At 37.8% G+C, this 72,089-nt stretch overlaps 3 pseudogenes; 2 read left to right on the top strand and 1 right to left on the bottom strand.

The window, feature by feature from the left end:
- Window positions 1-5,996: 5,996 nt before the first annotated feature.
- On the top strand, window positions 5,997-7,089 carry LOC118855342 (annotated as a pseudogene).
- A 15,338-nt stretch (window positions 7,090-22,427) lies between these two features.
- LOC118854775 lies at window positions 22,428-22,909 on the top strand (annotated as a pseudogene).
- A 40,993-nt stretch (window positions 22,910-63,902) lies between these two features.
- On the bottom strand, window positions 63,903-70,101 carry LOC118854773 (annotated as a pseudogene).
- Between the last annotated feature and the right edge of the window lie 1,988 nt (window positions 70,102-72,089).

The following is a 72,089-nucleotide window of genomic DNA, read 5'->3' as shown; positions in this document are numbered from 1 at the left end:
ACAACTTGTTATTCCTTTCAAATATACAACAAAATTATTATGTTAATTTTTAACCTATTTTTTTAAAAGAGTAGATGGGGGACAAAGAGTTTAAATTATCAGTCATATAATAATTTTAGAGGGAAGAAAAAGTACTAGAAACCAAATCTGATGTTTCTTGGACTGCATTTATTTTCCACAACATTACACAGACACTTTGATATATTGTGGAAATTTGGATTAGGACCACATAAATTGCATTGATATACAACAAAAATGAATGATTGTGCTGTTAGCCCAGGTTGCAATTTAATGACTGCTCTATTTGGAGTCAAGAGACCTGGGTTTGAATCGTACTTTCCACATATGTGACCAAGTGTAAACCAATCCAATTCACCATTTTAAGATGATACCTTAACTAGGCAAAAATACATCTCAATAAATCAGTCAGAGATCTTAGACTTATAATGAGCATTTGAAAGGGACTAGACAAAGGAAGGTGCTGTCAAATAGAAATCTGTTCCAATATATTTATTGAGGGAATCTGGTGACACTCAGGGATTATCTATAAATTATCAAGCAAGTTGGCAAGGGAAGGAATTCCAGAAATTGCAGTACCCCCACCCCCATCCCTTCCCCTCCCCACAAGAACATACATAGTATATAATGTATGTATGTGTGTATATATTTATGTTTATGCATATACATATCCATACACACACATATATAAACATAGTATATAGTGTTTAATAGTGTGGATATGTAACTATATGTATAAGAATATAGTTTTATGGAGAGTAGACATAGTATGCATAGATGTAGTATACATAACATACACATATAATTAAATGTAATACTATCCATAGTTAACTAATTCTTACTCTCAAGAAGCTTGTAGCTTTCTACGCTTCCGTAATGACTCAAGAATAGCAATCCAAATAGAAAAGATCTGACCATAACTCTTGGGTAGGAAGAGGTCTCATCTTTGACTTTTGCCAGGTAGATCTTCTTCCTTTGTCTAAAGGAAGACTTCCAATTTCAAAGATTCAGAGGATATTGGACTTTGCATCTTTGCATCAGTTTCCTTAGCAAGACATCTGGATCAACTGTTGACAATTTTACTAAGGAAACTTTAGATGCAGGCCCATTATTTTTCTTCATTATTTTTTGGGTCTCTTCTAGCAAGTCATTGACTTCTTTTTCATGATTTTCTTGCATCACTCTCATGTCTCTTCCCAGTTTTTCCTCTACTTCTCTTACGTGCTTTTCCAAATCATTTTTGAGCTCTTCCATGGCCTGAGATCACTTCATATTTTTCTTGGAGGCTTTTGGTGTAGGCTCTTTGACTTTGTTGACTTCTTCAGGCTGTATGTTTTGGTCTTCTTTGTCACCAAAAACGTTTCCAAAGTCTGAATAGAATCTGCATCCATTTTCACTGCCTGTTCATGTTCCCAGCCAACTACTTGACCCTTGAGATTTTTGTAAATGTATGGCTGCTTGTAGAGTAGAGAGTACTTTGTCCCAAACTTTAGGGACCTTCTGCTGCTGTTTTCAGAGCTACTTCTACACAGCAAGTTCTGCCACACCAGTGCCCCTCCTCCCCCAAGAACTGCCAACCCAGACCGCAACTCAGATCCAAGCAGGCTCTGCATTACAGCTTTGATCAGCTCCTTAATTTCTCCCACCTGGTGGGCCTGGGGCTGGAAGCAACTGCAGCTGCAAGCAGCCTGTATCAGGAGGGCAGAGTTTATAATCTCAAAGAGGATCATAAACATGTCTGAAAGGTTCGGAACCGCCGGATATAAGAAACTCTCAAAGTAGAAGGCAGAAGAATCAAAACATTTATTTAGGCTCCACAGTAACCAACCCATGAACCAGAAGCCCCATTTTGATATGTTGATCAAAATCTTCCAGGCCCAATAAGTACGCCTTGCAAGAGTAACCAGGAGGCTACAGAGAAGCATGATTGCGTAAAGCAAAATCATGCTTCCCCCTCGATGGTAATAAGATTACCCACTGGCCTGAAGTCTTTGTTCAGCTTCCTCCCGTAGATCAGCTCTGCTACTGGCAGCTCCTGCCTCAGCTGTGGCTGTAACTGACGTAACTGTCGTAACTGCCTCTGTAACTGTCGTTGTAACTGTCGCTGGCTCCAACCGGAAAAAGAAAAGAAGATCTTCAAGCTGTCCTCTCCCCTCTTATAGGGTTTTTGACATCATCAAGCTCCGCCCGAATGACCAGGGCTGATTGGTTCTTGAGTTGGCCCCTCCCCCTAGGGTAGAGGTTAACACCTCCCCTCAGCCAGCCCCATGACTCATCACACAGGAAGTTGTCTGCTTCCCGGCATGCTCCCCGGGCCTCCTGCCCCGGAAGAGCAAGCCACAGTGTCCAGAGGCTCAATGAGGTAAGCTGAGTCATTCAAAGAAAACAAAGGCCATTCTGGTTACACAGCCCTAGAACTGCACCACTTCTGTGCCCCTGGGATTGGAGCCAGCCATGCATTCCTTTCACTGTTCTAGCAGTTCTACCCACTAGCAGCTGTAAAGCAGGGACTTGTGTGAGCACTCCCCCAGGTCCCTCCAAACACCTATGAAGATGACTCTGAACAAATTCTAGAGCTGCAGAACCCACAAAATAACAGAGGGAAGCAGGGCTCCAGCCCAGGAAAGCCTAGATGGTTGTGGGGAAGGGTTTATCACATGGAGCTGGGAGTTTAGCAGAGCAGAGCCCAGCGTGGGCCCAGCCAGGATGAACCAAACCAGGAGCCGGGCAGGAAAGGTCACAGGGCCCTCAATCATTGAGCTGTGGCAGTTACCAGACTTCTCAACCCACAAACACCAAAGACAGCAAGCCCTTTATTTTTAAGAGGAATTTCTTGAGCACCAGACTAATGGGAGAAAAAGATTTCCAGCAATGAGAAGCTGTGTGGTTACTCTGTTGCTATATATACTCTTAACTTTATACCACTTTTGCCTGGACTCTATGTATTCCTTTGAAAAATAAAGTGTCAGAGATGTTTGAAAGGATGCTTTATGTCAACTATATTTACCATACAACTTTAGTAAAACTGCTTATGTCTATGTAAGATTACCCCTCCATAGTCCTTCCTAAAATTACTTAGGTTGTCTGACTAAATGATTCCTTTCCACTAACAACATCCTAAGAACAGAAAGATGATATATTGTCCTCTAGATCCTTTGATATCTGTCTTGTCAGCAAGTATTTTGCATTCAGTCTGCTACATTATTGCTATCTGGCTTTTTAGTTAATAGCAAATAATAGGTTCTTGTTTGTTTGTTTGTTTCCTGCCTATCTTGGTTTTGATCTCTTCCCAGCTTCAATCCTTATGGCAACATGATTTTATAGAAACTATCTTTTTCTTTGTAAAATTTTAAAGCATAATTTAAATTCATAGAACATGAGGTCAGTTTTAAGTGGTTACACAGAATGCTTGCCAAGTTAGTGATGGAGTTAGCAGTAGAGATGGACTTTAAAAAAAGCATGCCATGATGAAGTATAGGCAAGAACATACATACAATGGATTAAACCAAGGAGTCTTGTACTTTTAGTGAGACCTCTTCTCTACTTCTTCACATAATTGGAAAAAATGAAGGCAATTCAGAGTTCAGGAGTAGAGAATCAAAGAATAGACTAAGCTCTGTTAAAACAGGCTACAGTAGGCAATTTAGTCTAGAATTGATACTGACTTGGAGGTGCAAATTTCCAAAAAATTATAAAATACTCTTACCTTGTGCCTAAATCTAAACACTATGCCTCACTTTGTGCATTCATCCTTCAAATATTTGTGCTGGGCCATAACCTGTGTGGTTGGATCAACTACAAGTAATGTGGCATGGCTAACCTAGGTCCTCTGTGAAGAAGATCTGTATCAAGGTCTCAACTGAAAAATAACAATAATGTTAGTTTGTTCCATATGCAGAATCACAGACTTACAAACTTGGAGGGGCAGAGAAGGAATGGAAAAGGTAAGAAGAAAAGAATGAAGAAAGGGATGGTGGGAATAAATGAGAAAGGACAGAAACAAGCATTTATTAAGCACCTACTATGTTCCACGCACTATGTAAAGGGTTTTTTAAAGTATTATTAAATTTGATCTTCCCAATAACCATGGGTGATATTATTATCCTCATCCTATGGTTGAAGAAACTAGGTTTGAAAGATGCTAACTGACCTGTCTGCCACACATCTATTAAATGTCTGAGGCCAGATTTGAACTTGGGGTTGCCTGACTGCAGGCTCAGAGCTCTCTCTGCCACCTACCTGAAAAGAATTTATAGCCTAGCTAATGCAATTTCTTTGCACATATGGTTTATCATTTTTTCTTTCTGTGCTTTAGTTTTGTTCACTGTGAATTGAGGATTTGGACTAGATAAAATCAGAGGTCCTTTCTTACTCTAAATTCTACTATATTCCTCCCTAAAACTACAGTTTATTTATTATGTACATCTTTTCTATACAAGTTTATATGCACATGTGATCTCTCCTATTAGAAGACAAAGTCCTTAAAAGGGCAGCAACTGATTAACTTTTGTCTTAGATTCCCTATGACTGAGTACAGTCTATGGTGCATGATAGGTGCCTAATATAAACTTGTTGATTAGACCCAGGTGACCTGGTAGTCAAGTTAGGAAAGGACTTCAGCTGGGCAGAGCCAAGATGGTGGCTGGAATTCAGGGACTTGCGTGAGCTCTACCCCAGGTCCCTCCAAACACCTATAAAAATGGCTCTGAAGACATTCTAGAGCTGAATAATCCACAAAATAATAGAGGGAAAAAGGGATGGAAGCAGCCCCAGAGCTGCACCACTTCCGTGCCCCTGGGGCTGGGGCCCACCATGCGTTCCTTTCACTGTTCTAGCAGTTCTACCCACTGGCAGCTGTAAAGCAGGGACTTGTGTGAGCACTCCCCCAGGTCCCTCCAAACACCTAAAAAAATGACTCTGAACAAATTCTAGAGCTGCAGAACCCAGAAAATAACAGAGGGAAGCAGGTCTCCAGCCTAGGAAAGCCTAGATGGTTGTGGGAAAGGGTCTATCACACAGAGCTGGGAGCAGAGAGGACCAGAGCCCATTGAGAGCCACGCCAGGACCAACCACACCAGGAGCCAGGCATAACATGATACAGGGCCCTCAATCATTGAGCTGTGGCAGTCACCAGACTTCTCAACCCACAAATGCCGGATACAACAGAGTAGGTTGGTGGGTAGAACTGCTAGAACAGAGTGAAAGGATTGTGAGGTCGCCGCCAACCCCAGGGGCATGGAAGTGGTGCAGTTCTGGGGCTGCTTCCAGCTGCAGTTGCTTCCAGCCCCAGGACCACAAGGTGGGAGGAATTAAGCGGTGGATCAGAGATGGAGTGCAGAGCCTGCTTGGATCTGAGTCGCGGTCTGGGTTGGCAGTGCTTGGAGCAGGAGCACTGGTGTGGCAGAACTTGCTGTGTAGAAGTAGCTCTGAAAACAGAAGCAGAAGACCCCTAAAGCTTGGGACAAAGTACTCTCTACTCTACAAGCAGTCATACCTTTACAAAAATCTCAAGGGTCAAGTAGTTGGCTGGGAACATGAAAAGACAGCAAAAACAGACCCAGATTCAGAGCCAGGCTTTGGAATCTTTTTTTGGTGACAAAGAGGACCAAATCATAAATCCAAAAGAAGTCAACAAAGTCAAAGAACCTACATCGAAAGCCTCCAAGAAAAATTTGAATTAGTCTCAGGCCATGGAAAAGCTCACGAGGGATTTGGAAAAGCAATTAAGAGAAGTAGAGAGAAAAAATGGGCAGATAAATGAGAGTGGTACAAGAAAATCATAAAAAACAAGTCAGTGACTTGCTAAAGGAGACCGAAAAAATACTGAAGAAAACAACCCCTTAAAAATAGATTAACTCAAATAGCAAAAGAGCTCCAAAAAGCCAATGAGGAGAAGAATGTCTTGAAAGGCAGAATTAGCCAAATGGAAAAGGAGGTCTAAAAGACCATTGAAGAAAATACTGCCTTGCAGTCCTGTGATGAGCTTCATCCAGAAAAGAGGCTTTTACAAGCAAGAAGTGAACAAGAATGCCTGGGAACTGCCCAAGAACTATGTGGCCCTGACCCAAGTGGGCAGCAGGGCCTATGGTGCAGTGTGCTAAGCCATTGATAAGAAGTCAGAAGAGAAGTTGACAATCAAGAAACTTAGCTGACCTTTCCAGTCAGAGATCTTTGCCAAGAGGGCCTATAGGGAGCTGATGCTGTTGAAATACATGCAGCATGAGATTGTTATTGGATTCTTGAACATCTTTACCTTGGCTACCTCCCTGCACAGCTTCCATGATTTCTATCTGGTGATGCTATTCATGCAGATGGATCTCCAGAAGATTATGGGCATGGAATTCAGTGAAGATAAGGCCCAATACCTTGTCTATCAGATGCTGAAAAGTCTCAAGTATATCCACTCTGCTGGGGTCATCCACAGGGACTTGAAACCAGGAAACCTGGCTGTGAATGAAGACTGTGAACTGAAGATCCTAGGTTTTGGATTGACCAGGCATGCAGACGCTAAGATGACAGGCTACATGGTGACTCATTGGTACTGAGCTCTAGAAGTAATTCTCAGCTGGATGCACTATAATCAGACAGTGGACATCTGGTCTGTTGGCTGCATCATGGCAGAGATGCTGACTGGGAAAACTCTTTTCAAAGGAAAAGACTACTTGTACCAACTGACCCAGGTCGTGGAGGTGACTGGGGTTCCTGGAGCAGACTTTGTACAGAAGTTACAGGACAAAACGACCAAATCCTATATTTAGTCCCTGCCTCAGAGTTCCAAGAAGGATTTCTCACAACTTTTCCTTCATGGTAGCCCCCAGGTGGCAGACCTATTAGAGAAAATGCTTGAGTTGGATGTGGACCAGCCCTTGATAGTGGCACAGGCTCTTACCCATCCCTTCTTTGACCAGTTCTGGGATCCAGAAGAGGAGGAAGTAGCCCAGCAGCCATTTGTTTACTCCATGGAACATGAGAAGCTCACAGTGGACGAATGGAAGAGTCTCATCTACAAGGAGGTTTCAAATTAGAGCATGGAAGGATTCCAAGAGAAGAAGTCTCATGAAACTACAATGACCAGTCCAGATTGTTTTGGGTTGAGTTAATAATTGCAAGACAAGATGGCCTCACTTCCAGAGATACCCTGGGACAGATATTTATTAGTGCCCAATAAAATGGAATCTGCGTTTTGATATGAGTATCCAAAGAGAGGACAGCCAGCCTCTTGTTTTCTTTGGGAGCAAACAGTGGCCCCCTGATGGGCAGAACTGTTGACTTAATGGATCTTTTCCTTTGTATTTTACACTAATGGTACTGTTGGTGGCTCAGGCGTAGCCCAGCCAAGATACAGTCTGCAACAGAATTAAGAGAGTTTCAAAGAAAATCAGTTAATGCAATGGCCGAGAAGATGATGTATTAAGGTTATTTTGGGGTGGAGGGTGGGGGAGGGGTGAGACATTGAAACATAGTTTTTTCGGAAAATTATTGAGCCCCTGGGAAAGGGAAGGCAACATGTTTTTGTTGTTGTTTTTTTTTTTTTTTTTTTACTAGCACATGATGGCAAAGGGGCAGGGGAACAAAATAACACACCCTTTTGTGAACACACCCTTTTGTGGGGATCATTCCAGTTTTTCCCTGGTCTCTTGGGATCCCTGGTCTCAAAATGGATAGTATTGGTCTGTTAAAAGGACTGCTGGAGACCAATTTTCATTAGCAAGTATTAATTAATAAGTAGAGGCAGAATGGAGATAGTAGATAGAGTGCAGGACTCAGATCCAGGAGACTTGAGTTCAAATCCTGTCTTAGTCACTGACTGTGTAACCAGGGCCAAGTCATTTATGCTTTCTGAGTCTCAGTTTCCTTGAATGTTCAACTGAGGTAGTAGTACTTAAGGTACTAACTACCTCATAGGCTTGTTGTGAGGAAAATGTTTTGTTAGCCTTCACCTGCTCTTTAAATATGGTTTTAAAAGTTGTCATTCTAGGACAGCCAAGTCTCTCCTTCCATCTTAACTGATTTTGCGAGATGCTGCATTGCTGGGTGGATCCATGGAATCCCAGTTCTCCCCTTCCTTAGTCCTATGTTGGCTAGTTGTTTAATAAACAGTTTCTCCGAAAAAATAGTACCTTAAAAATTAGATTGGAGCAAGTTGAAGCTAGTGACTATGAGAAATCAAGATATTACAAAACAGACCCAAAGGAATGAAAAAATTGAAGACAATGTGAAATATCTCATTGGAAAAATCAATGACCTAGAAAATAGATGCAGGAGAGATAATTTAAAAATTATTGTGCTACCTGAAAGCCAAGATCAAAAAAGAGGCTAGACATCATCTTTCAAGAAATTATCAAGGAAAACTGCCCTGATATTCTAGAACCAGAGGGTAAAATAGAAATTGAAAGAAATCACTGATTGCCTCCTGAAAAAGATCCAAAAAGGAAAACTCCTAGGAAGTTCCCGGAGCTTCCAGATCAAGGAGAAAATACTGGAAGCCACCAGAAAAAAGAAAACAGTTTGAGTATTGTGAAAACACAATCAGGATAACGCAAGATCTAGCTGCTTCTACATTGAGGGATCGAAGGGCTTGGAATATGATATTCTGGAGGGCAAAGGAGCTAGGATTAAAACCAAGAATCACTTAACCAGCAAAACCGAGTATTATGCCCTGAGGTGAAATAAGAGCTTTCAATAAAATAGAGGACTTTCAAATTTTCTCAGTTAAAAGACCAGAGCTGAACAGAAAATTTGACTTTCACACACAACAATCAAGAGAAGTATGAAAAGATAAACAAAAAGAGAAATCATAACGGACTTAATGAAGTTGAACTGTTTTGTTTACATTCCTACATGGAAAGATGATGTGTATAATTTATGAGACCTCAGTATTAGGGTAGCTGAGGGGAACATATATACATACATACATATATATGTCTGTGTGTGTGTATATATATATATATATATATATATATATATATATATATATATATATATATATATATATACACACATATATACATATGTGTGTGTGTATACACATACAGAGGGCACAAGATGAGTTTAATATGAAGGGTTGATATCTACAAAAATACAATCAAATTAAGGGATGAGAGAGGAATATATTGAGAGAGGGATAAAGGGAGAGATGGAATGAGGTAAATTATCTCACATAAAAGTGGCAAGAACAAGGAGTTTATTGGAAGGGAAGAGGGGGCAGGTGGGGGGGGAATGAATGAATATTGCTCTCATCGGATTTGACTTGAGAAGGGAATACTATACACACTCAACTGGGTATCTTACTCCACATGAAAGCAGGGGTAAGGGGATAAAAGGGGGTGACAATGGAAGGGAGGGCAGATGGGGGAAGAAGTAATTAAAAGCAAACACTTTTGAAAAGGGACAGGGTCAAGGGATAAAATTGAATAAAGGGGGACAGGATAGGATGGAGCAAAATATAGTTAGTCCTTCACAACATGACTGTTTATGGAAGTGTTTTGCATAATGATACATGTGTGGCCTGTGTTGAATTGCTTGCCTTCTTAGTGAGAGTGGGTGGGGAAGGAGGGGAGAGAATTTGGAACTCGAAGTTTTAAAAGCAGAAGCTCAAAAAAAGGTTATTTTTGCAGGCAATGGGGCATATAAATCTATCTTGTCCTATAAGAAAGTAAGGGGAAAAGGGATGGCGGTGAGGGAAAAGGGGGGTGATAGAAGGGAGGGTCGACTAGGAAATGGGGCAATCAGAATATATGCCATCTTGGAGTGGGGGGGTGGGTAGAAATGGGGAGAAAATTTGTAACTCAAAATCTTGTGGAAATCAATGCTCAAAATTAAAAAATATCAAATAAAATGCACATCTGATTAAAAAATAAATGGACTTCCAAATTCTCTCTGTGTCTCTCTCTCTGTGTCTGTCTGTCTCTTTTGTGGTTAACAGCCTGTACTGTGGGATGCTAAGACATGACTCCTGATTAAGAAAATGCTGAGGGGGCATGAATATCTGCATAATGGACTTGCTTCAGTTGGTCCATCGACCCTTGGGAGGCACATATAGACAGAAAAGTGAGAGGGAGAGAAAGAAAACATACAGAGACAGAGACAGAAAAAAAGAGGGACAGAAAGGAGAGGAAAAGGGAAAATAGGAGAGAGAAGACAGGAGAGGAGAGAGAGAAAGATAGAGATAAACAGACAGGCAGAGACACAGATAGAAAGACAAACAGAGACAGAGAGAGAGAGAAGAGACAGAAAAAGAGAGAGAAACTTTGAGGAGCCATCTAAGTCGTACACATCATGCATGTGAAATCATTCTCTCTGTCTCTGTCTCTCTGTCTCTGTCTCTCTGTCTATCTTTCTCTCTCTGTCTCCCTCTGTCTCCTTCCCTCTCTCTCTGTCTCTCTCTCTCTTGAATTGCCTCAGGAGGTAGAGGTTTAGATAGAACCAGAATTAGAAAGAATTGTGAAACATAATTTATCTAACTTTAGTGGCCTCAGCTTTTGAGTTCTGAACTCTCATCCCTCTGGATATAATTGCTCTCCCCACTCCATCCCCCTAGGTATTTAAAACTCTTACCACATCCTGTTCTCAAGAAAGGATCTATAAGTATTTCACACTAATGCAAAAATGTCAAAAATTAAAGGGTTATTTTTGCATTGTGTGAGGGATCTTAACTTTAAGAAGGAAAGAAACTCTCCTAGTGAACTTTTTAAAGTATATGCAATTGGCGAAGAATAAGGTTTGAGAGGATTTGGATCATGCATCTGTTCTTGAAATTATACAATGTTGGCTTTTAAAAATTTTCTCATATATGTCTAAGACAAAGCCTTGTTTTCAAACTTAGATTTAATTAAACAAAGATTTATTAAACTCCCATGACATTCAGAGGACTATCCTGGAAAATAAAATACAGGCATAAACAAAAGAGGGTCTATATCCTTATTCAGTTTTTAATGTTGCAAATTCCTAGGTTGCAATGACTAAATTTACTTATTTTGCTTCTCAGTCTCCAGTCTTTTTCTTCCTCCTCCATTGTGAAAATTGGGAAAACTTTCTTACTCTCGAGTCAGAGAGATGGGGGTAGATCTTCATTTTTCTTTTTTCTTCACTAATATTAGTAATCCTTTGGTGAGGAAAACCCTCTCATAATGTGAATCAGACTCTTTTCTGTAATTTATAGCCTGACACTTGTTCCAATCATCTACTTTGCTTCTGAACTCTGGGTATAGAATCACACTGACAGCATATGTTATGGGCAGGACAACTAGGTAAAGCACTAGGCCGAAAGTCAAGAAGACCTAAATTGAAACCCAGCCTCAGCTGTATTGCCCTGGGAAAGTCACTTAACTTCTGTTCACTTCTATTTTCTCATCTGTAAAATGGGGATAATCATAGCATCTACCTCCCAGGGATGTTCTGATGATCAAACTAGATAATAATTCTAAAGTACTTAGTACAGTGCCTCGAAAATGGTAAGCACTGCATAAATGTCAGTTATCATTATCTTAATCATCTTCATCACCATCATCATCATCATCGTCATCATCATCATCAGTAACAGTCCAGGATTATTAATATACTTCGCTTAGTCCTTGATTTCTTCATCTCACACATTTTTTTATACTCTTGGAAATCTAGCTACCTATGGAAGAGGAAACTTTCCTGGCCACCTTTTTCATGGTTTTTCTGATACACTGAGCCATGAAGAAGAATCCACATTCCCCTTTCTTTTCTACTTCCAAACCCTTCCTATGTGGACGTTGGTGCTATTATCTTTATTTTACAGATAAGAAAACTGAGGCAGGCAGATTAGGTGACTTTTCCTGGGTCACATAGCTGTTCATTTCATAAGTCATATCTGACTCTTTTTGATCCCGTGGATCATAGCACACCAGGCCCTTTTATCCTCCACTATCTCCCAAAGTGTGTCCAAACTTATGTTTGTTTCTTCCATGACACTATCAATCCATTTCATCGTCTGCCATCCACTTCTCCTTTTACTTTCCATCTTTACCAAAGGCCTTTTTCAATGAGTCCTGTCTTCTCATCATAGGACCAAAGCATTTAAGTTTCTGCTTTAGTATTTGTCCTTCCAATAAGTAGTCTGAATTGTCTGAGGTCAAATTTGAACTCAGGTCTTCATTAATCCAGGTTTAGTGCTCTGTTGACTGTACCACTAGTCTTCTTTGAGGTTCTTTCAAGCTACAAGTCTGTTTCTTTGCAGCCCTGAGAACTTGTGTGTTTAAGGTCACACAGGTAGTAACTAACTAATCTAAGATTTGAACCCTGGTCTTCAGACCATAAATCCAGGTCATGCTCCATTGCAGTAAGCTGTCTCCTATTAAACCTTAGTGATTTTTTTTTACTTGAGGTTAGGAAAATTATACATAAGGACCAAGATGAAAGACCAAGAATTGACTCCCTTCATTGGTTCTCAAAAATGAAGAGAAGCTGTGGAATTAATTCCTTTTTTTGATATTTCACAAGAAGTTGAGAAGTGACTCTTCCAACCACCACCCCCTCCCACCATCACTCCTTCCTATCTGGTGAGCTTTAAGGGGGATAGGATAAAGGCCTGCAGGGGGATACCAGTCATTCCTAGATTGTAGCAATTGGAACCTGGACTTGGTAACATTCCTTAGATTATTTTCTTGGCAGAAGAACCCTTCTTTATCTCTTTAAAAGTAAAAATTCAGGAAATTCTGTTTTCACTCCTGTATTTGGTCTTTATAAAGGATTTATGTTATGTCTAGCTAACTCCACACCTCTTGGTTACTAATTTAGTACCTCAGTTTCTCAAGATTGAGGGTGTTACCTCACTGCACTTATCCCTCTTCATACATTTTGTTTCCAAATAATAGGGGGCAGGATGATTAGAGCCCATCTCTTAAACTGAGCTACGATGTCCCCATCCTGATGACTTATACAGAGTATGTGTGATATTCTCTGCCTCCTGCCGATATCATGTGTAGAGTTTTGTAAAAAGGGATGTATCTTTGGTAATGGGGAGAAGGAAGGCAAATCTACATGACACAAAAAACAAGAGGAGGGAGGAAGGAATGGAGAGAGAGAGAGAGAGAGAGAGAGAGAGAGAGAGAGAGAGAGAGAGAATTTGAGCAACTAATAATGGATAATGATGGACTTGAACTGAATTTGTATACAACATGATCAATAACCTGCCTTTTTTAAAAACAGATTTTTTTATTTTTAGTTTACAACACTCAGTTTTACATGTTCTTGAGTTTCAAATTTTCTTCCCTTTCCTCCCCTCCCCCTTTGCCCCCAAGATGGCATGCAGTCTGATATAGATTCTACATAAACCTTTGCATTAAGTTTATTTACATAATAGTCAATTTGCAAAGAAGAATTATAATCAATAGAATTAATCATGAGAGAGAAGAAAAAGAAACAAAAAAAAGAGGAAAAAATGAGGAAAAAGGAGAACAAAGAGTTCGCTTCAATCTGCATTTAGACTCCACAGTCCTTTCTCTGGATGTAGATAGCTTTTTCCATCATGAGTCCTTTGGAGCTGTCTTTGAGCCTTGTATTACTGAGGAGAGCCAAGTCTATCAAAGTTAGTCATCACAGAATCAATGTGTCTGTGGTTGTGTATAATGTTCTCTTGGTTCTGCTCCTCTCACTCAGCATGAGATCATGTAGGTCTTTCCAGGTTATTATGAAGTCTTTATCTTTCTTTTAGCACAATAGTATTCCATTACATTCATATATCACAACTTGTTCAGCTATTGCCCAATTGATGGACATCCCCTTGATTTCCACTTCTTTGTCACCACAAAAAGAGCAACTATAGATATTTTTGTACATGCAGGTCCCTTTCCTACTTGTGTGATCTCCTTTGGATATAGCCCTAGGAGTGGTATTGCTGGGTCAAAGGGTATGCACATTTTTATAGCCCTTTGGGCATAGTTCCAAATTTCTCTCCTAAATGGCTGGATCTGTTCACGGCTCCACCAACAATGTATTAATGTTCCAATTTTCCCAATCCTCTCCAACATTTATCATTCTCCTGTTTTGTCATGTTAGCCAATCTGACAGGAGAGATATGGTACATAACAGTTATTTTGATTTGCATTTCTTTAGTCAATAGTGACTTATGGCTTTTTTGCACATTCCTATAGATATCTTTAATTTCTTCCTCTGAAAACTGCCTGAATAACCTGCTTATGCCATACGGCAATTCATCCCCCTTGAAATGTGGTGAGAGAAAACAGTGGAAACAAGGCCAAAGGAAGCCATGTTGATCCTTTTGTATACAAATTTGGTTCAATTCTTTCAATTAGTCCCTCAAGTCTAGGAATTAATTAGAAAATCTCTTTGCCATTCCCAAGTCACCCTAAAATGGGATCTGGCTCCCTAAAATTGACTTCTTAGATTTGAATCAGGTAGAGACTTTTTCTTCTCATGCCATTTCTCATGCACCCACCACAAGTGCCATTCTGCTCATGGTCCAAGGAAGAGGTCCTTGTCAGCCAGTCCTCGCACTATGCTCAAAGTGTATAACTGAGTTTTCAGTTGCAGATCTGGGTGCCATTTCTATAATGATATAGTGCTCAGCCTTTACTGAAACAGATATAGGGACAGATATAGGGAATGGACACGTGTTTTAACTGATACAGAGAATTCCTTGGTGAAGAAACTCCTCCTCACAATGAAGGTCTGGTACCTTCTCTGTAACATACAGTCTTAGAAGATTGCCTAGAGTCATCTCTAGGATGGGGAGGCAAGGAAAAAAAGAAATGTACATGATAATTTTATTGTACATTTGAAAGGAATAGCAAATTGTGCATACAAGATCTGCAGTTTCATGTGCAATCATATTTTTTAGTTGTACTACATTATGGAAGTGCTTGTTTTATTCAGTAAATTAAAAACAAAATTTAAGAAAACATTTTAAAGTTGCCTAGAGCATTGACATCTTAAGTACCTTGTCCAAGGTCACAAGGTCAATAAATATCAAAGGGAGGCATGAAAACTAGTTCCCCATGACTCTAAGTCCAGCCCTGCATTCATTCTTCCATCCCACCTGTCTTTGCCTTGGAGAGTTAAGGGAAATCTAGTTTGTCACACAAGATCATTTTGTAAAATCTCCTGAAGAAGTAAAAATGCATAGCTTTCAAAATATGTCTTTAAAGACAATTCTAGAAATCCAACTTTTTTTGGACCAATTGTTGTCTAGCTATACCTCCCTCATTATGTTGTTGTGAACCTATTTTTTGGTTGTTTCAATTCAATTATTCATAAGATTGTATATCAATTCCTATTCATTCAGGTTATTTGATTCAATCCAATGTTATAGCTGGTCAGCCAGTCAGTAAGCAATTACTTGGGGTTTATTATGACTTGGGTAATGAGTACCATAGCTTCTCACAGAATTGGACATGCACAAGAGGCAAGTATAATCAAATGGAAGTGATATATTCAGAATAGGTCTGGAGCAGGCAAAAGTGGAGTTTCTGCTTTACATGAATCTGTGGCAAACATTGACACTGAGAGGAATGAAAAACCCTTTGAATCTAAGCAACAGATGGTGCCATCCTTAGTGAAATGGAATAATGAATATGATGGACTAAATGTAGAACAGAAGAAATATGCTTGGTTTACTGATGGGACAGCAAAATATTTAGGACAGAAGAGACATTGGAAATCAATAGTCTATAACCCCTGTACTAGGCGAACTCTGGAAAGTTCTGGGATAGGTGGTAGTAGCCAATATGCTGAACTGATGGCAGTGTATCAGGCCATCAAAACGGAGAAAGGAGGACAGTGTCATATATTTACTTACTCATGGTCGGTAGCTAATGGATTAGCTACGTGGATGCCTATATGGAGGAATCACAATTGGGAGATTCATGGCAAACAAGTTTGGGGTAAAGAGTTATGGAAAACTATATGGGACATGTCTTTGGTTATGGATTTTTCAGTTTTTCATGTTGATGCTCACATGGCCCTGACCACACCAGAACATGAGTACAATGCACACGTGGATCGACTAGCAAAGATTGCTACTGAATGTATTGTCCCCACTCCAACTGATGACCCAGCCTTAGCAAGATGGGTCCACCAGACCGCCGGCCATTTAGGGGTCCAGGCCACCCACAGATGGGCACAGGATCGAGGTATCAGTATCTGTCATGCATTGTTAAAACAAATAACAGAGGGGTGTTGTATATGCCAATTAGAAAAAGAACGAACTCTTCATAGGATAGTAACTGGAGAAATAGCGAGGGGAAAAATTCCATCCCAAATTTGGCAAATAGATTATATTGGCCCACTACCCCAGGATAAAGGATGTAAATATGTATGTACGTGTGTTGACACCTATTCAGGTGTACTAGTGGCTAGTCCTTATAAGGACGCAACTCAGAAAAACACTTGTAAAACCCTAGATATTATAAGTTTATACTATGGAACCCCAATGCAGAATCAAAATGACAATGGGTCACATTTCAAGGGCAAAGAAGTGAAAAGATATTGTGTGTTGAATAATATAGAATGGATATATCATATTCCATATTACCCACAAGCATCTAGGCTAATTGAAAGAATGAATGGATTGTTGAAAGAACAGCTGAGAAAATTAAGCTCTAATAATTCATATCGACATTGGAAGGATAATTTGTCTATTGCCTTACGTAATTTGAATAATAGGCCCTCAGTGGGGAGTACACCTTTAGCCAGAATGATGACCCCAAATCTGCAGATTAGAGAACAGCAAACACGTGAGATCCAAAATATTGGATTTTGGACTGTGAGGGAAAATGTCCCACTACCATGTCCAGGACCACCTAGTTTGGCAGGATATGATTTACATTGTATAGAGAATTTTAGGTTGAATAGGAAAGAGATAAGAAAAACCCCTACTGGGGTATGTATGAGAATCCCCAAGAATCATTTTGGATGGATATTACCTAAACCAGGATTAGTAGCTCAAGGAGTACATGTATTGGCTCGAGTGATAGATTTGAACTACCAGAAAGAAATTGTTATGGCACTCAAGAATTTGGGTGAAAAACCTGTACAATTTTGTAGGAATGATAGGATAGTAGTGATTATTATCCCCTGTGAAAAAATACCCTTTGTGAAAACTGACCCTCCTCCCAAAATAACTACTAGAGGGGCAAAAGGGGCTTGCTCCATTGATAGAATAAAGTTGGGAGCCAAGGTATGGGTAAAATGGAAGCCAGATGATATTCCAAAGGCTGCAGAAGTCATAGCCTATGGGAAGGACAACAGTGTAACAGTTGTCTATTCAGGGGAAGATAGATACCAAATCGTACCTCTGAACCATATATTTTACCATGAATAGGGCTATAATAATAGATTCACGGACCCCACAGGTATGGCTACTGCTGGTAATTGCCACAAGCCACTCGGAGGGAAGGTGACCTTGTGTGATTAACGGATGAAATCTTGTACATCTGGGGAAAGGCTGGGAGGACAATCCTAGTCTCTATCTAGGATGGGATCCTCTTGGTTTCCCTTGTACAACTAGGGAAAGGCTGGGAGGACAATCTTAGTCTCTATCTAGGATGGGATCCTCTTGGCTTAGTTTCCTCATTGTGTTCCATTTGAAAAGTAACCTTTCCCATCTGAGTTTGGCTCTGATATTGGATCTTTGCATAACTGAAATCTCAACCAAACTGGAGATGATTTTATTTGAAGGATAATAGCTCATACTTGCGTACTCTTTTTGTTCTTTGCTTTGGCTAACCTTGTTGCTAGTTCTGTCTCCTTTAGGCTTAAGTACCCTGCACTTTCCGGTGACTGCCTAAGCACATAGCTCTCTTGGAATTCCTGGAAGCTAGCTAAAGAACTGACCTCTGGAATGGAACTATTTGGGGCAGGGACACCTCTACATCCAATTTCTGCAAGAAGAAGCTATGGAAAATGAGACCTTCACCCCTTACCCCAAGATTTTGAGCCCCAATCGTTTGAGAGGAGGGGATGATGATAGTGTTCTGTGTACTTATTTTGCATTATCCTTGCTATATTGTTTTATTGTTATGATATTATTGATCCTATGTAATGGATACAAAGATCTAGAGGTGGACATTTGAATTATTAATAATTATTTTGGAATGATTGATTGAAGAGATTATCTGGCTGGGATCTAGGGGTGGATCACATTTGAATTGTTAACCAATATTTGGGAATGTCACTGAATGATATGTTTTGCTTTATTGTGAATGATATGTTTTAGTTTGCTGTACTATTAGTGATGCATTTTTTTTAGAGAATTGCAAATATCATCTTCCCATGTAGGGATGTAAATAGTTTAGTGCTATTTAATCCCTCGTGTTTTCTTTTTTTTTCTTTTTGGAGGGGTGTTACAACAATCTGCTAACAGCTGCTGTAGGGGTGTAAGACCCACCAACAACCAGTACACAGAAAGCTTCCAACACAGGTTCTTTTGATCTGCTTTACTAAGGAAAGCAACATTAAGTGGTTAACAATCTTACTGTAATCCAACATACAAATATAATTCACTTAGTTCAGGGGGAAAAAGTCAGCAACCTGAAATTCAGTGCAAATACAAACAAATTACGAACATCAACAGACAGATCTTGTCTCATTCAAATCTCAATGCATAGTTACCAGAGTTTAAAAAAGTCCGAACATCTGGGTTTACAAACTGGAGGGCTCTTAACTACAGCTGCCAAGAATCTCCACATCAGCCATCCACCAAGAGTGAAAGCCCTAAGCAAATAGCTTTGTTCTCTGTTTTTATACACTCTTTAGCCGTCATCAAACATCATCTGAGCACCCAGACCTCACGCTCTTACTATTGGCTCTGGTATCAGTCCTCTTAAGACCGTGAGGGCTTCACACCCACATAGACTTAGCACCTACTAGATAGGGGTTTGGGACTGGAGTTTAGCACCTAGTAAGACTCAATCAAAGACACCCAACTTAATTGATATTACGAGGGGGGAAGGCAGGGTAATTGGGGTTGTGTTCCTTATGCTTTCTTTTCCTTTTTTCCCTATTTATGCTTCTTTTGGGTCTTGATATTAGAAGTCAACTTTTTGGTTTAGCTCAGGTCTCCTTATGAAAGCTTGGAAGCCTTCTATTTCATCAAACGACTATTTTCCCCCTTGATGTATTATGCTTAATTTTGCCATGTAATTGATTCTTAGTTGTAGTTCCCACTCCTTTCTCTTCCAGAATATCATGTTCCATGACCTCCTTAACAACTTTTAATGTTTCACCTTCCAAGTGCTGTGTAATTCTGATTGTTACTCCGTATTTGAATTTTTTCTTTCTTGCTATTTTTCCTTGAACAAATAGTTCCAAAATTTGGCTGTCATGTTCGCTGGAGTTTTTGTTTTGGAATCTCATTACAGAGGTGATCAGCGGATTCCTTCAATGTTGATTTTGCCCTCTGGTTCCAGGACATCAGGTTAATTTTTCTTGACAATTTTTTGAAAGATGCTGTCCAGGTTCTCCTTTTGATTATAACTTTCAGGTAATTCAGTGTTTCTGATATTTTCTCTCCTGTATCAATTTTCCAAGTCAATTGTTTTTAGCATAACATATTTTATGTTTTCTTGCATTTTTTCTTTCTTTTGAAATTGTTTGATTGATTCTTGATGTCTCAGAGAGTCATTAGCTTTCACTTGCCCAGTTCTAAGTTTTAAGGTATTATTTTCTTCTGTTAGCTTTTGTACTTTCTTTTCAATTTGGCCAATTGTACTCTTTAAGGAGCTGTTATCCCCACCTCTCCATGGCTTTTTGTATCTTCTTGTCCATTTGGGCAATTCTACTTTAAAGCAGTTTTCCAAGTCATTCACTTTTTTTTTCATAATTTTCTTGTGTCACTCTCATTTCTTTTCCCCATTTTTCTTCTCCTTATCTTATATGATTTTTAAGCTCCTTTTTGCACTCTTTTATAAGTTCTTTCTGGAATTGAAACCATTTTCTGTTTTTCTTTGGGGGTTTGTCCATAGGTGTTTTGACATTGCTGTCCTCTTTTGAGTTTGTGGCTCCATCTTCTGTGTCACCATAGTAACTTTTTATGGTCAGATTCTATTTGTTGCTGTTGCTTTTGCTAATCTTTGTTTGCCTTTTTCCTTTTTGTTAAATTTAATGTCACCTCCCAGGGTAGAAAGGGCTCTGTCACAGTCTTCTTTTGCCAGTGACTGCAGGCCTTAGCTATTTACCTGGTGCTATGCTGAGGTTTCTCTGAGGCCCACAGGGGACCCTCATGACAGGTTCTGTGTTGAGGGGTAGTATGCGAGGTGACTGGCACTGTTGGAGACTTAGGGATCTGACAGCTTACTTATTGCTGAGATGGGGGTCCTACTGGTGGTGTCTGACATGTGCTGAGGCCTGCAGGGTTGTTCTGTATTTCTCTGGAGCTGCACTGAAATCCGTGGAAGTCAGGCCTCTAGAGAATGCCTGTTTTCCCTGAGCTGTGCTGAAGCATGTGGAGGTCTGACCTACTTTCTTGTCATGCTGAAGGATGCATGTTTGTCCTGGGCTGTGCTGAAGCATGTGGAGATGTGGCCTACTTTCTTGTCATGGTGAAGGATGCCGGTTTGCCCAGGGCCACACTGAAGTACATTGAGGTCTGACCTACTTTTTCATCCTGCTGGAGGATGCCTCTTTGCCCAGGGCTATGCTGAAGAATGTTGTGGTTCTCAGTGCTGGAGTCTGCCAGTTCCCCTGGCTATGCTAATGATTATGAAGTGTTCTGGTGTTGGTGTATCCATGCTTCACCACACTGAGGCTAAGGATCTCCTACTGATTTACTGAGGTGGGGCTTGCTAACTGGCTTTCTGGAATGCTTCCTCACCTGGAATGTGCTTTCCTTCTACCTGAGTGAGAAGAACCTTTCTTGCTTATCATCTAAGTACCATGTACTAAAAATATTGTTTCCCCCAGTCTTTTTTTATTTTTTTTCTATTCCTGGATTTGTTTTTGGACAACATTTTATGATTTTTTGGAGGTTGTTAAGGGAGTTACAATGATTTACTACTTACTTCACCATCTTGGCTCCTGGAAGTCCTCAACTGGTTGCATTACTTTTGTTTGTACAACAAGCTTTATAATTTGTATAATTAAAATTATCTACTTTACTTCCTGTGATCCTAGCTCTTTATTTTTGGTCATAAAAATCTTCCCTTATCCATACATCAGACAGGAACATATTTCTGTGCTTCCTAATTTACTAGTGATATCAGCGTTCGTATCTAAATCATTTCTCTATTTTGACTTCATTCTGATATATGACATGATATGTTGGTCTATACCTAGTTTCTGCCAAACTGTTTTCTAGTTTTCCTAGCAATGTTTGTGCAGTGGTGAGTTCTTAAGCCCTGAAACTTGTATCTCTGTGTTTATCAATTACTACTATCATCATTTATTACTATGTATTGCGTACTTAATTTATTACATTGTTCCACCACTCTATTTCTTAGACAATACCAGATTGTTTTTTATGATTACCACTTTGTAATACAGTTTGAAAATTAGAACTCCTTGTTCTCCTTTCTTTTCTTTTCTTTTTTAATTTTCAACATTCACTTTTATAAGATTGAGTTCCAAATTTTTTATCCCTTTTTTACTCCCCTCTCCCCCTTCAAGATGGCAAGCAATCCAATATAGGCCATACTTATACAATAATATTAAATATATTTCCATATCAGTCATGCCACGAAAGAAAGATCAGAACAAAAGGAAAAAACACAAGAAAGCAAGGACGAAAAAGGAGAGAAGATAATATGCTTCAATCTACATTCAGACCCCATAGACCTTTCTCTGGATGTGTATAGCACTTTCCATCATGAGTCTTTTGGAATTGTCTAAGATCATTTCATTGTTGAGAAGAGCTAAGTCTATCAACATTGATCATCAGGCAATGTTGGTGTCATTATGTACAGTGTTCTCCTGGTTTTGCTCACTTCACTCAGATATTCATAAAATATTCTTGCCATCAAGGAGATCACAGTCTGATAAGTGGGACAGGATGCAACAACTTTGTACAATCAAGTTGCATACAAGACCAGTGGAAGATAATCACAGAGGGAAGGGATGAGAATTCAAAGGAATCTGAAAAACGTGAAGTAGAAGGTAAGATTTTGAATGGGATTTGAAGGCAGCCAGAAATTAGAGATGAGGTAGGAGATTGTTCCATGCATGGGAGAGAACCAGTGAAAATGCCCAAAGTAGGGTGATGAAGGTTCACTGGATCATCAAGTAGGTGGAAGGGACAAGCTATAAGATGACTATCAATGGAGGAAGGGACCAGGTTATGATTAAGGCTTTTCCAATTGATTCTGGGGGAGATAGAAAACCCCTGGTGTTCATTAAATTTGGGAGAGGTGTGGATGGAGGGTAACATGGTCAGTCCTGTGCCTTAGTAAGATCATTTTGACATCTGAGTGCTATGATCTATCTACCTCAAGATGATACCTATTGAGTTGCATGCTAGCCATATTTATTTTTTTTCTGTGACTTATTATTTTAGCCATCATAATATGGCCCTCAAACACCTCACAAAGTTCTTCTGAGAGCAGTCCCAAAAGAAGAATGAACATACAGAGAAATCTCTTCAGTACCTAATGAAAATGCGGGGGATGCTGTTCTGAAAAATGTCCTAAAGCCAGAGGTGGGAGACTGGTCAGATGGCCTGCATGCCCTCAATGAAGCTCTTGTGGTTGAGAAGGCTATTAACCAGGACTTGTAACTATACAATAAGGCAAAGGAGAAAGAAGATCCACATCTCTGTGGCTTCTTGGAGTCTCAACTTGATGAACAGGTAAAGATCATCAAGCTGCTTGGAGATCACATTACTAACTTAAAGAGACTGGGCTTGCCTGAAAATGGAATCGGGCAATACCTGTTTGACAAGTGTACACTAGGAAAAGATTCTGAAAGTTCTTTCTAAAACCCTAAGTCCTTGGGTCCCTGAGCTCAGATATCCTGAACATGTGATTTTTATCTCTCCAGATCAAGAACAAAAACTTGGCATCTAGAAAAAAATACTTCATGCTTCTGTCTCTAACCTCTATTGCCCCAATTTCATTATTGAAGCAAGTTCAGGGTGGGTTGAAGGGGGTTTATTAGTTCAAAGTCAAGTTCAATTTATATGACCTTAAAAAAAGAGCCTGAGAATCTAGAGTTGCCTCTATTGAACTACCTCCATTAAAAAAGGCAAATATCTGGAGATCATTCTGCAAATGATCTTTTCAGCTAATTGATATATATTAATAGTAAAATCTGACTTCAGTAATACTATTCAATAGAAGCTAGTCATCTCTGCCCAATATGCTTGCTCCTAACACTTCTGGGATGAGATTTGTCTCTCCTCTCCCACCTTTCTATATGTTGTCTATCATTTTACTTACTTCAACCACACTGTCTCATTTTCTGTTAAGACCTTTTCATTGTATTTATTTGGTCACCTTGAACCCCTTATGAGAATGATAAGAAAAATAAGTCAGATTTTCACCAAGGTCTATAGACTGGCTAAGACATCTTAAAATACCACATTTCAAAAGAATAAATTTAGGTTCTGAATTCTTTTCTCCCTCAAGCTGCTGGTCTGGAGAGAGGCTTGAGGTAGGAACATTGATTGAAAGATATTTTTCGTAAGTAGTTTTCTTCCTTATCTTTTGAAGTATCCAAATGGTAGAGTCTGAAATAGAGATTAACTGGAAGTTTGGAAATCATGATATTTGACACAATAGGAAACACAATGCTGTAGTTTTCATTCTCTACTTTTTCTCTTTACCATGACTGTCTTTATACCTTGACCCTTTCCTAGGGTGATATTGAAATACTAGAGTCTAACTCATCTCTCCAGTTAGTTACTTTATAGCTCTATTTCCAGTTCCATTGCCTTTGCCATAGGTTGCTTCTACTGGCCGGAAAGGAGCAAATGAACTTGCAGCTCAAGTCTGGGGCACACAGCTGGCATCTCCAAGACTGAGCTCACTGAAATCTCTGTATTTAATTTAGAATATTACAGTACAGAAAGAATGATCAACTTTGCCAAGAACTTCTTGTGGCCTTGTCCCAAAGGATGAGAAACAGAGAACAAATTTGAGATTATGAGATAGGATAATAAATCTTTTAAGTACTTTAGTCAGGATAGAATGTGTAGTAATAAAATGAATTTCTAGCTCTTCCCCTTGAATTTCTTTCAGGGAACTAATTGGCCTGACATCCAGAAATATCTGGTGAAGGAGATTGGACCTGCATCTACATATGTACTTAATTACTCAGGAGTCAGAGCTGTCTAGTGGTTAGTGAGATACAATCTTATTTCCTTGTATTCAGGAGGTGTTAGGAGGAAATAGGGCAAAAAAATAGTAATTTGTAACTCTAAATTCATTTTTGCCAGTGTTTTGTCATAGTCTCCCTGTGAGATAGTTAACCCAATTATTTTATCCCTATTTCACAGATGAAACAATTTTGATTCCATGTTGTAATTTATCTACAGTGACAGCTAGTAAATATTGAAATCAGAGCCTAAAGTTAGTTCCTCTGATTTGAAAGCCATTGCTTCTCTAATACTGAAGAAATTAAAAGTTGAATACTTAACATTCATTTTTAGGCTCCTCTCCTGACTCTCTGGACAGTCTCTAACATGTCGCCCCAGAACACTCCTCACCCTGGAAGTGTGCACTTCATACCCAGGAAATATGTTCTGCCTCTGTTGAGCTATCCCCTATTAAAAAAGGTAAATATCTGGAGATCACACTTGAAATGATTTTTTCAGTTAACGGAAAGATATTACCAGTAAAATCTGACTTCAGTAACACTATTCAATAAAAGCTAGTCATCTCTGCTCAACATGCTTGCTCCTAAAACTTCTGTGATGAGATTTGCCTCTCATATTTGCTGTTCTCTTTTAGAATATCTATTTTAAGGAAAACAGCCAGGCTAGCCACATGCACATTTTACTCGGCAGGCTTTCTCTACCATATCCCTGTGTCAGGTGCCGTTGCTCTCCCCATATCCTCCAGCCTTGTTTTTCAGTTTTCTTTTATGTACTATCTTCCTTAAATAGAAGGTAAGCTCCTTGAGGGCAGGGGATATTTTCCCCTGAATTGATGATTTATTATTCTGACTAGCCTTCTTAATTTGGGGACATCTGAAAATCTGATGATTATGCCATCTGAGCTTTTATCCAACTCATTGACAAAGCTCTCTATAAACACAAGACCAAGCTCAGGACTTCAGAAAATGACTCTGAAGTTTTCCACAGAGTCCTCTTTCCAAGCTGACTTCTATCCACTAATCACTCCTTTTTAAGCTTGGACATTCATCCAGTTCTAAAATCCTCCAAACTCTGCTAACAACTCATTCATTTCTCTCCATCTGTTGAGGATACTCTGAGTGACTTTGTCACATGCTTTGCTCAATCTGGCTAATCTATATTGACAGCATTTCCTCGATCCACCTGCAGTAACCGTTTCAAAAAGGAATTAGGTTAATGAGGCCACATGGCCTCTTGTTGATCAATGCTTCCTATTCTAAAAGTTCATTAACCTTTCCTGAAACAATTAATTCATTGTAGATTTTTTTCCAGGAGTACAAGTCAAGCTAACTGGCCCATATTTTACAGAATTCAGTTGCTTCCAATAAAAAAATCAGAATGTTGGCATTTCCTTATCCTTTTATACCTTTGACATATTTCACAATTTTTCAAAAATCATTTTTGGAAACTCCACAATCATATCTGCCTGCTCTTTTATTACCAAAGAATATCAATAGTGACTCAGATATGAGTCATTTGGTTAAGTCAATACATGAAACATAAATGAATTCATCAATGGCCACAGTGCTATTGGAATGTGCCTTACATTTCAGCAGTGATCTTCGTAGAGAGCCAGAAATGGGTCAGAGAGAATTAGAGACTGTGTTCTTTTTACATTGCCTAGAAAGATTCATTCACTGCTGACAGGCCAATGTGACCATCTTTTCCAACAACCAGTGAGCTGTTCACTACAGACAGGTCTCAACTATATCAATTCTGACATTCTCACTAGAAATTACACCAGAAGTAAGAAGGAAATAGCAAGTAGTTAAATGAAAGAATGGATCCAAGGTCTTTTTTTGAGAAGAAAATCAAGAGATGGTAATATTGGTTTCATTACGTGTTTAAAGGCACAAGGGATTTTTTTCTTTTCATGAAATACTTGGTTTCACCTTGTAATACTCATGAGAGCTAGAATTAGAGAGTACAACTGTAAAATCATTGGTAAAAGGGAAATTCACTAACAATAAATTCAGAACGTTCACTGAAACTTACAGTCTGAGAGTTGCATAGACCACTGAGCAGTTAAGAGGATTTCCCAGGGTCACACAGGCAGGATGGTTCAAAAGTGGGACTTAAAATCTTCCTGACTTAGAAGCTAACTATCAGGTATGATACTCTAGCTCTCTGAGGCAAGCTGGTAAGCATAAGCAAAAAGTTTATGATCTCTCAGATTTTTGGAAAAGTAAAGAATTCATGACCCAACAAGAGATAGCATTACAAAATGCAAAATGGATAATTTTAATTATGTCAAATTGAAATTTTTTGTACAAAAAAAGCCAATGCAACAAGAATTAGGAGGGAAGCAGAAAATTGGGAGAAAATCTTTGCAACTAGTATCTCTGATAAAGGCCTCATTTCTAATATATACAGGGAACTGAGCCAAATATATAGGAATACAAGCCATTCCCCAATTGAGAAATTGTCAATGGATATGAACAGGTAGTTTTCAGAGGAAGAAATTAAAGCTATCTATAGGCATATGAAAAAATGCTCTAGATCACTACTGATTAGAGAAATGCAAATCAAAACAACTCTTAGATACCACATCTCTCCTGTCAGACTGGCTAAAATAACAAAACAGGAAAATGATAAATGCTGGAAAGGATGTGGGGAAATTGGAACATTGTTACATTGCTGGTGGAGTTGTGAGCTGATCCAGCCATTTTGGAGAGCAATTTGGAACTATGGCCAAAGGGCTATAAAAATGTTCATACCCTTTGACCCAGAAATACCACTTCTAGGGTTGTATCCCAAAGAAATCACACAAGCGGGAAAGGGACCCATATGTACAAGGATATTTATGGCGGCTCTTTTTGTGGTGGCCAAGAATGGGAAATCAAAGGGATGCCCATCAATTGGGGAATGGATGAACAAGCTGTGGTATATGAAGGTAATGGAATACTATTGTGCCATAAGAAATGGGGATGATATGGACTTCGTAACAACCTGGAAAAACCTACATGACATAATGCTGAGTGAGCAGAGCAGAGCCAGGAGGACATTGTACACAACCACAGATATATGGATTCCATGAGGACCAATCCTGACATACTTCGCTCTTCTCAGCAATGAAAGGTGCAAGGACAACTCCAGGGGACTCACAATGGAGAATGCTATCTTCATCCAGAGAAATAACTGTGAAGTTTGAATACAGATTGAGGCACACTACATGCTTGCCTTTTTCCTTCTCTTTTGTTTTTGGGTTTTTTTTTTGGTTCTGTCTCTTCTTTCTCATGATTCATTCCATTGGTCATAATTCTTCTCCACAACTTGACTAGTGTATAAATTAATTCAATGTGAAGTTATACATGGTAGTTATATGAGATTCCATGCCATCTTGGGGAGGGAGTGGGGAGGGAGGGGAGAAAATCTGGAACTCAAAATTATGTAGAACTGTGTGTGGTAAACTAAAAATAAATTTAAATTAAAAAAAACAATACAAAAAAGTTTATGATCAAGATAACTAAGGCTTTTGTACTGATGCCTATTGCAGAAGATGTCAATGGGTTGAAATTTACACAGGAAAAGGAACTAATCAATTGATGAGATTGCACATCTCTTGAAGGATCAAGTAAAAATCATGTTATCACTAAATATTTATAGACCTTTTCAAAGTAAAGTATAATTCATGATTCTTCGTAATTTCCCACAAGTACACAGTGGGATAGGCTGACATGTGAGGCCCACAAGCAATACTATCTGCTCATAAATGCCCATGAAAAATAGGGAGCTCCCTCCTTACTGAATACCTAAGCATTGTAGTAGCTCCCAGGGTTGATGTGAGGATTGAAGGGTCTTGCATAAAGCCTACACTAATAAATGCTTGTTTTTTTTTTTCTTCTTTTCTTTCCTATGGCATCCTACAGCATTTTTTAAACTAGTACAGTGATGTGATCAGAGTTAAGACAAGATAATTCAATTGACCTTTGTGTGAAGGAGGAATTAGAATAGAGATACAATAGGCATCAAGGTCAAAATGTAGTAATTCTCAACAAATACATGAATTTGATAAGCTGTTAAAGCTTAAAACACTTCACTAAGATTTTGGAAGTACTGTGTATTTGAGGGGCTACCAAGCTATAGTTATTGTTAACAAGAAGAAATTATTAATAGCAGCAAATTATTGTCTTGGGTTTTATGGGAAACATAAAGGAATGCAAATAAGCAGTAACTTTCTTCCATTTACTGTGTGCTCCATGAGTAAACTCTTTGTCCAGTGGCCAATGACTGGCCACATTTCTGGAAGAAATTAACTATAATACTATCAACATTTTCAGGAGAACTGAAACTGAAAAGATAGACAGAAGGTGCTATTCAAGGGAAAGATAACTCTGGGATATTCTAAGAGAGGCAAAGGGATAGAGTGAAAGAGTTTTTCTTTTATTGTTTTGTTTGTTTTGTTTTAGCATGAGGTTCCAAGGGAAATAAGAAAAATTAATTTCTTTGGCAACTTAGCTGCCGAGGGCAATTCTTACCGAACACTTAGAAAAAGGGACCCCAATGATGAAAATTGTAATTTATGGGACAACATCTAGTCCTGAGAATGAGCAGGGAGAGAAATTGTATAACAAATACAACAAAATTCTAAACAACTTGATTTTATATTCCAAGAGGTGGCCATTCACTTTACCAAAACCAACCCCTCTGTGAATAACCTTGATCCCATTCTGTCCCTTCTTCATCTCATTGTCACCCCTGTATCTTTCTCTTTCTTCATCTTTCTCTGACTCTCTTAGTTTCCCTCTCTATTTCTGTTTCTCTATATCTGTCTTTATCTCTTTGTCTTTCTCAATTTCTCTCTGTCTCTTTTTGTTTCTCTGTTTCTCTGTCTCTGTCACTCTCTCTGCATCTCTGTCTGTGTCTCTCTGTCTCTGTCTGTCTCTGTCTTTCTGTCTCCATCTCTTTCTCTCCCTCTTTCTCCCCCAGTCCATTGGTTCTTTCCCTGATATCTACAGACAATCCCATGTCTCATTCATCCTTACAAAATCCTTGCTATATAATGCCATAGCTGCTAACTATCATTTTCTATCTTTCCTCTCATTCTCAGTTATACTCCTTGAAAAAGCTATCTGTAGTTGTTGACTCCACTACTTCTCCTCCTAAGAAAAATTCTGACCTTATCAGTTTTTAAAAATTTGTTTATTTAATTTATTTAATATCTTTAGTTTTCAGCATTGATTTTCACAAGAGTTTGAATTACAAATTTTCTCCCCATTTCTACCCTCCCCCCACTCCAAAATGGCATATATTCTGATTGCCACATTCCCCAGTCAGCCCTCTCTTCTGTCACCTCACTCCTCCCCCCATCCCCTTTGCCCTTACTTTCTTGTAGGGCAAGATAAATTTCTATGCTACATTGCCTATATATCTTATTTCCTAGTTGGATGCAAAAACATTTTTAAACATCTTTTTTTACAACTTTGAGCTCCAAATTCTTTTTCCTCTTACCTCCCCACCCACCCTCCATAAGAAGGCAAGCAATTCCACATAGGCCACAAGCATATCATTATGTAAAACCCTTCCACAATACTCACGTTCTGAAGGACTATATTTTGCTCATTCCTATCCTATCCCCCTTTATTCAATTTTCTCCCTTGACCCTATCCCTTTTCCAAAGTATTTGCTTTTGATTACCTCCTCCCCATGTCTGCCCTCTCTTCTATCATCCCCCCCTTGTTAATCTCCTTCCTCCTTCTTTCCCATGGGGTAAGATACCCAATTGAGTGTGTATGGTATTCCCTCCTCAGGTCAAATCCAATGAGAGCAAGATTCCCTCATGCCCCCTCACCTGCCCGCTCTTCCCTTCCTACAGAACTGCTTTTTCTTGGCACTTTTATGAGAGATAATTTACCCCATTCTATCTCTCCCTTTCTCCCTCTCTCAATATATTCCTCTCTCATCCCTTAATTTGATTGTATTTTTTTACATATCATCACTTCATATTCAACTCCCCCTGTGCCCTCTGTGTGTATGTGTGTATGTGTGTCTATACATATATATATATGTGGGGGGGTATATGTATATATATGTATATTCCCTTCACCTACCCTAATACTGAGGTCTCATGAATTATACACATCATCTTTCCATCTAGGTATGTAAAAAAAAACACTTCAACTTTATTAAGTCCTTATGATTTCTCTTTCTTGTTTACCTTTTCATGCATCTTGATTCTTGTATTTGAAAGTGAAATTTTCTATTCAGCTCTGGTCTTTTCATGGAGAAAGCTTCAAAGTCCTCTATTTTATTGAAAATTCATATTTTGCCTGGGAGCATGATACTCAGTTTTGCTGGGTAGGTGGTTCTTGGTTTTAATTCTAGCTCCTTTGACCTCCAAAATATCATATTGCAAGCCCTTCAATCCCTTAATGTAAAAGCTGATAGATCTTGTGTTAGCCTGATTGTGTTTCCACAATACTCAAATTGTTTCTTTCTGACTGCTTGCAATATTCTCTCCTTTATCTGGGAGCTCTGGAATTTGGCAACAATATTCCTGGTAGTTTTCTTTTTGGGATCTTTTTCAGGAGGCGATTGCTGGATTCTTTCAATTTATATGTTACTGCCTGGCTCTAGAATGTCAGGGCAGTTCTTCTTCATAATTTCTTGAAATATGATATCTAGGCTCCTTTTTTGAACATAGCTTTCAGGTAGTCCAATAATTTTTAAATTATCACTCCTGGATCTATTTTCTAGGTCAGTGGTTTTTCCAATGAGATATTTCACATTGTCTTCCATTTTTTCATTCCTTTGGTTCTGTTTTATAATATCTTGATTTCTCATAAAGTCACTAGCTTCCACTTGCTCCAATCTTATTTTTAAGGTAGTATTTTCTTCAGTGGTCTTGGATTTCCTTTTCCATTTGGCTAATTCTGCCTTTCAAGCCATTTTTCTCTTCATTGGTTTTTTGGAGCTCTTTTGACATTTGAGTGAGTCTATTTTTTAAGGTGTCATTTTCTTCAGTATTTTTTGGGCCTCCTTTAGCCAGTCATTGTCTTGTTTTTTATGGTTTTCTCACATCAATTTCATTTCTCTTCCCAATTTTTCCTCTACTTCACTTACTTGCTTTTTCAAATCCTTTTTGAGCTCTTCCATGGCCTGACAGCAGATTATGTTTTTCTTGCAGACTTTTGATGTAGGCTTTTTGACTTTTTTGACTCCTTCTGCCTCCATATTTTGGTCTTATTTGTCACCAAAGAAAGTTTCCAAAGCCTGAGTCATAATCTGAGTCCATTTTTGTTGCCTGTTCATGTTCCCAGCAAACTACTTGACCCTTGTGGTTTTTGTCAGTGTATGACTGCTTGTAGAGTATAGAATACTTTGTCCCAAGCTTGAGGGGCTGCACTGTTGTTTTCAGAGTTATTTCTACACAGTGAACTCTGCCACACCTGCGCGCCTCCTCCCCCAAGAACTGCCAACCCAGGACTGTACTCAGATCTAAGCTGGCTCTGCACTCCTGCTCTGATCTGCCACTTAATTTCTCCCACCAGGTGGGCCTGGGGCTGGAAGCAACTGGAACTGTAGGTTTTTAAGCAGCCTCAGAGCTGCATCACCTTCGCTGCCCCCTGGGGAGTGGCCAAATTTCGAACTCCTTTTACTCTGTCCCAGAAGATTTTCCCACTATCCTTCTTTGTTGTCTTTGGTGTTTGTTGGTTGAGAAGTCTGGTAACTGCCACAGATCACTGATTTAGGGAACTAGAGCCTGTTCTGCCAGGATCCTGGTCTGGTTGATCTGGGTGCAGCTCAGGCTGGGCTCTGCTCTGCTGCATTCCCAGTTCCGTGCAATAGACCTTACCCCACAACCATCCAGGCTGTCCTGGGCTGGAGCATTGCTTCCCTTTGGTATTTTGTGGGTTCTGCAGTTCTAGAATTTGTTCAGTGCCATTTTATAGGTATTTTGAGGGAACTGGGGTGGAGTTGATGCAAGTCCCTGCTTTCCAGATACCATCTAGGCTCCACCTCCCAGACCTTATCATTTAACTGAAACTACCCCCTCTAAAGATACCAATAATCTCTAAAATTGTCAAATCTTCACCATCCTGGGGGGGGTGGAGCCAAGATGGAGGCTGGGAAGCCGGGACTAGCATGAGGTGCCTGCCAAGTCCCTCCAAAAACCTATAAAAATGACTCTGAACCAATTCTAGAACTGTAAAACCCACAAAATAGTAGAGGGAAGCAGGGATCTAGCCCAGGACAGCCTGGATGGTGTCTGAGTAAGGTCTATCCCTCACCGAGCTGGGAGCAGAGTGGAGCAGAGCCCAGCATGTGCTGTGCAGACCAACCAGACCAGGAGCTGGGCAGAGCGTGCCCTAGCACCCTGAATCAGTGAGCTGTAGCAGTTACCAGACTTCTCAACCCACAAACAGCAAAGTCAACAGAGAAGGTTAGTGGGAAAAGCTGCTGGGAACAGGGGTATAGAGTTCGTGGTTCAGCCACCACCCGGGGGCAGTGGAGGTGGGGCAGCTACAGAACTATAGCTGCAGGTGCTTCCTGCCCCAGCCCCATCTGGTTGAAGGAATTAAGTGGTGGATCAGAGCAGAAGTGCAGAGCTTGCTGAAGATCTAGGTCCAGTCCAGGTTGGGGGTTCTTGGGGAAAGAGGAATGCTGGTGTGGGAGAGCTCACTGTAATAGCTCTAAAATTAACAGCGCATCCCCCCAAAGCTTGGAACATAGTAATCGTTACTCTACAAGCAGTCATGCCCTGCTGAAAAACTCAAGAGTCAAGTAAGTTGGCTAGGAACATGGCCAGGCAGAGAAAATGCACCCAGGTTCAGTCTCAGACTTTGGAATATTTCTTTGGTGACAAAGAAGATCAAAACATACAGCCAGAAGAAGTCAACAAAGTAAAAGAGCCTACAACAAAAGCCTCCAAGAAAAACATGAACTGGTCTCAGGCCATGGAAGAGCTCAAAAAGGATTTGGAAAGGCAAGTTAGAGAAGTAGAGGAAAAATTGGGAAGAGAAATGAGAAGGATGTGAGAAAACCATGAAAATCAAGTCAATGACTTGCTAAAGGAGACCCAAAAAAATACTGAAAAATATACTGAAGAAAACAGCACCTTAAAATGTAGACTAACTCAAATGTTAAAAGAGCTCCAAAAAGCCGAAGAGGAGAAGAATGCCTTGAAAGGCAGAATTAGCCAAATGGAAAAGGAGGTCCAAAAGACCACTGAAGAAAATACTACCTTAAAAATTAGATTGGAGTAAGTAGAAGACAGTGACTTGATGAGAAATCAAGATATTATAAAACAGAACCAAAGGAATGAAAAATTGAAGACAATGTCAAATATCTCACTAGAAAAACCACTGACCTGGAAAATACATCCAGGAGAGATAATTGAAAAATTATTGGACTACCTGAAAGCCATGAACTAAAAAAGAGCCTAGATACCATCTTTCAAGAAATTATCAAGGAGAACTGCCCTGAAATTCTAGAGCCACAGGGCAAAATAGAAATTGAAAGAATCAACCGATCACCTCCTTAAACAGATCCCAAAAAGAAATCTCCTAGGAATATTTTTGCCAAATTCCAGAGCTCCCAGATCAAGAAGAAAATACAGCAAGCAGCCAGAAAGAGATAATTTGAGTATTGTGGAAACAAAATCAGAATAACCCAAGATCTATCAGCTTCTACATTAAGAGATCTAAGGGCTTGGAATACGATATTCTGGAGGTCAATGGAGCTAGGATTAAAACCAAGAATCAACTTCCCAGTAAAACTGAGTATCATACTCCAAGGCAAAATATGGATTTTCAATAAAATAGACAACTTTCAGGCTTTATCCATGAAAAGACCAGAGCTGAATAGAAAATCTGACTTTCAAAGACAAGAATCAAGAGAAGCATGAAAAGGTAATCAAGAGAAAGAACAAGCAAAAGAAATCGCAAGGGACTTACTAAAGTTGAATTGTTTTGTTTACATTCCTACATGGAAAGATGATGTGTATGATTTATGAGACCTTAGTATTAGGGTAGCTGAAGGGAATATTCATGTATATAATATATATATATATATATATATATATATATATATATATATATACACACATACATACATACATACATATATATGTGTGTGTGTATGTGTGTATACATATGTGTTTGTGTGAATGTATGTGTGTGTATATATATATGTGTATATATACAGAGAGAGAGAGAGAGAGAGAGAGAGAGAGAGAGAGAGAGAGAGAGCACAGGGTGAGTTGAGGATGAAGGGACAATATCTAAAAGAAATAAAATCAAATTAAGGGATGAGAGAGGAATATATTGAGAGAGGGAGAAAGGGAGAGATAGAATGGGGTAAATTAACTCGCATAAAAGTGGAAAGAAAAAGTAGCTCTGTAGGAAAAGAAGAGAAGGCAGGTGAGGGGGAATGAGTGAATCTTGCTCTCATCAGATTTGACCTGAGGAGGGAATACCATACACACTCAATTGGGTATTTTACCCCACAGGAAAGAAGGAGGAAGAAGATAAAAAGGGGGGATGATAGAAGGGAGGGCAGATGGGAGGGGAGGTAATCAAAAAGAAACACTTTCAAAAAGAGATAAGGTTATGGGAGAAAATTGGATAAAGGTGGATAGGTTAGGAAGGAGCAAAATATAGTTAGTCTTTCACAACATGAGTATTGTGGAAGGGTTATACATAATGATACACGTGTCCTATGTGGAATTGCTTCACTTCTTAGGCAGGGTGAGTGGGAAGGGAAGAGGGGAGAGAATTTGGAAATCAAAGTTTTATAAACAGATGTTTAAAAACAAAAAACAAAAAGTTTTTGCATGCAACTAGAAAATAAGATACACAGGCAATGTGGCATTGAAATTTATCTTGCCCTACAAAAAATGAAGGGAAAAGGGAATGGGAGGGGAGTAGGGGGACAGAAGGCAGGGCTGACTGGGGAACATGGAACCAGAACATATGCCATCTTGGAGTGGGGGGGGAGGGTAGAAATGGGGAGTAAATTTGTAATTCAATCTCTTGTGAAAATCAATGCTGAAAACCAAATCTATGAAATAAATTAAATTAAAAAATTCTTCACCTTCCTGATCCTCTGACTTTTTTACCATTTTATTCTGTTCATTACCTTTTCTTCTTATATACATTTTTATTGGTATGTACTGTTGCCTCCTGGACCTCCTACTTCACTCACCACTCCTCAGTATTCTCTGAGGTAGCTTAATCTGTGCCATATCTATTATGAATATATCCCCAAGACTCTTCTGGAATCTCATTTCATTTATCTTGATATTCTCTCACCTGGTAATTTCATAATCCCAATGGATTCAATTATTATCTCTATGTCAGTGATTCCATTTGTCTCTATACTATCTGACTTGTTAATTTTATAATTTCCCATTAATTCAATTATCATCTCTTTGTCAATGATTCATAGATCTATATATCCAGGTATGTTATCCTAGGTAAAGTCCTACAAGATTCAGTTCCCAGTCCTCCAAACTTTCTATCTAAAATTTGCCTTGTGTGTGTTCTATTTGGAGAAAAGATTTAAATACATTTTATCATTGCCCAAGTTTTATCTGTGTTTCCTCTAGCTTACCAGAATAATAACAGAGATTTCAAAATTGACATTTCCATGTTACAATGTGTCATTATAATAAAAAAAATGTAAATATGCAGTGATCTTATCAGACATTTCCCCAAGCATTGACATCATTCTTTTTTGGCAAATTTTCTCTCATGTCAGATGTCTTTAGAGATATTGCAGTGATTTACGTATAACGCCTTTATCTTAGATAGTATGTGTGAATTGTTTTTTGTTTTCCCTCTAACTTCTGTAAGTGAGAATACTTTCACGTACTCCCACATCTTGCCTCAGAAATAGACTGTTTTCTAATGTTTCATCTAGAAGGAAATCTGGACATATATATTTTCTCTAACTAATGGATTAGAGTGTTCTTCAAAGATGGCGGAGCAGTAAAAGAAAAGCAAGAAAAGGGGAACATTCACTGTTTACAAAGACACATCTCTATTTCAATTCCACCAAAAAAGAGGTATTGATGCATTGGAGAAACCCTCTGAATAAGGATAAGTGTTACTACTCTGGCTGCTGCCTAAGGAGTCAGAATTCCAGACACTGAACTAATTCAGCTGTCTTCAGTCTCGTTTTCTTACCATCCTCAACATCCTGAAGAGATGCTATCCACCACTTTCTATCTTCTACAGGAGGAACAAGTGGACTTCTCCCCTGTAAAGAGTAGAAGCTGGGTGACATAGCAGAGAGAGTGCCAAACATAGAGTCAAATGGACCTGATTAGAAATATTGATCTGGTTTCTAGTTGTGTGCCTCTCGGGCTCAGTTTCTTTATCTGAAAAAAGAGCATAATAACAGTAACTACCTCGCAGGTTTGATTTGAGGATAAAATGAGATATGAAATACATAAAATGCTGTAAGGCTGTAAGGCTGAAAGTGCTATGTAGATACTAATTAGTGTCCTATAGCTGGCTATATGTGTTGCTGTAAACTGAGTGGGGGATAGCATTATAGATGTAGGCCTAGAAGAGACCTCAGTGGCCGGCTAGGTCAAGTCTCCTCATTTTACAGTAAAAGAAACTGAATCACAGATTACTTGCCTAAGGTCACACAGGTATTGGGCATCAGAGTGGAGATTTGAAAGATCTTTTCACTCCAGAATGAGTGTTCTTTCCATTGTACTACTAGAACAGCACAACACACACACACACACACACACACACACACACACACACAAGCACACACACACACACACACACATACACATGCACACACAAAGCTCAAAGTAAATCATGCTTCCCCAACCAGCATTAGAGCATTAGTGCAGAGGCTGGCCTAAGCCTCCGTCCTGGAAATACCCTGGAGCAGCAGTTCTAGAACCAGACTTCTAAAATTGTCTCTAATGAGGAGGATATTTTAACACCTACTTTGGTAATGATCTCTTATATACATAGAAATTTGTAGCATGACTTTATGGCTAAACAGAGGGGCTCTTGACTTATTTAGACCTATTTTGTTGCTAAATATTATTTTAGGGAACTTGTTTTAAAATAGTAATATATAGTGTGATTTTATCAGAAAAAAAAACAGCTAGGTAAGTTGCATTTTGGAGGCTTTGCCTTTTCTAGCATCCTTGATCCTGAATAGCAGGATAAGTAGTACAATGCATACATACATACGCACACATAACTGTGTACGCGGCTATATGAATGCATGTGTGTACATAAAATATATGTATATATGTGTATATATAATGTGCATATGTATATATAAATAATGTGTATATATACAATAAACTCTTTAAGATAAAAGACACAAAAGATTCCTGCAAAAACATAAGTTGAAACAACATTGATGGGATAAAAAGTAGTAAAAGTTAAATTAAACTGGATAATAAAAATAGGGAGAGGACTTCCCCATGGACCTGTAATATTACATATATAAGGTAACTCCCTGTAGCAGTGGTCAGCACTTTGTCACTTTAAGGAGTTTCCTGAAACACTTTGAGGTTAAATGATTTACCCAAGGTCATTCAGTCAGTAAGTGTCTGTATCAGTAAGGGAATAATAACAATGTAGATGATGACTGTCAAAATGCCTATGTAGTTATGTATCACAAAGTATATGAGACTCTCCACATAGAAAGTAAAAGAAGTAAACCATTTATAAAGACACCAGAGAACCATATCCCAAAAGCAATTTATCCAGTCTATCACAGCAATGAAACATTTTACATACAATATAACAATCTGGAGCCTTGCCATCCCAAAACCTCTCCAACCCCCTGCTGGGGTCTTCTCAAAGACAAACTCACAGCACAACTAAGTCAGTCTGTTCAGATCTAACAACAGGAGGGTGGCCATTAGTAGCCTTTAGCAGCCATAACTGCTCTTTCTTCCTCTCTCTCCATCTCTTGTGACATAACTTCCTTTTCCTGTCAGGAAGTTCCTCCCACCACATGTGTTTTAGGCTTCCTGTGATATAAGCAGGTCACATGTGCTGTTGATGAGTGGGAAAGATCTTCAAATCTAAATTGTTACTACAATGTCAGAGGCAGGATTTGAACCTAGGTCTTCCTTTCTAGAAGGACAAGTTTCTATCAACTATGCCATGCTGCAATATCATGATAACAACAACAACAACAACAAATACTACTACTACTACTACCACTACTACTACTACTACTACTACTAATAATAATAATAATAATAATATAGCAAGCAGCAAAATATACATTATAGAAGAGGAAGAGGATGACAAGAAGGATGAGGAAGAAGAGGAGGTGGATGAGGAAAGTAAGGGAAAAGAGGAGGAAGAAGCAATCTTACAACTGAGATCTGGTTTGACACTTGTTACCTGTGTGACCACTGGCAAGATATTAAACCCCTCTATGTCCCCAGAAACCTCTTAAAGAATTTAAACTATCCCTAAGTGATAAATGAGGTTTCCTCATCAGTAATTCCCCACATTAAAGTAACCTTAAGTGTGAGCAACAGAAACAATCACTGAGATTTACATAATATATATGCAAATTGCAAATTACTTGTGTTATCTTATGGGAGCCTCACTACAACCCTAGGAGGTAGCTACTCTATTTTTCTATCATTTATAGAGGCAATAACTGGAGAACAGATTGGTGAATGAAGAAAAACTCAGTCCAAACAGCATAAGAAGAGAAGGAACTAAAAAAAATTGAAACTGACATCCAAAACCTCAAAAGAACAACAACAAAAACATGGAAGCAACATATTTCAGAATGAAAAAAATATTGAATAATGTTCTATAGATAAGAAAAAAATAAATTAAAGCACCCAAGATATAAGAGAACAGAAAAAGAAACTGATGCATACATGAATTAGACTAATGCATTTCTATGCCTGCAGTGGAAACTAGGAGAGCCAGTATTAGAATCCAACTTCTCACTCGAAATCAATTTCTTTTTCCATCAATCCTTAAATGAATAACCAAAGCTGAAATATATAGAAATCTTCCTTCCTTCTTTCTTTCCTTTCTTCCTTCCTTCCCTCTTTCCTTTGTTCTTTCCTTCCTTTTTCTTCTTGAACAACTTTGACTTCTCTCTGTTGTCAATTACCTTTGTCTTATACACTTAGAGGAAATAATACTATCTTTTATTTATTCTCTTCTTTCCCCAATAGAAAATACAACAATAACAACAACCAAGTAACTTTGTGTTTCTTGTAGAGATCACTGGGTATTTCTGTGGGCCTGGAGTTTGTAAGACCTGAATTCAAATATGGGTGGACACTACCTGCTCTATGACCCTGGGCAAGTCATGTGACATATGCTTCTTTTTTTCTTTCTCTTTTTCTTTCTTTCCCTCTTTTCTCTCTCTCTCCCTTCCTTTCTTGTTTTCTATCTCCCTTCCTCTTTACTTCCTTCTTTCCTTCCTCTTTAAGGAAGGGATTAGGATGTTGTGGCCCAAATAGATCTATATATGATTTGAAACCTTACAGATTGATTTCAGCTTCCCTTCTTTCCTCGAATTCTTCCTGACGGATGTTAGGAGGAAGAAAATACCTAAGAGTGAGGCAGAAGGAACCAAGAGCAAATACAATTTTCTGTGTTCAGTGTAAGTGCTGGAACTGTTGAAAAGTGACTGTGAACACAGATGTGCCCTCGGATGACTTATCGTGAAGAATACAAGGTGACAGGCGGTAGGAATCTTTGTCTCAGCTTACATATCAGCTCTGTCACCTTAAGTTTGAGTTTTACTTGTGATTATGACTCATCCAGAAGAAAGAAAGCAGTTTCAGTGACTACTTTTTGAAAGTCTGAAATTTCATATGGTTTTCCCAGCCCCCAGATTACACTTCTGTGTCTCATTATGGAGGAGGATTCCAGGAAACACACTTTTACAGAGACTTACACATGGAGTCATATTCAACAACTGGATTACCCTCAGGGTTTTGGTGTCTTTCACCTCAATTCTTTTCTTACACATGATAGATGAGGCTAAAATATTGATTTTGATATTTCCTTTTATTAAAGAAGTGGGAACACTCCCCTTCCCCACCCTGCCTTCCTCCAGCTAGTCAGTGTAATTACCAGAAAATGAGGCAGAGATTACAAGGACAGGTAAGCTAATGAAGGTCCTTTTTAAAACCTGAGTCTCTCCATATTCAATTTGGAAAATGCAGGTGCCACTAATGGGGCTGATCTCATTGATTGACACAGGAAGCAATTCAAGAGACACATCCATTAAGGGACAGAGTCATACTGTCTATAGTGAGAAAGACAAATGATCAATTTTCAAAATAGGAAGCAGCTTCACAGTCTAAGACCTCTGGCAGCAGAGAAGAGAGCTGATTATGGATTAAAGAGAAAACTACACCTGGCAGTCATAAATTGATCTAAAGTGAGCAATAGACACAAGTAGCCCATCTGAGTGAACTTGCACCCAGAGGGAGCATCGTGATGATTTCAAAAGAAAAAAAAGTATCAAAGTCCTGAAATACCAGAGGTATGTAATGCCTTGGTATATGTTTCCTATGTGTATGTCTTACTATAACAGCCCTCTATTTGTACCCACTTTTCCCACCGAACTCATGCACATTTATTAAAAAAAAATATGTTACAGGTTTATGGCTGTGTGTGTGTGTGTGCGTGTGTGTGTGTAGAATGCTATATAATTAATGTTCTTAATATTCTATTTTTGTTAATGTTTTTTTTAACTAATTGTGTCTCCTATTAAGAGTATTACAATGTTTAATTATCTATTAAGTATACTATTAAAGTGTACTATTATTAATAGTAAACTCACCAGCCAGGGACACACATGCTATAATTTTAGGAATTCAGACCCACATGGCACATTGAACCTAAAAATATTTTGCCTCCTGTGGACAGACTATGCAAATCTGTGCATGGTGGGTTGGAAATGTAGCCCACGGGGATTCTACACTTACAGTCTTAACTAGGGCATTGAGAGATTGAAACATTTATAGACGGTGACACAACTCAGACAAGTCGGAGGTGAGAATGGGGAATTGGTAAGACCTAAGCTCCTTAAAGGCAGGGACTTCAGGTTTTTCTTTGCACCCAGAGGTGGTTATATAGTTTTTGGATCTTAATAAATACTTGTTTAATTGAATTGAATTTCTGGCTAAAAAGGTCTGCCCTCTATGTGCTATTTATCAATGTTTTACTACTGCTCTTTTTATATGACTGCTACCTTCCCCTGAGCACTCATCTCCCCACCACATGCACACCATAGAATTCTTTCCTTCTAACAAATAAAAGCCAAACAAATCAACATGTAGGTCATGTCTGAAAATGTATACCTCACTGTGAAATTCTACACCAGCAACATTTTTCTACATAGTTCACAATGGTAAAATTCTAGGCTTTGTGGGATGAGTTAAAATTGTGAATTTTATTTAAATATGTATATAAAAAGAGAAAATACACATTTCCACAATTATCTTTATTGACAATCAAAACATAACCACCGCAAAATAATAAATTATATATATTTTTTATAATACAGATCTTAATGAGATGAATGGAACTTTTGTTTGGATGACATTTTTCTTTATCAAGTGTTCCCTTTCATCAAAATCGTTCATCTGTTAATGCTGATTTATCATTAAATTTTGCTGATTGCATATTTCAAAATTACTTTTCACACAGATAGCTATTGTCAAATACTGATGTCAATATGTCAATACATGAATAAATTATTTTATTTGAACATATCAATCATTTGGAAGGTATTTATAAGATGTTATCTGTTCCTTAGTAAATGTTTATTGACTAATAGATTCTTCTCTTGATATTTGCCTTTTAACTATGTGCATTAATCACTTCCAAATGAAAATTAGGTAGAAGAACCTCAATTTCACAGTTAAATTGAATTTGAAAAATGCCAATTTGTTTGACTCTTGCATCAAGATCCACATTATACTGGAAATTTAGTTTGAGCTAAGAAAATATATCTGTTGCAAATTTGTTTGGGAATGGAGATCTTGTTCTAATTTTTGGCAGTACACGAAAGGCATGAAACAGCATGACATTACTTGAGACTCAGAAAATATTAGATGTCAAATTTATGTTACTGCAGTATATTTTTTTAACATAAGCACTTGTAAATTTGCATTGAGTTCAATAAGCAATACAATCAAGTCTGCAGCAAAAAAGTATAATTTCAAAAGTGATTAAATGTTCAAAAATAGTGAAGATAGTTCTCAGAAAAAATTCAATCCCAGCCTTGAACTCAAAATTTTGTAATTTCTTTTTAATCTTTTCTTGTTTCGACATGAGGACTACAGACATGTAATCTAATCAAAATGTATTGTGGTGATTTATTTTGCACTCAGAACACTGTTGACTTATAAGTACTGTCATAAAGCTTTTTAATGCACCAAGCAGTAGTATGAAGTGATGAAAGTGCCACATGATAAATACTTAACTATGAATTTATAGCATGAGAGAAGACATGGGCAATATGTAAATAAATGAGCAAGTCTATGTTATAATACCACTTTATTTGAATATGTGAAACGAAACAAAACAAAAGAAAACATTCTCAGCTCATATTCCATAAAAAAAGTGGTTGGCTGAATGTCATCCACAGGCTACGGTTTGTGGTTTGCTCATCTTTGTGCTGGTCCACATATTACAGTCATGAGTCATTCTTCATTATCTATCTTGGAAGTCACTGCTGGATACTACATTGATCAATGTTCTGAACTCTTTCAATGTACCCCTCCCCCTTTATTTTACTATGGTAATGGTGAAAATTTTCCTCTTGATTCTACCTACTTCAGTCTGCATCATTTCTTTAAATTCTGCCCAAGTTTCCCAGAATCCATCATTTCTTATGGTGCACTAACATTCTATTAAATTCATATGTCGTAATTAAATTCCTATTCCCCAATGACTGAGTACCCACTTTGCTTTTAGTTCTCTCCTACTAGAAAAAAAGGCTGCTATACTTGTGATGATAAATGCATTGATTCTCCTGTTAGGGAGGGATGAATTGGGCAGTTTAGTTCATTGTGTCTCAGGCCTGCTCTTTCATCCTCATTTTTTTGGTATCATCTTTATCTCATATCTTTCTGAGCCCTCTGATTTTTAACCCAGTTTTCTTTAAATAATATCTAGGTACAGTATGACATATTTTATTATTTTTTTACATGATAGTTTATTTGGCTTTCTTGTAATTCTGTCATTTGGGGAAACTGCAATTTGAATAATCTACTTATGTCTTCTTTTCCTTAGTGAATATGTTCAGGTTTGTAGGGTATCTAATATGGGGTTGTATCTTGAGCTCCATTGCTTTTTATAAATTTCTAGGAGACTGTGAATGAAAGATCTTATGATGAAATACATGTTTCAATATAGGCTATTTGTTGAATTTTCAAGGAAAGTCCAGAATTTGCATTTGTAGTATGGGGATTTGTAATCTCTTTATATGAAGGATGGTGAACTTTTGGTGTATACATATGCCTATCAGGTCATGTTTTTTCTAGGTATTTGGTAGTTCCAAAATTTTGCAACTAGTAGTGCTTTCTTACACAGTTTTGATCATTCTCTTACAAACATTTAATTAACCAATAAGCATGGTTGCCTTAGGGATAACCTTTTGTCATTTCTTTTTGTGATGACTTGATCTTGAAACAATTGGATAATTACTACATCATTCTCATAATTTTTAAAAGGTTAAGATAGAAAGTCTTGAAGTTATCATACAAATGTTATTATTTCATGTTTAATATTCCACAGCATATTAAACACGTGGAAAAAGTAACCTTTTCGTAGCTGAATAAAATTAGTAGTTCCTTAGTTCGTCTTCTATAACTTTGCTGAAACCATCCTTGGCACAACTCCAGTAGCAAACAAGAAAAAACTAATGATATACACTCTATTTTGTTCCTGTATGGATTTTATCTCCTCTGATAGAACCATATATTTCCACTGCTTTTCATTCCATGTAATTTACAGAATATGAGTATTTGCTCTGGCAAAAGATATGAAAATAATTTTAAGTGTTTGTGGATCAAAATTATTTCTGGGTGATTGTTGACAACAGCTTCATCTGTGACAAAAGTTAAAACCCAGGTAGGGTTTATTATATTAATTGTCTCTCCAGGATATTTTGACATTTCCAGCTAGGTATCACAGTGGGTAGAGTGCTGGTTCTGAAATAAGGAAAATTCATCTTCTTGAGTTCACACTTGTCTTCACACATTTACCAGGTGTTTGACCCTGGGAAATCCACTTAACTGTGTTTACCTTAGTTTCTTCATATGTAAAATGACCTGTATAAGGAAATAGCAGATTTTTCTACTATCTTTGCCAAGACAAAAAACAAATTGAGTCACAAAGACTTGGACAGAACTGGAAAAAATGATTGGACAACAAAGTTCATGGTATGGAGAATTGTCTACAAGCTAATGAAAGATAATGTGTTTCTGACATACAATTGTAGCCACCAAGTCATGTCTTGCTAGGACTTGATAGGTCAAAATTTTTTTTCTTTTTAGCCTGCAGTGATGTGTTGCACAGTTTCTATCATTTCATTGAATGCCCCACATTGATAATGTTTGAGTTTCAAATAGAATACTCTTTGTCATAGCTCATAGTGATGTCCTGAATCACCATCAGTTATTTCTCCATTGCCAGACAAATGGATGCATCATTCATTCATATGACTGATACTTTTTTCTTGGTATATTATTGGATTAGTTAAGGGTAAAGTTGTCTATGGAAGCATTATAGGCTTCATCTGGAGATAAACAGATTTTTCTTATGTTGATGTATCCAGTGGCTCATTGTGCTATTAGCCTTTACTACTGCTCAATAAAACAATGTTTGCTTTTCTGAAAGTATTTTTCATTTGTTTTTTTTCCTCTTACTATACCTTTTAGAGATACTATCAGCCTTTGCCCTCCTTTTTGGCAAAGAAACATTAATATTTCTATAGCTGCTTCAGGATAAATGACACTATGTTTCATTAACATCATAAGGACATTTTTAGTAAATTTCTAAAATTTGTTATGGTTAGCTTTACAGCTCCAAACATGTGCATTGTTGTTGTTCATCTTTTATTTTCAAAGATGACCAATGAAATCACAGATGATGACTTTCACTTGAACTGAAATTAAGTAGAGTGGTATGAAGTCATCAGCATCACTCTCTCTTCCTGAGTCACTAAATAGATTGGCAGGGCAAAAGTTACAACCATTGTTGATGGGCCAGGATTCAGTGGATGATCTTGGTGTCTTCAATGCCTGACAAAGCTCTGAACATTCCACAGGACCTTCTTTAGCCACCTTCATGGACGTTGGAACAACTTGTTCTCCTCTATCCATTCTGCCAGGGAAACTCTTCATACCTTTGAAGCAGATATCCCCTTAACCCACCAATGGGTTTGAGGGGTTGGATACCCTCAACTGAATTAGCTTGTCTGCCAAGGCAATTACCAAAGTATGGCCACTGCATGTGCTACAGCTTTTTGGAGCCATGAGTGAGAGTTGGGTAAAGGTAGATACCAAAGGTGGAGGAGCAACCCTGAAAAGGGCTTGGCAAGTCTTCATACTAGATGTACTAGCCCTCCCTGAACACCCTATCTACTCAAAGGTGTGCATTAAGACTAATATTGTGCACATATTAATTTATTTGAATGTATATTTGCATTCGTGTTTGATTTCACAATCCTACATTTAGTCTCAGTTTCTCATGCATACTCTTATGTGTGATTTGTCTTGCTTAAAGCTGATCAAGGTGTCTTTAAGTATTTCCTCACATACACTGCTTCAATGATTCTAGTTTAAATTCCAAAGCCCTGTGTCTCCTTTCTTTTCTATTTACCATATCCTTTGATATCATTGGAGAAATACTATAAAATTAAGGATCGGGGGCAGAGCCAATATAGTTGCTGGATAGCAGGCTCTTGCTAAAGCTCCCCAACCCAGGTCCCTCCAAACACCTATTAAAAATGGTTCTGAACAAATTATAGAACTTCATAACCAACAAAATAGTAAATAGGAGAAGGGTTCAAGCCCAGGACAGCCTGGATGACCACTGGGAAGTGTCTATCACACAGAGCTGGGAGCGGAGCAGAGCAGAACAGAGCCCAGCATGGGCTGTGCCAAGACCAACCAGACTGGGAGCTGGGCAAAACAGGCATAGCACCCTGAATCAATGAGATCTTTCTCAACCCATAAATGCCAAAGACAACAGAGTAGGTTAGTGGGAAAAGCTGCTGGGACAGAGTGAAAGGAGTTTGCGGCCAGCCACTGCTCTAGGGGCAGAAGAGGTGGTGCAGCTCTGAGACTGCTTCCAGAGCTAAAGCTATAGTTGCTTCCAACTCCAGGCCCACCTGGTGGGAGGAATTAAGCGGCAGAGTAGAGCAGGAGTGCAAAGTCTGCTTTACTCTGCCTGGATCTGGGCCACAATCCTCGTTGGCCGTTCTTTGGGGAGAAAGGGCACTGGTATGGCAGAGCTTATTGTGCAGAAGTAGCTCAGAAAACAGCAGTACAAGGCCCCTAAAGCTTAGGACAAAGTACTCTATAGACTACAAGCAGTTGTACCCCCCCAAAAAGCTCAAGGGTCAGGTAGTTGGCTGGGAACATGAACAGGCAGTGAAAATGTTCTCAGATCCAGACTCAGATTTTGGAATCTTTTTTGGTGACAAAGAAGACCAAAATATACAGCCCGAAGAAGTCAACAAAATCAAAGAGCCTGCATGAAAAGACTTCAAAAAATATGAATTGGTCTCAGGCCATGGAAGAGCTCAAAAAGGATTTGGAAGACCTGGTGAGAGAAGTAGAGGAAAAATTGGGAAGGGAAATGAGGGTGATGGAAGAAAACCATGAAAAACAAATCAATGATTTGCTAAAGGAGACCCAAAAACACTGAAGAAAATAATACTTTAAAGAACAGACTAACTCAAATATCTAAAGAGCTAAAAAAAGGCAATGAGGAGAAGAATGCCTTGAAAGGCAGAATTAGGCAAGTGGAAAACAGGAGGTCCAAAAGACCATTAAAGAAAATACCACCTTAAAAATTAGATTGGAGCAAGTTGAAGCTAGTGACTTTATGAGAAATCAAGATAGTATAAAACAGAGCCAGAGGAATGAAAAAATGTAAAAGACTGTGAAATATCTCATTGGAGTAACCATTGACCTGGAAAATAGATCCAGGAGAGATAATTTAAAAATTATTGGACTACATGAAAGCCATGATCAAAAAAAGAGCCTAGATATTATCTTTCAAGAAATTATCAAGGGAAACTGCCCTGATATTCTAGAGCCAGAGGGTAAAATAGAAATTGAAAGAATCCACTGATCACCTCCTGAAAAAAGGTCCCAAAAAGAAAATTCCTAGGAATATCATCTCCAAATTCCAGAGCTCCCCGATCAAGGAGAAAATACTGCAAGCAGCCAGAAAGAAACGATTTGAGTATTGTGGAAACACAATCAGAATAATACAAGATCTAGCAGCTTCCTCATTATGGAGCTAGGATTAAAACCAAGAATCCCCAACCCAGCAAAACTGAGTATAAGGCTCCAAGGCAAAATATGGATTTTCAATAAAATCGAGAATTTTCAAACCTTATCCATGAAAAGATCAGAGCTGAATAGAAAATTTGACTTTCAGACACAAGAATCAAGAGAAGCATGAAAAGGCAAACAAAAAGATAAATCATAAGGGATTTAGTACAGTTGAACTGTTTTGTTTATATTCCTACATGGAAAGATGCTGTGTGTGTAATTCACAAGATCTAAGTATTAGGGTAGCTGAACACACACACACACACACACAAACACACACACACACATACATAATATATATATATATATATATATATATATATATATATATATATATATATATATATATATATATATATATATATTATATGTAGACAGAGGGCCCAGGGTGATTTGAATATGAAGGGATGCTATCTAAAAAAGTAAAATCAAATTAAGGGATGAGAGAGAAATATATTGAGAGACGGAGAAAGGAAGAGATAGAATGGGGTAAATTATCTCACATAAAAGTGTCAAGAAAAAGCATTTCATTAGAAAGGGAAGAGGGGGCAGGTGAGGGGAAATGAGTGAATTTTGCTCTCATCGGATTTGACTTGAGCAGGGAATAACATACACACTCAATTTGGTATCTTACCCCACAGGAAAGAAGAAGGAAGGGGATAAAAAGGGGGACAATAGAAGGCAGGCCAGATAGGTGGAGGAGGTAGTCAAAAGCAAAGAGTTTCAAAAAGGGACAGGGTGAAGGAAAAAATTTAATAAAGTGGGACTGAACAGGAAGGAGCAAAATATAGTCTTTCACAACATGAATATTGTGGAGGGGTTTTACATAATGATACACATGTGGCCTATGTTGAATTCCTTGCCTTCTTAGGGAGGGTGGGTGGAGTGGAAAGTGGGGAGAGAATTTGGAACTCAAAGTTTTAAAAGTAAATGTTCAAAAAATAAGATGTTTTTGCATGCAACTGAGCAATAAGATATACAGGCAATGGGGCATAGAAATCTATCTTGCCCTACAAGAAAGTCAGGGAAGATGGGATGGGGGGGAGTGGGGTGACAGAAGGGAGGGCTGATTGGAGAACAGGGCAATCAGAACATATGCCATCTTTTGAATGGGGGGAGGGTAGAAATGGGGAGAAAATATGTAATTCAAAATCTTGTGGAAATCAATGCTGCAAACTAAAAATATTAAATAAATAGTTAAAAATAAAGATCAAGTGCAAGTTTTAAACTTTACAAATGAAAAATTGGAGGGTTTTTTGGTGTGTGTGTGAGAGAGACACCACATATTTTAATGACATTGTTATTGTTGTTCAGTCATGTCTTACTCTTCCTAACCCTGTTTGGTGTTTTCTTAGCGAAGATACTGGAGGGCTTTATCATTTCCTTCTCCAGCTCATTTTACAGACAAGTAAACTGAGGTAAACAGAGTTAAGTGACTTGGGTTACACAGCTTGTAATTGTCTGAGGCTGAATTTGATATCAGATCTTTCTCACTCAGGTGTGATTCTTTATCCATTGTGCCACCTAACTGGCCTACAGTTTGGTGTTATCCCTTTATAAAAAATGATTAATAAAATGTTTTTGTTTGATTTCTTCTTGAATTTGAAAGACATATTGCATTCTATTTAGGAGAAATAATAATGTGTTTAAAGCAAGTCAGAGTCAAATGAAACTTAAACTGTCTTCTTTGAAAAATGTCAACTTTTATGTTAATTTGCTTGACATTATTTTGTGGGTGACATGCTTAAAATAGAAAACTTTTGTCCAGAAAGACATAAAATTTCTAGTATTTCACCATGCTTGGGTGTATTTTATATATCCATTATACATGACAAGTTATAACTGTGGAACCATCAAAGGCTTTGCAATAAAAAGTAAATGCTACTGTGACTTTGTGTGACTTGTACAGTAAATATTACTTCTTTAATAAGTTCATTTTTCTACTTTGAGGAATTTTTGGCATAAACTTTTTGTTTCTTTAAAATATAGTGTTTCCTTCTGTATGTTTATAAATCTGTGCATATGTACTTATGTGTATGTATCATACAATCGTGAATGATTTGCGTGGCGTTAATGGTTGAAACTGTAAATTTGTCAACGTAGGAAAATACCTTGATGACAAAATCTCCTCTACTAATGCAGTTTGGTACTTCCTCTGCAAATTAGTCTTTATTTTGTTTTTCACTAAGTATTTCCATATTAGTCCTGTTGTAAAAGAAAAGAGAGCAGGAAGGAAAAAAAAGAAAAGAAAATTTAAAAAAAAAGTATGATTCAGTCTGCATTCAGATTCCATCAGTTCTTTCTCTGGGGATGGAACAGCATTTTTCTTTCTAAGTCTTTCAGAGTTGTCTTGGATCATTGTATTACTGTCATCCACATCTGTTCATTGTACAATATTGCTATCACTGTGTATTATGTCTTGGATCTATTTATTTCACTTTGCATTGGTTTATGTAAGTCTTTCTAGATTTTTCTAAGAGCATCCTGCTTATCATTTCTTATTGTAAAGTAGTATGCCATCAAAATTATGTACCACAACTTGTTCAGCCATTCCACAATTTATGGACATCCACTCATTTTCCAATTCTCTGCCACCAGAAAAGAGATACTCTAAATAATATACACATATGTGTGTATATGTATACATACATACACACATATATATTTCTTTTTGTTTTTTTAAAATCTTTTGGCATACAGATCTAGTACCCACCAGGTCTTGACTAGGTTACCATAATAGTCTTGGGATATAGGAAGTTCCCTCTGTTCATCACCGAGGACAGTATTTGTTTGCTTTACTTTCTTGTACCCTTCCTACATGCTATTGGTGGTGGTTAATGCTTTCAATAATAATAATAATAAATATATGTATATATATACATATATATATATATTCAATAATAATATTATTATTGTATTATTACATTACAATTACAATTAAACCCCATATGATTATTATGATATAAAAGGAAATATATCTGTGTATGTGTAGGTGTGGGTTTGATGACTATGTCTTTCTATTGGAGTGAGATAGAAACTATTATCAGGATAATCAGCCTCTAGGTATGTAGGTGTGAGGTGTGGGAAGTATTTATAAAAGGGTAAATACTCTATCTATATTAATAGCAGCTATCTTCACACACGGAAAACATTGGCTTCTCTTTGTTATTCTAGATGATTAGGCTAGGTCTATCCTATAATTGTCTGTTTGTTCCCTCTGTCTTTAAGAAAGAAAAGTGATTTTTTCAGTAAATCCTTATGGTGCTCCTCCCCTTCCTCCAAATATTTTTCCTCCTCTCTTTTCTCCCCTCCATTTTTATCACCTGACATACAGTAGCTTTAAAACAACAGCAAAACCTTCTTTCTGGGAAATAAAGACTCTCATGCCTTAATAAATATACCAGGGAATAGCAAGCAATAATCACAGTTAAGTTGGGCAGACTGCCATGAACCCATGGTAAATGGATTCCCAAGGAGACCACAAAGAAGTCTACAAGTGTGTGCTTTGCAAGGAAGATGGTACTGGGACATGCTGAAGCATTTAGTGTAATTTAATGAAAAGGTCCAGATACTATATCCTGAAATGCACAGATGTGTTGCAGATTGGATTCTTTCATCGGGAACCTAATCACTCCCCTTAGGTTTCACAGCCTGTCCACAAATGGGCAGATGTACGAATATTGTTGGAAAGAGATGACTTTGTTTTTCCTGAATATGACTTTGGATTAAGCAGATCAGAGAAGAAGTTGTCAGTCTTGCTTCTAGTAGGGGAATTTGGAATTTCCTGATATAGAAATGGAACACTTATCTTTTAAATGTGATCATACTTTAGAATTGTGATCTGTGTGCATTAGGGAATGACAGAGGTGACTAAGAGGTTTGAGGCCAATGCCAAAGGCCATAGATTGAATCAGAGGCAGAACATTGGGAAGAATTTGGAAGAAAATGAGTAAGTGTTTTTACATTTTAATTTATTATTTGTTTCAATATTCCCTTCTTTTTAAATTTTGAGTTCCAGGTTTTCTGTCTCCTCACTACACGTCCCACTGAGAAGGCAAACAATACGATATCAATTATACATGTGAAATCATGCAAATTATATTTCCTTATTAGCCATACATATATTTTTTTAACAAAGCAAGGAAAATAGAGTGAGAAAACTAAATGAAAATTTGTACTCAGTTCATCAATTGTCTTTCTGGAGATGGATAACATTTTTTTTTCAGCATGAGTCCTTTGGAAGTATCTTAGATTATTGTATAGATTAGAGTATCCAAGCCTTTCACAGTTGACCAACATTACAATATTGCTTTTATTGTGCACAATGATCCACTGGTTCTTTTCAACACACTTTGTATTAGCTCATAAAGTTCTTGCCATATTTTTTTCTGAAACCCACCCCCCCTCATCATTTCTTATAGCACAATAGTATTCCTTAAAAATCATATGCCACAACTTGTTCAACCATTATTCAATTGATGACCATCACCTTGAATTCCAATTCTTACTCATCACAAAAAGGGGTGCTATAAATATTTTTTGGTAATATAAATCCTATTTTTTTTCTCTTTTTTCTTTGATTTCTTTGGTGTATAGACCTAGTAGATGTTTTTTTTTTTTTTTTTTGTGGGTCAAAGAGTATGCTCAGTTATAAAATGGTCATTTGGGGATTCGGGAATACTTCAAAATTGTCTTCCAGAATGGATGGGCCAGTTCACTACTCCACAAGCAGTTCATTGGTGCATCTATTTTTTTTTTTTTTGATTACAGATAACTTTGATTTCTTCCTCTGAAAACTGCCTGTTTATATCTTTTATCCATTTATGAATTGGGGAATAGCTCTTATTCTTACAAATTTGACTGAGTTCTATAGTCAATATATATTTGAAAAATGGGGCCTTTATCAGAGAAATTTGCTGTAATTTTTTTTATATTACTTCATTGTCTATGACAATTTTTAGCAAAAATGTAATTACTCTGCTTATGTATTTTAAATGGAAATATGTTTTGTTTTTGCTTTTTCTGACATAACGATTACTACACCTTTTTATTTCAGCTGAGACATATTATTTATTCTGCTCCAGTGCTTCATTTTAAATTTATGTATATATTTCTGTTTCAAATACATCTCTTCTAAACATCATATTGTTGAATTTTGTTTTCCTACCCATTATGCTGTCTGCTTCTGTTTTAGAGTTCATTCCACTCTCATTCACAGTTATGATAATTGCGTTATTCCATCCCTCTCCTTTTCTTTTGTTCTTTCTCTCTCTCTTGTTTTTAATCCTGTCCATTCTTAAACATCTATTTTCTTTCTAACAACTTTAATTCCTTAATTAGCCCTCCCCTTTCATCACCACCACCCTGTAACTCCTATATACCTATTGGGTAAGTTACATTTCTGTACACAACTGAATGTGGATAAATATTCTCCTCTCTGAATGAATACTGGTGAAAGTGAGGTTCAAGCATTGCCTGCCATCCATCCTCCATTTCTCCCTCCATTGTTAAAGTTCTTCTTTTCCTCTTTTAAGTGAGAAAAATCTTCCCATGCTACCTCTTCCTTCCACTTTCTCCAAGTGCATCCCTTTCTCAATCCTTCATTTTTTATTTTTTTTTTGGAGATCATACCAAACATAATCAACTCATACCCATGTTCTCTAGGTTAACCCTTTTTACTGCCTCAATAATAATAAAGTTCTTGGGAGTTACATGTACAATTTCCCTATATAGGAATGTAAGAATTTTCACTTTATTGATTACCTTATGAATACTCTTTCCTGTTTATCTTTCTATGCTTCTTTTATGTCTTGTCTTTGAATGCCCAATTTTCTATTTATTTCTGTTTTTTTCATCAAGAATCCTTGAACATCTTCTCTTTTATTTTGTTTGTTGTTCACTCATTTCACCTGTGTCTAATTCTTCTTTACCCCATTTGAGATATTCTTAGCAAAGATACTGGAGTGGTTTACCATTTCCATCTCCAACTCATTTTACAGATGAGGAAACTGAAGCAAACAGGCTAAGAAACTTGCCCAGGGTCACATAGCTATGAAGTGTGTAAGGACAAATTTGAACTCATGAAGATAAATCTTCCTGACTTCAGGCTTAAGCACTCTATAAACTGTACCCCTCTAGCTGCTAAATTTTTGCTGGGTAGATTATTCTTGTTTGTAATTCTAATTCTCTTACTTTCTGGAACATCACATTCTAAAACCTGTAGGCCTCTGTTAGAGCTTCTCTGATCCTGACTATGGCTCTATAGTATTTGAATTTTTTTTTATTTCTACATATTTGAAGTATTTTTTTTTCTTTGAAATGGGATTTTGTGAATTTGGCTATAATATTCCTGTGAGTTTTCAGTTGGGTTTCTCTTTTTGGAAGTGATTGGTAGTTCCATATTACCCTTTGATCTAAAATATCGAGGCAATTTTCCTTGAAAGATTCTTGAAATATGATGTCGAGGCGTCTTCATTGGCCATGGCTTTCAGGTAATTCAATACAATTTAAATTACCTCTCCTTGATCTATTTTAGGTCAGTTTTTTCTGGTGATGTATTTCATATTTTCTTTCATATTTTTCATTCTTTTGACTTTGTTTTGTTGGTTCTTGATGTCTTGTGGAGTCAATAGTTTCCATTAGCCCAATTATAATTTTTAGGGAATTTTATTTTTTCTGTGAGCTTTTATACCTCTTTTCTATTTGGCCAGTTCTTCTTGGTATGGAGTACTTTTCATTGATTTTTTTTTTTGCTTTTTTACCATTTGGTAAATTCTATTTTTTAAGGTATATTTTTTTTTATTGTTATACCTTTTTTAACCAAACTGCTCATTCTCTTTTCATAATTTTCTAGCATTAGTCACATATTTTTCCCATGTTTTTCTCTAACACTAATCTCTTTCTTTAACTCTTCCAGGAATTCTTGTTAGGTTTGTATCTAATTGGCATTTTTCTGTGAGGATTTTTTGTGGCTTCTTACATTGCTGCCTTTTTCTGAGTTTATGTCTTTTTTTTTCTTTTTTCATTAATATTTATTTCTTTAATATTTTCAGTTTTCAGCATTGATTTTTACAAGAGTTTGAATTACAAATTTTCTCCCTATTTCTACCCTCCCCTGCACTCCAAGATGGCATATATTCTGATTCACCCATTCCCCAGTCAGCCCTTCCTTCTGTCACCCCACTCCCCACCAGAGAAAATAGTAGACATACATATATGCATATGTGAATTGTATATATTCCAAATGAGACATAGAGTACAGCTATAAGTGAAGGAAGAATAAAACTGAAGTAATCCAAAGTTCAGAGGAGAGACAATCTAAGAAAGAAGTCAAAATTTAAAATAATAATAATAATAAATTCATGGTTTCCAGCATCTGCGCAAAATGTCCAAAGTTTAGGCAATAAGGAAGAAAAATCGGATGCCCTAATATTATAAGGGAGGCAACTTTGGCTTGACAGGTATGACTGAGACTCAATAGGATGAAACCCATGAATATTGCTACAGAAACTTTTCATAAAAATGTAATAGGATAGATTAGATAAGATTGGAAGGAGGGAATGAAAGAATGAAGAAAGGGAGGGAGATATAAAAGAAGGAAGAAAGGAAGGAGGGCTGGGAGGGAAAAAGAAATGAAGAGAGGGAGGGAGGAAGAAAAGAAGGAAGGAAGGAAGGAAGGAAGGAAGGAAGGAAGGAAGGAAGGAAGGAAGGAAAGGAAGGAACAAAGGAAAAAGGAAGGGAAGGAAGAAGGGAAGAGAGAAAGAAGGGAAGGAAGGAAGGAAAAAAGAGAAGAAGGGAGGGAAGTATTTATTAAGTGCGTACTATATTCCAGGTACTGTGCTAAGCCTTTACAAATATTATCTCATTTAATCTTCACAATAACCTTGGGAGGTAGATGTTATTGTTATCACTATTTTGCCATAAGTAATATGAGGCAAACAGATGGCTTACCCAGAATCACATAGTGCAGCCATATTCGAGCTCACATCTTCCTAATTCCAGTCCTAGTGCTTCATCCACTATACCACCTAGGAATATCTAAGGGCAACAGAAAAAGTTGTTTGTTTATTTTTTGTTATTGTATTAGTGTTGTATTAATGAAAGAAAATATCAAATATTAGGTAATACTGGGGCAGCTAGTTGGTACAGTGAGTAGGACAGCAGCCCTGGAGTTAGGAAGACCTGAGTTCAAATCCTACCTCAGACACTTGACACACTTATTAGCTGTGTGACCTTAGGCAAGTCACTTAACCCCTGTTGCCTTCCCTTCTCCCCTCCAAAAAATATGAGGTAATACTATTTTTTGGGAGTGGATAAGACAAAAGAAATTGACAACAAGGAGGAGTAAAAAGGTGCTCATTAAAAAAACAAATTTTTTTTCTTTGCCAACTATAATGACATTTACACCAAAAACGAAAGAACAAAAAAATGGGTAACAGGTATATAGGTAATGCGGCAGAGATGGGGAGTAGCTAAGTGGCACAAGGTCTTGAGTCAGGAAGACCTGAGCTCAAATATGGGCTCAGACACTTACTCGATGTGTGACAGTGGGAAAATGACTTAACTCTGTTTGCCTCAGTTTTCTCATCTGTAAAATGAGATGGAGAAGGAAATGGAAAAACCACTTCAGTATCTTTGCCAAGAAAACCCCAAATGGGGTCAAGAAAAGTTGGACACAACAGAAATAATGGAGCAACAACAACAAAATATATGTTACAGATATAACAAATATTGGTATCAGATAATACGAGAATACTTAATTGCCCTTGATGAATTACATCCTCCCTCAGATGGATTACAAACTTAGGTACTCAGAGATCAGGCAGGTATGACTGTAAAATTACTGTGATATTTAAAATAAAATAGGAATTGGGAGATATACTATGAGAGTGGAGGAAAAATATCTCAGTTTTCAACAACGGGGAAAAGCAGTGTCTCTAAACCAGAGGCAAATGAGTTTGGATTCAATTCCCAGGAAAATTCCACAGGGGATTATTAAAGAGATGTTTTGTTGAACATCTAGAAAGAAAGTGGTGATTACAAAGAAGTAGCATTAACTCGGTGAAGTACAGATTATACCATATTAAATGAATTCCCCCCTTTGGATGGGGTGACTATATTTGCAACTCATGAAAACACTGTAAGGAACATTTAATTAAATTTTGCCAAAGAATATGTAAAATTCTTTCAAATCATACAAAGAAATGTGAACTAGGTAGAAATGCATGTTAATTCAGAGATGTTTAAAGACCTAGAATCATGGTTTTAATTAATATCTCTATGTAAACATGGCAAGGATATTCTACTGCAGTGAATCAAACTTCTGTGCTTAACCCTGTGTGGCTTAACATTTTTGTCAGTGAAAATGGTTAAAGACAGAGTTGAAATAAATCAAAATTCTCATGGACTCTGTGAGTTTATACACACATATACACATATTTAAACTTTGTTATTAGTACATATACAAATACACATATATGATACAAGTAGATGAGTATAAATATGTAATGAGAGAGGGAGAGAGACGTAGAGAGAGAGAAAGAGAGAGGAAGTGAGAGAGAGAGAGGGAGAGAGAGAGAGAGAGAGAGAGAGAGAGAGAGAGATGGGGAACATATGTTTAGGTCCTAGTCTAGTATGCTTTAAAAAATCTGATGGTTTTAGTGCACTGCAAGTTGAAAATGAGCAGTGTGATATGTCAGCAAAAAATAATTGTTAAAAACTTCACATCTGGGACCTAATTAAGAGGGTGACCACTTTTAGGGCAAAAGTGGCAATAGTCTCCTTGTATTGTCCTAGTCAGACTCCACTTGGAGTATTGCGTGCATTTCTAGGCACTGCAATTTAAGGAGGATATTGATGGTCTTCATAGTGTCCAGAGTAGGGCAACCAGAGTCGTGAAGGGGATTGAGTCCATATCATACAAGTATCAGTTGAATGAGATTGCAGAAGAGAACTCTCAGGGGAGAACATGAAACTGTCTTCAAGTATTTGATAGACTGTCACTTGGAAAAATGATTATACTTTGGCCACAGATGGAAGAATATGGAGCAATTGCAATGGGTAGAAGTTGGAGAGAGACAAATTTATGGTTGACATGAGCAAATTCCTGGGGAAAAAATGAGAACTATTCAAAAGTAGAACTGGCTGTTTGGGGAGATGATGATGTCTCAGTAAGATATTTAGGAAGAGGCCAACTATACTATAGTAGGGATTCCTTTGAGGGTAGAGGAGATTCTAGACTTCTGTGGTCCCTTCCAACTCTAAAACTTTGTGATTACAAAACAAAAAGATTGTGCTGTATCTGGTCACACAAACAGATATGTCATCCTGTCCACATTCGCTAAAATAAATCCTTGTCCATGGTGAAAGACTGATTTCCATCACTAGAGATTTCTGGTGTAATTGACAGTATATCCAGCATTCTGAATTCCACCAGCTGAAAGATGTACCATAACTCACTTTCAGAGTGGTGATTGCTCCAGTTGTGGAGGTATGAATATTACCCTACTAAAAAAAGTATATATGCTCATCATTGGATTGTCACACCCATAGTTAATGTTAAGACATTCTTTTGGGGGGAGACTGAGCCAAGATGGTGGCTGGAATGCAGGGACTTGCCTAAAGCTCTCCCCCAGGACCCTCCAAAACCCTATATAAATGGCCCTGAACAAATTCTAGAAATGAAGAACACACAAAACAGCAGAGGGAAGCAGGGATCCAGCCCAGGACAGCCTGTATGGTTTGTGGGTAAGGTCTATCACACGGAAGGAGGAAGAAGGTAAAAAAGGGGAGACAATAGAAGGGAGGGCAGATAGGGGGAGGAGGTAATCAAAAAGAAATACTTTTCAAAAGGGACAGGGTCAAGGGAGAAAATAGAATAAAAGGGGATAGGTTAGGAAGGAGCAAAAAATAGTTAGTCTTTCACAACTTGAGTATTATGGAAGGGTTTTACGTAATGAAACGCATGTGGCCTATGTTGAATTGCTTGCCTTTTTTGGTAAGGTTGGTTGGGAGGGAAGAGGGGAGAGAATTTGGAACTCAGAGTTTTAAAGACAGATGTTGAAAAAAAGTTTTTACATGCAACTAGGAAATAAGATATACAGGCAATGGGGCATAGAAATCTATCTTGCCCTACAAAAAAAGTAAGGGAAAAAGGGATGGAGGTGGGGAAAACTGCTTTTTTCTTGCCACTTTTATGTGGGATAGTTTACCCCATTCTATCTCTCCCTTTCTCCCTCTCTCAATATATTCCTCTCTCATCCCTTAATTTGATTTTATTTTTTTAGATATCATCCCTTCATATTCAACTCACCCTGGGCCCTCTGTCTATATATCTATATCTATATGATATATATATATATATATGTATATATATATATATATATATACATATATATGTATATATATATATATATATATACATATATATATATATATATATGTATATTCCCTTCAGCTGCCATAATACTGAGGTCTCATGACTTATACACATCATCTTTCCACGTAGGAAAGTAAATGAAACAGCTCAACTTTAGTAAGTCCCTCACAATTTCTCTTTCTTGTTTACCATTTCTTGAAAGATGATATCTAGACTATTTTTTTGATCATGGCTCTCATGTAGTCCAATAATTTTTAAATTATCTCTCCTGGATCTATTTTCCAGGTCAGTGGTTTTTCCAATGAGATATTTCACATCATCTTCCATTTTTTCGTTCCTTTGGTTCTGTTTTATAATATCTTGATTTCTCATAAAGTCACTAGCTTCCACTTGCTCCAATCTAATTTTAAGGTAGTATTTTCTTCAGTGGTCTTTGGACCTCCTTTTTCCATTTGGCTAATTCTGCCTTTCAAGGCATTCTTCTTCTCATTGGCTTTTTGGAGCTCTTTTTGACATTTGAGTTAGTCTATTTTTAAGGTGTTGTTTTCTTCAGTAATTTTGGGGGTCTTCTTTAGCAAGTCATTGACTTGTTTTCGTGGTTTTCTTGCACCATTCTCTTTTCCCAATTTTTCCTCTACTTCTCTAACATGCTTTTCCAAATACTTTTTGAGCTCCTCCATGGCCTGAGACCAGTTCATGTTTTTCTTGGAGGCTTTTGATGTAGGCTCTTTGACTTTGTTGACTTCTTCTGGCTGTATGTTTTGGTCTTCTTTGTCACCACAAAAAGATTCCAAAATCTGAGTCTCAATCTGAGAGCATTTTTGCTGCTTGGCCATATTTGCAGCCAACTACTGGAGCCTTGAGTTTTTTGCCAGGGTATATCTGTCTGTAGAGTATAAAGTACTTTCTCCCAAGCTTGAGGGGCTTCACTGTTGTTTTCAGAGCTATTTCTACACAGTTAGCTCTGCCACACCAGCACTCCTCCTCCCCCAAGAACCCAAGACTGTATTTGGATCTGAGCAGACTCTGCACTCCTGCTCTGATGTGCCACTTAATTCCTCCCACCAGGTGGGCCTAGGGCCAGAAACAACTGCAGCTGTAGTTCTGTAGCTGCACCACCTCCGTTGTCCCAGGGTGGTGGCTGAACCGTCAACTCCTTTCACTGTTTCCCCACATTTTTTCCCACTAACCTGCTCCATTGTCTTTGCTGTTTGTGGGTTGAGAAGTCTGGTAACTGCCACAGCTCACTGATTCAGGGTGCTAGGGCCTGTTCTGCCTGCCTCCTGGTCTGGTTGGTCTGGGCAGGCTCAGGCTGGGCTGTGCTCCACTCAGCTCCCATATCTGAACGTAGACCTAACCCAGTCACCATCCAGGCTGTCCTGGGCTGCAGTCCAGCTTCTTTCTGCTATTTCTTTAGTTCTGCAGTTCTAGAATTTGTTCAGAGCCATTTTTATAGGCATTTGGGGGGTCCTAGTGGAGAGCTTTAGGCACATCCCTCTTTTCCACCCACCATCTTGACTCTGCCCCCAAAATTCCATTTTTTCCACCTGAAATATTATACTCAATTTTGCTGGGTAGGTGATTTTTAGTTTTAATGCTATCTCCTTTGACCTCTGGAATACCATAATTCTTGTGTTATCCTGATTGTGCTTCCACAATACTCAATTTTTTTTTCTTTCTGGCCTCTTGTAATATTTTCTCTTTGACCTGGGAACTCTGGAAATTGGTTGCATTATTCCCAGGAGTTTTCCTTTTGGGATCTCTTTCAGGAGGTGATCAGTGGATTCTTTCCATTTTTATTTTACCCTCTGGTTCTAGTATATGAGGGCAATATTCCCTGATAATTTCTTGAAAGATGATGTTGAGGATCCTTTTTTTATCATGGCTTTCCGGTAGTCCAGTGATTTTTAAATTATCTCTCCTGGATCTACTTTCCAAGTCAGTGGTTTTTCAAATGAGATATTTCACATTGTCATCTCTCTTTTTCCATTGTTTCACTTTTGTTGTATAATTTCTTGCTTTCTCATGAAGTCATTAGCTTTCATTTGTTCCATTGTAAATTTTAAGAAATTATTTTCATCAGTGAGCTTTTGTACCTTCTTTTCCATTTTGCCAATTCTGCCTTTCAAGGAATTCTTCACCTCATTGGTTTTTTGGATCTCTTTTCCCATTTGGGTTAATCTATTTTTCAATGTGTTATTTTCTTTAGAATTTTTGGAGCTCCTTTAGCAAACAGTTCACTAGTTTTTCATGATTTTCTTACATCACTCTCATTTCTTTTCCAAAATTTTCCTACACTTCTCTTACTTGGTTTTACAAATTCTTTCTGAGCTCTTCCGTGGCCTGAGACTATTTTGTATTTTTTTTGGTGGCTTTGGATGTAGGACCCTTGACCTTTTTGTCTTCCTCTGGCTGCATGTCTTGATCTTCCTCATCACTAAGTGTGTAAGAAAACATCTTTTCACCAAGAAAGTAACCTTCTATAGTTTTATTCTTTTCCCTTGTTTTCTAATTTTCCCAGCCATTTTTTTTTTACTTTTGAGTTCTTTGTTAAGTGAGGTGTATAGCCTCAAATTTGTGGGGTTTAGTGTAGCTGTTTTCAAAGATATCTCTAGGGTCCTCTAAATTCTCAGTTCCTCCAAAGTGGTATGATAAAAAGAGAGGTGTTTCCTCCTCTCCTGGCCTGCAATGTGGTCTATGAGAAACCACAAGCACTCTTTTCTGCCCTGGAACTGCAAGGAGGATTCCTTCTCCATAACTGTAACCAGCTCTGCCACCACCAGTGCTCTTCCTCCCCCCAGGACTGCCACCCAGGACTGGTACCCAGATCACTGCCTTGGTTTTCCCACTGTCTATAGGCCAAGAGCTCCAGAAGGAACTGCTGCTGTGACAGTGGCTGCAGCCACCATGGGGCTGGGGCTGGAGTTGGGACTGTGGCCAGATCATGATCTCTTCTTACCCAGGTAAGAGAGTTTTCCCACTGAGCTTTGAAGCTGTCTTTGGAATTTGTGGGTTGAGAAGTCTAGAAATTCTACAGCTACTGGTGATTTAGAACCATGAAGCCTGCTCCAGTACTGTTTGTGGTGGTGCAGCCCAGGTTGGGTGGTGCTCCACTCTGAACTTGTTGTGATAGACTCTTCCTGTTGGCCTTCCAGATTGTCTTGGGCTAGAAATCTGCTTCACTCTGTCATTTTATGGCTTCTGGCTGCTCTAGAATTTGTTTAGAGTCATTTCTACAGGCATTTTGAGTGGTTTGGGGGGAGAGCTCAATCAGGTCCCTGCTTTTACACCACCATCTTGGTTCTGCCACCGAGACATATTCTTTTGACTGTGTCCTTCTTAGGAGTTCCTTTCCAGCTTGCTTAGTGATTTTGTAGCTGATCTCGAAGCTACATTTAATTTTCATTGTTATTGCTCAGTCTGTCATCTTCCCTCAGTGTTTCTTGTGGTAATTTCCTCTAATTCATGAGATTGCAGTCTTTAGTAAAAATAATTTGAAAAGTAATTTCTTAAAGATGGCCTCAGTGGAGAGAGCCATCAAACACTAATTTTACTAAGTGGAAAACAATAGCAAGAACTGCTTTTCGAATTGCTGGTGGTTTAAATGAACACCATCCTGACTGATTTTATACTCTAGCAAAACATGGCAGTGGGTGAAGATGCAGTTCAGGGACAAGAGGTCACTAATTTGTCAGGCATATTTTTTTTTACCATTGCTTTATCTCTTAAGGCAATTTAGTAATTCCCTGTGTTTTCAATTGAATAGACGTATAAAACTGTAAATGTTTCATTGTGCTGACTCCATGTTTTCAAGATATGTAGCAGGCATTTAAACTAATAAAGAGATGAAATTAAAAATAATGCACCAATCCCTATCCATCAAAGAGGTAAAAATAATTAAATATTATTAAATCCATTGCTGGTTGGTTTGCGGAGAAACAGGAACATTAGTATATTCATTCATTCATTCATTCATTCATTCGTTCATTCATTCATTAGTAGTGGAACTGCAATTTTTTCCTCTTGTTCTTATGATTTCATTTTCAGGGGCAACTCTCAGTTTAGAAAATCCTTGCCCTGATGCAATTTAGCAATTCACTTTCTACTTAGAGTCTTCCAAACTGGGGCTTTCAGTGTCATTAAATGATTTGCCTACAGTCACAAAGTGAGTATGTGTTCAGAACCTTCTCGGAAAGCAATTTGGTGGGTTGCAGTACAAGCTACAAAAAATACAATCAAGTTTTTGACTCAATAACTGCATTTTTTTTGCAGTATCCTCCAAAAGGGGTCTAAAATAAGAAGATAAGAACTATCTGCCAGACAGTCATTCAAGAAACATTCATTAAACATTTACTATATATCAGGAATTGTGCTGAGCCTTGCCCTTGAGGACCTCAAAATCTGAGAGAATAGCTGGAATAAAATATTCATAATAGTCATGTATAACAACAGCAACAAATAACACTATCCAACAACAGCTGATTCAATTAATTGTGGCACATTAATAAAGTGGAATGGGGCAGATAGGTATTTTTTTTTGGGGGGGGAGGGTTTCTGGTCTGACTTTATTGGAAGGAGCTAAAGAAATGTGTCAGGCTGTAATGGCAGAAGTGGGCTAGAGAAGGTTTAAATAGGGTTAACTAAGGTGGAGGGGAGTGGAGGGGTTTCCTTCAATGCTAACTCAGGGGAGAGGAGTAGGGGAAAAATGAGGAGGAGAGGTAGGATGGGGTCTGGACTCAAAGCTGGGTACAAGGCAGAAAACTAGCAGGAGAGGGCTCAGAAAGGAGCTTCTGAGAAGTGCAAAGAGCTGTCATGGCCTGATTCAGTTGCTTATAGGTGACAAACATCACTACATTCTAGGAGCACAAGAAGAGGAAGGAAGGCATGAATCCTTTGTAGAAGGCTGGGGGTCCCTCCTTCAGAAGCATGGTGATGGCACAGTGGCCAGCACTTGCATACTGGCCCACAGTAGAGTTCATGTATCTTGTCTTGACCATATCCATGGGGGAAGCAATGATGGTGGTACAAAAGCCAGCCACAAAGGCTGATGTGAAGTGTCATGGAAGGTCATCAGTCATGAGATGGGCCTTCAGGACGGCATCTTTGATGACATCATAGGTCACCAGCTCAGCACAGTTGATGATAGCATTGGGGACAACTTTGGGTGAAGTCCCCTTCTGTAAGCCCCAAGGCCCTCATCTCAGGTGATAGTCTTATAGGCATCCACTGTACCCTGGTACCTGCAGCTGCCACCTGCACAAGCCTGAGCCTGGAAACATGCCTTCACCTCATCTGTGGGTTGAGCTACACCCACTGTGGTGCAGCCTGCCAGGAGGTGGCTCCCAATGCCTCCATGTTCAGATCCTTTGGTGTAGAACTGCTTGACAAAGTCATAGAGGCCAAGGAGGACAGAGGGCAAACTCATCTGTTGCTGCAATGCAGCCACCAGCCCATTGTACAGATTGCCAGGGCCCTCAGTCTTCACCAAGGTCAAAATGGTACCCATGACACCCCAATACTAGGCATTGATAGAGGAAGCTCAGATGGCCCCTGGGCTCTCTCCTTGAATCTGCAGCTGGACTTTGGCTGTGCCCAGGGGGAAGGTGATGCAGGCAGCAGTGTCAGCCCAGAGGAACTTTACAGTGGCTGTTGGAGGCACATCTTGTAGGCTTAAATCCAACTATGATGAATGCTTGCTTTCTGATACTTCCCTGGAGGCAGAGGAGAAATGTAAAGATAACCTCCACTGATTGAGCAAGATGAGATAGAGGAACTCTGCCGGAGTCATGATGTGGAGGGTCTCCTGACAATGGCACCTTGATCAAGCTTCTCTAAAGGTGTCCCGCTGTTCAAAGTTGCTCATGGCAACCATGGCCCACTTCCCTTGATTTTCCATAGAAAGCTGTTGGGAAATTGAACAGCTAATGATCATACTATGTGCCCAGGACCTTAGAGGAAATCACGAGGAGGTAGCAGGAGGCACGAGGTCTGTAGCAGAGTCCAGCATCCGCCGGGCTGGAGGAAATGCCTAGCTGTCCCTTTGCTGGGTCCGCAGGGGATTTCAGCCTTGGAGGAGGTGAGTAAAACACTTACCCTAGAGTCAGGAGGATCTGAGTTCAAATCCAGCCTTATACACTTGACATACTAGGTGTGTGACCTTGGGCAAGTCATATAAGCCCAATTGCCTTCCTTCCCCCTCAAAATTATAAAAATCAATCAGAAGAGAAATGTACACACCAATTATGTCCACCGAAGATGATATTGAATGAGAATGAATGGGAAAAGACTCCTGGTGGAGCTTTAGAGTACATTGCTGAAAGGTTAGCATGGAGTCAGATTGTTTGAGTGTTGGTTACTTAATTGTTGACAGCTACGAAACTAATTTAAATGGTTGTGTTACTTTTCAAATGTTGTTCATAGTTAGCCATTTTATAAGTTAAAAAAAAAACTAAACAAAAACAAAAAGCTGTAGCATCAGTCACCAAAAGCCTACCTATTCAGAGAATTTGAATGCTCATAACAGAGAGCTTTTGGTAGAAAGAATAGTTTTAATGGTACTTATTCTGGATACTTTCCCTTGGACTATTATTATTTCTTTAAGATTTTGAATTGTGGAGGCAAAAGAAACTATTAACTATTTTCTACTCTATCTTTATACTAAATTCACTATCTCACAATCACATCATGTCTATATATATATATATATATATATATATATATATATATATAAATATATATACATATATATATATATATATATAATTTTGTTAAATATTTCCTAATTGCATTTTTTTAACATTTGTGTTTAGTGATTAATTTAAAACAATGCCAAATTGTATGGCTAATAAGGAACTATATTTTGCATGACTCCAGATGTCTAAATGATCTACTGTTGGCCTGTTCAAGGGATGGGAGAGAGGCAGGAGGGAATTTGGAATTCAAAATTTTAAAACACAAATGTTAAAAAAATGTAGTTCAAATTCTTCCTTGGTCACTTCTGGTTGTCACATTTGGCTGCCTCAGTTTCCCCAGGTTTGTTGTGAGGAGAAAATAAGATGAAATTTGTTATAAAGTGCTTTGCAGACCTTAAGCTAGCTGTTTTATGTTAGCTATTAAATTGCTAAATTATAGGCATAGACTGAATCTGTAATCTAATTAGTATCAAGGGCTCCCAGTTGAAGAAATTCTTTTCCAACAACTTCCCTCCAATTTATAATTGTCACATTTGCCTACAGGAGGGTTGTCAAACTCTGATAAAAATGGGTAACATTAAGCCATATAAAGATCCCTGTAGGTTGTATATTGACTTAGACAATCACATTATAACATTATCTATGTTCCATAGAATTTTTATTTATTTTGTTAAATATTTTTTTCAATTACATTTTATACTGGTTAAGGCCCACAGGGGTGCTCTGTGTTGGATATCTTTAGCCTACAGCTCTTTGAGGGTGAGTGTCTTATTCAAAGTCATGCAACCAACATGTGTCAGAAGTCAGACGTGAGCCTAGAATCTTCTGGCGTTAAGCTCTCTATCCACTGAAACATGAAACCTTTCATGTAATTTTAATCATTTCTAAAAAGAAAGCATAGTCCCATATAATTTATGTTTGAACCATGAAATTTTAATATCACCTATATTTTATAGGAATCCATTACTAATTTGGTTTTGACAGCTACCTTGATAATGGGAATACAATGCTCTGGATAATAAGCATGGAGATTCTGGTTAAGGGAAAGTTATATCTCCATTGTAGGGACATGAGTGGATATTGTGGTTAATGAAGCAGTCTGTTATGAGTTTGCTTAGAATGAAATTGTTCATCATACCCTTCTAACAATTGCAGTATTCATTATTACCTTCATCAAGTTATTGGACCCACTTAGCTTTCATTTTCCCTCTAGGAAATATTAATTAAACCTGATTAGTTTAGAGTACTAGAAAACCTTAAGGATTCTTGAAATTTTTTTTTTAAAAAAGTGTTATTTCCTTGCAAGAATGGTTAATTTCAGTGTCATTTATTTCCAGTTTCAAGCCCAGAAATTCTCTCTTTAAAATGAGCCATTTGGAAAAGCATTCCTTATAGCTTTAAAGAATGTAATCCATAACTTTGTAGTACTTTTATTGTGGGTGATCTACATTTCCTAATAACATATTTACTTGATATTTGGGTATATTTATAGCCTCAATGAAGTAGACACTCCTGATATAGATAGCAATCCATCCATGCCTTCATCCTCTGTGACTTTGTTCTATGAACCTTCCTCAGAGTTCTCTCCAACATGTCAAGGTACTTCCTTTAGACCTCTCACCACTTCATGGGCATCACTGAAGCATACAAGCTTCCATCAGATAGCTCCTTGTCTTCCTACATGACTTGCCTACCACCTTTCTTGATACACATTTTTTGATATTATTTTTATTCAATGTCCCTGTGAAATTGATTATTTACAATATGTTTCAACATATGTACAGCCATAGCATGCCTTTGTATTGCTCTTTGCGTAATCTTAAATATTGATTCTTTGGAAATTTCTTTACCATGAATTACAACCATATAGAACAGCCAAAACGAATATTGGTGTTAACAGAATAGAGCTTTAATTCAGAGAGATAGCTTTCTTTGATGACCTTCTGGCTATAAATATTAAGTGAAGCAAAAAAAAAAAAAAACAAGGAGAGAGAAGATTACCAAAAGGGGTTGCCATTGCCGAGGAGGATGTCCTATGAAGAAGTCAGAGGGAAAATTCACAATTCCCCATCTAACCCAGGAGAACATAATCCATAACTGTTGCTGGAATCATTTGGGTTGAGGTACTGTATCCATTCCCTGTTCTGCTATGGACCACCTCTCAGCTTGAGATTCACACATGTAGTCTGTACCAAATTTAATCCTGGGTGATCACAATCTCTAAAGAGAGAAACATTAGATTATTTCAAACTCTTTGGTATGTTATGTCCTGACCCATATGCCTCAGGGGAAAATATTTAAATCTTCAGGTGTGGTTCATTGCTAAGGTTTCCCCAAAAGGGGGGAGGAGAGGAGAAAGATAGTTAATATACTATACATTCACTAGGTGATTGATGATTTTTCACCTACTTAGAAAACAGAAAAACAGAAAACCCTCACACTAGAGTTACGCTCATCTAGGCAGACAAGAATTTTAGCTGCTGTGTTCATACCTTTCCACGGTGTCTGTGGGATGAAAATGGTAAGCTTCTCTTCCCCCACATAGAAAAGGTTTCTTTCCAATAAGGTATTTCCTACACATATTCCTAATGTGTATAAAAATGATTAAAAGTTGTAGCAATGGAGATAAATTTGTTTGATAAACCCTCTGATCACTTATATCAAATATAGCAAGACAAGGTGATATAGGCTCACCAAAGTTATTCACCATCCTCATGGAGGAAATGTAATATTTATTACAAATTGAAAAAAAGGATTCCTTTTAGATTCTGAGGAACTCCATATCCTCCCATTGACAAGTGATTTCGTGCTGATTGCATCAACCCTGGAACATTATAGAGATTCCTTAATGAGACACTCATGGGATTTAAACCTAAATATTCATACAAAAATGGATTAAAGGTACCTATTGCTAAGGCCACAAAGGATATAATGAATATCTTCAAACAAACAAAGATGGGAATGACCAAACTGTCAGGAATATTGGGTAACAAATGGAAAACCTGTGTGCTCCATTGATATGTCAAATCAACTCAGGAAAGGTTCTTGTCATATTGTGTGGGATGACAGGTATGAACTTCTGGAAAGATATGAACTAGATTTATGTAATATAGATACATGTGCATGAGTTATGATTTGTACTGTGAAAGGGAATACTAATAAGATTGCATATTTCTTGGTGTATTGGAATAGTCTGGCATGACTAGTATTTCCTCCCACTTCACATGTGGCTTTGTGTTTTATATGTATTTTTCTATGCAAAAAATTATTGAGCTTTTTAATTAATTTTGCCACTCTCATTTATGCTATTGATTTGTTTAATTCATTCACTTTTAAAATCACAATTATTAGACTTAGGATTTTCCGTATTCTTTTGTATGTTTTTCTGAATCCTCAAGTAAGGTAGGAATTTTTCCTTAAAATTAGTTTTGCTTAGTATTTTGGTCCTCATTTATTCTCTCAGGCTCTGCCCCTAGCTTCAGTTTACCATCCCCATTTCACATTCCTTGAATTTACTTAAATTGTTTTTCATTGTAATTTATTTGTCCCCTTACTTTGGTATTTTGTTTTCTTCACTGCCTAATTAAGCATGAGTTTTAAAATCTTACCTGTCCTTCAAGTTCTTAGTTTAGGTTACATTTTTTTCCAGTGTACTTTCCCCTCCTCCTCATTCTTTTTTTTTCCTATTGCATTCTGAATTTTATTCTTCAATCCAGTGTTTGTATCCTTAGTTCTTTACTTTTTTTTCCATGACTTTCAGGAGGATAGAGCTCCTGAATATGAAATTTGAACTGCCTCTTCAGTTCAATTTCCATGCTTTTATGATTGTAGATTTTATAATATTTCCAGTCCCATGTTTTATGCTTTGCTTCCCTACAAAAGACAGAAATCCATGAATGAAGCAGCTTGGAATATAAACACCGTTCACATGACCTGGCTCTACTCCTTGTCTTGCCATTAACATTCAGCACCAAGTGCTAGCTGCTCTTGGAGACTCATGTTTCCCTACTACTGTGATAACTAGAGGTGGGGACTGTATTCTGTGAAAGGGCATCCTCTTCTAAGACAAAATGATCTCTAAACATTAGGATTCTCTCTAGAGCATCAAATTAAATGTCTCCTGTCTCTTAACATGGATATATAACTCCTTTCATCATAGGAATGTTCTTTCATGGCACCCTTTCCTCTACCCTAATAGGTGAGTCTCCACTTCTTATTTTCCATCTTTGTCCCTTACCTGCATTACTTTCATCCTTTTTTTTTTCTCACAGTCACCTATATAATTCCATGGATAAATAAGTATTACCTGGGTGGGATGAATCACCATCTACTTTCCTGTTTAGCATGCTTGCAAGCCAAATGTTCTATTCCTCTATATTCTAATTGTAATGAATTAAATATTTCCCTTTTGTAAAACCCACATTAAAAATTTATAAATGGGCGCACTTCTCCAAGATATTCCTAGTTGAAGGTCAGCTTCCCTTTCTTAAGAGACATCCTTTTACATTCCCCCTCAAATTCTCATTAACAGAGAGTAATACCTGGTCATTTGGATTAGGAATACTTTGTAGATTAAGTTCATGCTTAGGCTACTCACAGAATTTGGTATTTGGTATTGAATTGATTATATTTAACCATTACATATATGCATGAAGAAAACAAATTATTAATTTTTTTAAATATAGGAAATGGGCAACATAACTTACATATACACTGACTAAAAATTGCTCAGAAATTTAACCAACATTAATTAGTTAACACAATAAAAATAAAAGGGTAAACAATATAAAATTAAAAATAATAAAAATAAAATGAAAGATTAAGGAATGAACCTTAGTCACCAAACTTCTAAGTTACTTGTCCAAAGGAGAGAGATAGCTAACAAAGGCAATCCCAGAATAAAATATAAATAGGTTTGCAAAATTTCATGAGGAATAAAAATGGAAAATTATGAGCTACATTATTGCACAAAACAGAAAAGGAATGGAAGGTAAAAATATCCAAGTAAACCAAGTCATCGAAATGGAGGACTACCAAAAAAGGAACAATAGGGAGAAAAAAAATGAACACAAAACAGAATTTTTCTCCATCAAGGAGTAGAATCTTTGTACCTGGACCCTAATATCCTAGCAAAGTTTATAGGGAAGTACAAATGTCCAGAAAGATGAAAAAGAGGAAAAAAAAAAGTGCTATCTGACATACAGACAGTCAGAAGACAGACAGACAGAGAAACAGAAAGAGGCAGAGAGACAGAGAGAGAGAACTCTCTATTAAGGTCAATATAGTTGTGATGGATTTGAGAGCCATATACAAAATATATGATGGATGGGAAGATACTAAGGGTATAGAGAAAAATTTCAGCATTATTAATGACAAAAAGTTTGCCACAAGATCACCAATAACTTCTAATCTGTATACCTACTGTCATATATCTACAAAAGCTTTATGCAAGTTATTTAAACAGAAACTAAAGGTTTCCTCTATGAGGATGTCAGTAGAGAATAAGTAGTTTTTTTTAATCAATAAAAACTACACATGACATTTTTATCATTTCTTAATTAACTGAAAGACATAAATGTTCGTCCTTCCCAAAACATATTCGGTTGTGAAAAAGGAATGGCATCTCATAAACTATTTTTACAAAAAAGATAACTCCTAGCTTTTACTAACTTTGTACTTGGCACAGGGTTGAAGTGTGGGTGGGCAGGGGGAAATGGTGAATGAGAGATCGAAGTATTTATGTTGTCTGGTGTTATTTCATTAAAATAAAAACACTTTAGTAGCTTACTGTCTCTTATTGTAGGAATTCATCTGTAGTTACTTCATAACTAGCCCATGACTCATCTTCCTGAGTTTCGGGGGAACTTGACAGGCTTGTGGAAAACAACTACTTTGATCGTTTGTCTAATTCTCAATGATTCGTCTTAGTGAACCTATACTGGCTCATAAAATTTACTGCTTTCCCTTTCCAATGATCTTAAACCAGTCCTTTCATGCTATATCATGCTTTCATGCTAAAATTTTAAAGGAATCTGAATCAAATCGCCTTTTACTAGGTGAGAATGTGAATAATTTACACAATTCTTCTTTTTCAAGGTAGGGATATTTGCTTCATTTTATTCTCTGTAAATGTATATATAATGCTAATTTATATACAGAATAATCCATAGATCTATGGAGACCTCATTTTCTTCTGTGACTTTGTAAAGTAAGGATTCTTAACTTTGTTGT

The sequence above is a fragment of the Trichosurus vulpecula genome, chromosome 6, assembly GCF_011100635.1.
Source record: "Trichosurus vulpecula isolate mTriVul1 chromosome 6, mTriVul1.pri, whole genome shotgun sequence".
NCBI classification, from domain to species: domain Eukaryota; kingdom Metazoa; phylum Chordata; class Mammalia; order Diprotodontia; family Phalangeridae; genus Trichosurus; species Trichosurus vulpecula.
Note: the sequence above shows the minus strand (reverse complement) of the source record. Positions and strands in the feature narration are given on the sequence as shown.